General features: G+C 39.4%; 3 protein-coding genes across 7 annotated transcripts; 2 read left to right on the plus strand and 1 right to left on the minus strand.

Annotated features, from left to right (window-relative positions):
* The first annotated feature begins 5,254 nt into the window (after positions 1-5,254).
* Positions 5,255-28,306, plus strand: BNIP2 (BCL2 interacting protein 2). 4 transcript variants are annotated; one of them, XM_084874563.1, is made up of 11 exons: positions 5,255-5,485; positions 10,067-10,173; positions 11,484-11,551; positions 11,973-12,149; positions 13,811-13,987; positions 17,514-17,616; positions 18,233-18,364; positions 19,478-19,564; positions 19,685-19,783; positions 21,047-21,082; positions 23,739-28,306. In XM_084874563.1, exons 2-11 carry the CDS (start codon positions 10,124-10,126, stop codon positions 23,788-23,790), a joined length of 981 nt encoding a protein of 326 aa, XP_084730689.1. In that variant the 5' UTR covers positions 5,255-5,485; positions 10,067-10,123; the 3' UTR covers positions 23,791-28,306. The 4 variants fall into 4 exon arrangements, 3 of the variants coding, with proteins under 3 accessions (XP_084730689.1, XP_084730691.1, XP_084730690.1); XM_084874564.1 differs by lacking the exon at positions 21,047-21,082 and having other exon boundaries at positions 5,257-5,485; XM_084874565.1 differs by lacking the exons at positions 19,685-19,783; positions 21,047-21,082 and having other exon boundaries at positions 5,256-5,485.
* Positions 28,307-29,560: 1,254 nt separating this feature from the next.
* Positions 29,561-41,831, plus strand: GTF2A2 (general transcription factor IIA subunit 2). Of its 2 annotated transcripts, XM_084875056.1 has the most exons (5): positions 29,561-29,715; positions 37,586-37,704; positions 38,261-38,365; positions 39,271-39,397; positions 41,536-41,831. In XM_084875056.1, the coding sequence occupies exons 2-5, from the start codon at positions 37,633-37,635 to the stop codon at positions 41,559-41,561; spliced, it is 330 nt and encodes a 109-aa protein (XP_084731182.1). In that variant the 5' UTR covers positions 29,561-29,715; positions 37,586-37,632; the 3' UTR covers positions 41,562-41,831. The 2 variants fall into 2 exon arrangements, with proteins under 2 accessions (XP_084731182.1, XP_084731181.1); XM_084875055.1 differs by lacking the exon at positions 41,536-41,831 and having other exon boundaries at positions 39,271-41,527.
* Positions 41,832-49,108: 7,277 nt separating this feature from the next.
* GCNT3 (glucosaminyl (N-acetyl) transferase 3, mucin type) lies at positions 49,109-53,986 on the minus strand. The gene is made up of 2 exons (XM_084873581.1): positions 53,646-53,986; positions 49,109-52,269 (listed from the first exon to the last, which is right to left on the minus strand). Exons 1-2 carry the CDS (start codon positions 53,866-53,868, stop codon positions 50,897-50,899), a joined length of 1,596 nt encoding a protein of 531 aa, XP_084729707.1. The 5' UTR covers positions 53,869-53,986; the 3' UTR covers positions 49,109-50,896.
* Between the last annotated feature and the right edge of the window lie 17,314 nt (positions 53,987-71,300).

Here is a 71,300-nt window from a genome sequence, read left to right on the forward strand (position 1 = left end):
GCAGAGGAGGGAAGTTGGGGGTGACCGGGCCTGCAGGGTAGGGCAGTTGGGAGCGGGGGGGAAGACCCAGGCTTGCAGGGGAGAGCACTTGGGTGAGACCAGGCCTACAGGGGAGGGCAGTTAGGGGCAATCAGGCTGGCAGGGGAGTGGTTAGCAGGCAGAAGTGGTGAGGGGAAATCAGGAAGACAGACAGGTGAGCAGTTGGGAGCCAGCAGTCCTGGATTGTGAGAAGGATGTCCGACTGCCTATTTAGTCCCTATCCCAGTAGGATTGGGCCTAAAGGGGCAATCGAACATCCCTCAAGGGGTCCCAGATTGGAGAGGGTGCAGGCTAGGCTGAGGGACACCACCCACCCCATGCATGTATTTTGTGTACCAGGCCTCTAGTTAATAATATAAGAATAAACTCACAACTGTAAACCTGTTTTTGCCCCACGCTGTATTTCTTAGAAATGTTTGCTGCTGCTTCCCTCTATGTACTCTGTGGAATGTGGAAGCATCACACAAAGTGATGTGTAATATATGTGTATTGTTCAATTTGATTTTCTGAAGTATGAAAGTACAAATTCTGTCTGGAATAATTTATTTCATACCGATTCATTATAGAAAAGAAACTTATCACCATGCCAAAGACAAAACTGCTTCTAGGTTAATTTTGAATTTTATAAAGTGAATAAGTGAAAAAAATATATGTACATTCATTTCAGACTCAACTTATAAATAATTAAATAACTATATAATTATATCTAGTTTTACCCTCGAGCTCAGACAGCAAAGATATATTCAGCCCATGTAAAAAGAAGAATAAAAATCTCTCTGTAAAATTATACATTGAAGAGTGTAATGGCATTCAAGAGTTTTGTTTAATGTACATTATGCCTTCTGAAACTTAAACTTACACAAGCATTTTCTTCAGGGTGTCTTAAATGTCTTCATCATCTCTTTTCTTCTTTATCATCTTTTATTTTACCTCTGGCCTAAGGTTGGGGTGAAGCTGGGGAGCAAGTACAGACTCAGCACCCCTTCAAGTTTATCTTGGGGTTCAATGCTGTATGAAATATGATAAAGTAACATGAATAAGTTTAATGCACACACTAAAGAATGTTTTCAAACTAGAGGCCCAATGCACAAAATTTGTGCAAGGGGCTTAGCCCTCGCAACCATGGCAGCTGCTTCAGTCCTTGCAGCTCTGGCTTCATCTGGAAGGTCACCTGGAAGGATGCCCAGAAGGTCGTTTGGCTGTCCGGTCTAATTAGCATATTATGCTTTTATACATAAGTATTGTTTCTCTAAAAGCACTTCTCTCATCATATATATATGATCCTGTCAAAAATTATGCAGGACATGTTTCAATCTCTTCTTTTGAAATGCAGTTAATAAATAATAATTGATTATTTTTGCATGTTGTTCATTATATTGGTTCTGAATAAATCCTTAGCATTAAAAAAAAAAAAAAAATCCCTTGTTATCTGGCCTTTGGCTACTTATTTTTTACTATTGCCCTCGTGTACAGATTTGTGCACATTGAAAGGAAATTAATTAGAAGAAATATATTTTTAAATATATTTTATTGATTTTTTACGGAGAGGAAGGGAGAGAGCTAGAGAGCTAGAAACGTCGATGAGAGAGAAACATCGACCAGCTGCCTCTTGCACACCCCCCCACTGGGGATGTGCCCGCAACCAATGTACATGAACTTGACCGGAATCGAACCTGGGACCTTTCAGTCTGCAGACCGACGCTCTACTGCTGAGCCAAACCGGCTTCGGCTAGAAGAAATATTTTAATATCACTATTCACCCTTTATAATAGAAGTATCAACCAAATTCAAGATCAACAATGACAGATTGAAACACACCCATTCGATTGGCACTAGGAAGAGCTTTATACTAGTATGTATCACGCATGTACAAGTCAATTAGCCTTTTATATATATACTAGAGGCCCGGTACACAGAATATTGTGCACGGGGGCGGGGGTCCCTCAGCCTGCCCTGCACCATTTTGCAATCTGGGACCCTTCAGGAGAAGTCTGACTGCTGGTTTAGGACTGATCCCTGTGGGGAGGGGCCATGGGCAGTTGGCCAGCGGCCCTGCCCCTGATTGGGGTGGTGAGCTGGTCTGGGGTGGGGCCAGGTGGGGGAAGGGGCTGCAGGAGGTTGGCCAGCTGGCCAGCCCCACCCCCTATAGGAGTGGGGATGCAATCAGAGGTGGGGCTAGCCAGGGGTAGGAGTTGTGAGAATTGGGGGGGGGGGGCCTTTGGGAGCATGGCCAGCTGGGAGGGAGGGGCTGCAGGAGGTTGGCCAGCTGACCCCACCCTGTATTGTGATGGGAAAGGTGATCAGGTGCAGGGATGCAGGCTGATCAGCGTGGTGGGGGTCCGTCGGGGGAGGGGCTGGCTAAGAGGAAGGGAAAGGATTGTAGGGAGGTTGTTTGGCCAACAGCTCTGCCCTTGACCAGGTTGGGAGAGTTTGATCGGGGGCAGGTCGGTCAGGCGGAGGGGCCGAGGGAGTTTGGCCAAGGCCCCACCCCCTAATCAGTGAATGTCATAATGACTGGTTTACGGTCGCTGGCTTTTTATATATAGATAGATAGATAGATAGATAGATAGATAGATAGATTGTTATCTAAACTAATAAAAGAGAAACATGCAAATTGACCATTCCTCTGCTATGCCCACAAGCCATGCCCACCAGCCAATTAGGAGCAAGTATGCAAATTAACCCTACCAAGATGGCTGTGGCCACAGAGTGAGCAGGAGGCTTGAATTTCCCTGGTGATGGAGGAAGGCAAGTTTCCTGGCCTGCCCTGGCCTCTGCTCAAGGCTACAAAGTTTCAATTATAGAAGATAAATAAATACCAGGTCCTTCACTTGGTTGCTGGGGGTCGTGGCAGGCCTGCAAACCACCACAGGCCCCTTGCCCAGCCACCCCACAAACCAAGGGAGCCCCTACCCTGATCTGGGACACCCTTCAGGGCAAACCAGCCAGCTCCCACCCGTGCACCAGGCCTCTAGCCTACCGTAGCTAATAGAAGAGTAATATGCAAATTGGCCATCACTCCAACACACAAAATTGTTGCCCCCATGTGGACACAAGATGGGTGCCACAAGATGGCCTGAAAAACTTTGTTTTCAGGACATATAAAATAATTACAAAATTTGTATTATTAACCAGTTAATAGCTAATTAATCCACATTATTATCCAGTTAATAGTTAATCAAAACTATTAACCAGCTAATAATTAATCTGCATTTTTAACAATCAATAGTTAATCCACATTTTAACCTATTAATAATTAATCTGCATTATTAACCAATTAATAGTCTGTACTATTAACTGGTTAATAATCTGCATTTTAATTGGTCAATACTTAATCTGCATTATTAACTTTGTAATCAAAGAAAGCACAATAATTTTAAGAGAAACATCACAAGTGCTTTATTCAAAGTAATGTCCATAACTAGCTACACATTTCCCCCATCTTTCAGGTAATTTGTGAATACTGTCCCAATAGAATTTTCCTTGTTTTGAGGCAAACCATTCAGAGACCCAATTTTCCACTTTGTACTTTTTGAATTGCTGCTCAGGAAGTGCATGTGCCATCAATCTGAACTCATGGTAATCTGAGAGAGCAATACAACAAAATAGCATACATATCAAATTGTATATATATCAGAATATGTGTAACTCCATCTATTGAAAAAAATCCGCATTATTAACCAGTACACCTCGTATATGTAAGTTTCTAATATTTCAACTATAAGTACAGATAATTCATGAAATGGGGATAAGACGAAGAGTAGAAGGCCTTATTCAAAACCAAAGACAACACTGATTAAGCTTATTAAACAATAAAGTTACTGAAAAGAAAAACTACGGATTGTGAAATTATTGTATATGGTTTCAAATTATTTCCTGCCACCATGTGGAGAATACTATTCATTGCAGGATTGAAATAAGCAAAATCTGGAACCATGAAAAGTCTATAAATGCAGATGAAGTTATAGGAGCATGCCCAAGAAGTTGTTTAATTAAAACTGTTCATCATTTGATCAGTTTTGTTTCCTCTGCCAGCTATTTAACAAAATTTCTAGAATAGAAGGATAATAATAATACCTAACACATATATGATTACAATATACCAAGTACTGTTCTCATATACAGGGTAGCTAAAGTAAGTTTATAGTTATGAGTGTGCAAGACAGTTTATTCTTGCATTATTATTTATTATTGTATTATTTGCCATACGAACAACTGAAAACCTACTTTTGTTCATATAAGTAATTATTATCTCCCTCCCCGATCCCATCCCCACCCCATTTTAGACAGAGAGTTTAACCACCTACCAACAGTGAGTAAATGTTAAAACAGTGAGTAAATGTTAAAAGAGCTGCATTTGGGATCAATGATTTAAATTTTTGAGCTTTTCAGTTATTCTATGCCCCACCACTCCCTAACGCTTTGCCCAAATAATAGACTGCTGGGCCTTTGTAGGGATTTAGTGATCTTTCTGAGAGGGATTATGATGTTCTCCAAACTAATCCTATTTCCTTGAAGTTGTAGGGCAGGTTTGCTACTCAAAGAATGATCCATAGACCTGGACCCTTTAGAGGACTGTTTGTTACTTGTCTGCGGCAAGAATAGTACAGAAATTGAGAGTAAGCATTTAGGAAGCCTTTATGGAAATTAAACATGTAATTGAAGGGTACTGGCTCTACTGGTAAAATGTTTATCTTATTTTTATCTTACCAAAGCAAATCCACAACTAATTGAAAATGTGTTTTTTTTAAAAAGAATAAATCGATCGCTTCCTGCATTACACTTTGAGAATTTACTGTTTTAAGGCTGTTCACCCTCGAATTTTACCAAACTCTGGATCCTTCTGAGGGCTAGTTCCCCAGAATGAGGCCTCAGATACTTTTCTTCCCTTCATTTTATCCATTTCATAATATAGAGTTATAGTTGCGATCAATAATGCCAACATAAAGACTATAAAGATGGCTCTTGGGGACGTTGGGCTGCGTCCCAGCGCAGGTCAAGGTTGCGCCTACAGCCCGGAAGGGCCGCACAAAAGGTGCCCCGCCGGCCCGGCCTTAAGACAGAGCAGCCGCGCGGCGCATGCGCAGGGTATCTCCCTGAGGCCTGAGAGGGGAGGGGGCGGGACTCGGGGGTTTCACCAGAATGCCACGCCTGCGCCTGCGCCCCCGCCCGCGCCTGCGCCTCCGCCTCCACCGCCTCCACCGGGCGCGGCGCCTGCGGGAAGGTCGGCGGGTAGTCACTTCCGCCGGGGCTGCCCTCTGCATCCGGGTCAGCTACGCCGCTGCCGCTACCGCTGCATCAGTGGCCGGGGTCCTGGGCTCCAGTCTACGCTGCGGTCCGAGGGGAGCGGGCTCCGCTCGGCGCTACCTTCTGCGACCTGGCCGTCAGCCCCACGTCGCCGGCCTGGAGGGGCGAAGAAGACGAGGGGGCCAAGGCTTCCTCCGGGGTGAGCGCGGCCCGGGTAGGGTGGGCTGGGCATGGAGGGTCCGCGCTGGGAACATGCGTGGGGGCGAGCGTCCGAGGGTCGCGTGCCCCCGGAGGGCCAGAGAGAGGAAGCCCGGAGGGCCGCCCTTTGGGGGGGGGGGGGGCGGTTTGCCAGAGAACCTGCCCGCCGGCGCTTCCCGGATCCCGCCCCGCGGCGGCCCCCGCCCTTGGCTCGGCTCCTGTTTGCTTTTGCCATCCTTGCACCTCCACTCCCTTTTCCGTTTGTGGGGTTGTGCACCGGCTGGAACTTCCCCCCTTCCAGGGCGCCCCCCACCCCACCTCCTTGCACACACCCCGGTCTGAGACCGGAGACTGGGCCACGTCGGTCCCCTATTTGTGGCCAGCCTCGTCCCGGCGCAGAACAAAGAAACTTAAACTTCTGGTGTGCCTCCTACCTTCGGAGAGGAAACACGGAAGCGGCGTCTGTAATCGGAGCTTTAATAGACCTTCCTACTTGAAAAGACGGGTGTCTGCGTGCATCCGGACGCTATCGTTTGCCTAGATATCTGGGGGGAAATGGTTTTGGTGTCCTGGGTGCATTTGATGCCCCTGGAGATCTAGGTCAGCTCATGTTAAATGAAAACTTTATTTGGTTCTATGGCGTTGCTTCGAAACTTCCCTTGTCTATTCCGGGAACTCTTTCTTTTTTTTTTTTTTTTTTTTCCTGCCAAGAGCCATTTGGATATTTATAACGTCATTCGAGGGCCACACAAAGTTGTCAACTTAAAAATTAGCCAGCTATATCTGGTTATACATTTAATTAACTCCCCCCTAATGCCTTGGCAGGGTCAGGCCCAAAGATTTCCCCAGCCAGACGTTCCTCACCCCCGGAGGTGGTCATAGCGCCTTCTACATAGTTGAAGTGTGTGATTGCATTTTTCATCCTCACCTTTTTATTTATTTATTATTATTAAGAGCTTTATTTCGCTTACTGCTTAACTTCTTAATTTTTAAAATTAAATGTATTCTTTCTCTGATAGTTTGAGATTTGCAGTTTGTAAATGGTAAGATGCCTCAAAATTGTAACTGAAGCTACCCAGTTTAGTTACCCTGCAGACTATATTCTTGATGATCTTTGAAGCTAAGTGTAACCTGGCATTACAGGCTTATTCTGTATAAAGTTGCCAGTGAACTGGAGACACTGCTGTGTTAGAGACAGTGTAGGTCTGGGAACCAGGATGTAGAGTCATTTGCCTCATATATATGATAAAAATCTAGGATAATAACACCAGTGTTTCATACCTCACAAAATTGTTGGTTGGGACGTATGAAATGATGAATGTACAAGTGGTTAGTAAATGTAAAAAGCACTCTTTGGGAAAGCAGTTGTGTTCATTCCATCAGGAGTAGTAATGCTGGTAGAAGGAGCAGTGAGGAAGGAAGGCGTTTAAGAAAGGAAGTAGTATATTTAGCCAGATCTGATAAATTAACCTTGTCTGGCGGTGGATTGAAAGATGTCTTGTTAATCTTACCTTCTGTAAAGCCGAATACTAGCATAATATGATGATAGTAATATTCCAAAATTATAATATTTGTAACTATAGGAAAGTATTAGAGATCAGTAATTAGACTTTAATTCTTTTAAAGGTCTCAGCATGTGTGTTTTATAATTGGGATAATTATCTTTTGCTTTATTTTTACAATTTTAAGAAAGGCCAGCACCATTATAATTTTTCTTAAATTTTGTGTTAACATTTCTGGTAGAGTATCTCATTTTATTCTTTGTTTTAATGGACTTATAATTGATATAGATCATATTAGTTTCCGGTGTACATGACTTGATATTTGTATATATTGTGAAATGTTCACCACAATTAAATCTAGTTAATATCCATCACCACACACAGTTACAAAAAATGTTTTCTTGTGCTGAGAACTCTTAAGATCTACTCTCATAGCAACTTTCAGATATATAATAGAGTATTGTATATTAATTGTAGTCACCATGCTGTACATTACACCCCCAGATTTATTTTATAACTAGAAATTTGTGCTTTTTGGCCCCCTTCACTCATTTTGCCCACCATCCCATTTCCATCAATCTGTTCTCTGTATCTGTGAGCTCAGTTTTTTTTAAAGCTCTATTTCTTTTTTCTTTTTTAAAATATATTTTATTTATTTTTTTACAGAGAGGAAGGGAGAGAGATAGAGAGTTAGAAACATCGATGAGAGTCATCAATCAGCTGCCTCTTGCACACCCCCTAATGGGGATGTGCCCGCAACCAAGGTACATGCCCTTGACTGGAATCGAACCCGGGACCCTTCAGTCCGCAGTCCGTCTCTCTATCCACTGAGCCAAACCAGTTTTGGCTGTGAGCTCAGTTTTAATTTTTTGTTTTTGTGTTGCTTTTTAGATTTCCACATGTAGGTGAGGTCATACAGTTTTTGTCCTTCACTTAGCATAGTGCCCTCGAGGTCCATCAATTTTGTTGTAAATTGCAAGATCTTTTATGTGCTGAATAATATCCGAGTGTTTGTGTTTGTGTGTGTATACACGTGTACATTCACATATACACATACCACATTTTACCCATTCATCCATTAATGAGCACTTAAGTGGTATCCATATTTGGCTATTATAAATAATCCTGCAATAAATATGGAAATGCACATGTCTTTTTGAAACAGTAGATTTTATTTTCTTGGGCTAAATACCCAAAAATGGAAATGCTGATTCATATAGTGGTTCTACTTTTAATTTTTTAAGGAACCTTTATACTGTTTTCCAGGTAGCTGTACCAATTTACATTCTCACCAACAGTGTACAAGGATTCTTTTTTCTCTACGTCCTCCCCAGGACTTGTTATTTCTTGTCTTTTTTGTACTAGTCACTCTTACAGGTGTGATGTGACATTGTGTCATTTCATTCTAAAAAACCTATATGGCCAAAACCAGTTTGGCTCAGTGGATAGAGCATCGGCCTGTGGACTGAAAGGTCCCAGGTTCAATTCCGGTCGGGGGCATGTACCTTGGTTGCAGGCACATCCCCAGTGGGGGTTGTGCAGAAGGCAGCTGATCAATGATTCTCTCTCATCGATGTTTCTAACTCTCTATCCCTCTCTCTTCCTCTCTGAAAAAAAAAAAAAAAAATCAATAAAATAATATATATATTTTTTAAAACTATTATTAAAAATAAAAAACCTATATGACCTTGCTTTCAAGGAAGCAATGATAAGAAAGCATATAGGATTTTTCCAGGAGTGCTTGGTGATCTTCATAAACACATAGGATGACCTACATTATTTTCCTGTAATGCTAACTGTGTTGCCAAACTCATAGGAAAAGTGAACATAAATATTTAGAATGAATCCCTTTCATTTAAATGAGGAAGTGAAAAGCTTGCCTGGGCATTTCCTTCTGCCAACTGTAATTGATTTCCGCAAAGATGTGGTTACTAGTACCTATTCCAGCAGCAATGTTAAACTACATAATAGTAAAGTTACCATGTAAAATTATGATTCAGACAGTTCTAAATATGATCTTAATATTTAATTTTTGTTTATCTCTATGACCTCCACTCATAGCCAGCAAAAGTAATGAAATGCCACCACTACCATAATTGTGTTGAGAAGTCAGGTTATTCTTGTTGCTTTGGGTTATTTTATTTTTACTTTTTAAAACATATTTTTATTGATTTCACAGAAGAAGGGAGAGGGAGAGAGAAAGAGAGAAACATCAATGATGACAGAGAATCATTGACCTGTTGGCTGCCTCCTGCATGCCCCCTACTCGGGATGAGCCTGCAACCTGGGCATATGCCCTTGACTGGAATCGAACCCAGGACCCTTCAGTCTGCAGTCCAGTGGTCTATCCACTGAGTCAAACCAACTAGGGCTGCATTGGGTTATTTTAACAAATAGTTTCTTAAAGTATTATTTCCTCATTCCTTTTTCCCCTCATTCTAATTTACAAAAATGGGAAGCAGCCAGTTAACACCTAAATCAGCAATATCCTTCAGTATTTGTGCTTATATTGCTCCTTTCTTGTTTATTTCCTGTTATTAGAGCTGCTGATAAAGTGCTTCCAAGAACAGTACTCTCTCAATTGTTTCAACTGTTTTTATCTACCTACTGTACTTTTCCTCCTAAAGTTTGTGACAAAATGTTTAAGAGTGAATATATCCTTCTCTTTCCTCCCCAAACTAGCCACGTTTATATGCTCTGCTATATTAACATCACAAGATTCAATATGACATTCAAGTAAAAATTGAATGAATTGGCTAAGAGAGCTGAAATACTCAGGCTCTCTGTATTTAGAAGGCTGTTTTCTAATGATACAATTGTTCAAGGAGTAACAAACCTGAAAGACACAGTTTGTCTTCTAGACTCACAACCTGGGACACATGCATTTTTGCAACTAAAAACATATATGAAAATATATATATACTCTGATTTTAAATGGTAGTTGTAATCCAGTAAATTGATTTTATGACCAGACCATTGAGCTAAAGCTAGAGGTGTGAGCTAAAATATAAGATTATTGTACCTTTTCAGCCAATAAAAAGTAAAATGACAAGTTGTTATAAATTTTTCTCTTTTCACAGGACATTGGCTCTCTGGATTATCAGGAATTTGTAGTTGACATTGAGTCCAAGCTGAGGATGGAAGGTGTAGAACTTAAAGAAGAATGGCAAGATGAAGATTTTCCAATGTGAGCAGTGCTTATAAATGAAAATAAATGTAGAAAACTTCAAATTTATTCTGATGTCACCTACTAAATGATTATTGAGCCGAAACCCGTTTGGCTCAATGGATAGAGTGTCCATCGGCCTGTGGACTGAAAGGTCCCGGGTTCTCCGGTCAAGGGCATGTATAATACCTTGGTTGCGGGCACATGCCCAGTAGGGGGTGTGCAAGAGGCAGCTGATCCGAAGATTCTCTCTCATCGATGTTTCCAACTCTCTATTCTTCTCTCTTCCTCTCTGTGAAAAAATCAATAAAATATATTAATAAAAAATATTTTAAAAAATGATTATTGGGCCAGTTGTTCTGCTTTTAATCTTTTAAAAAATATATTAAATAAATAAGCCAGGCTTTCCCAGATCATGTGACTGGCTACCTTGACAGATTTGCATTTGTATTTACATTTGTATTGGCACCAATAGAGTTGTTAGAAAAAGAGCAGAGACAAACTTTTTCTTTTCCAGTTTTATTGAGAAATAATTGACATACTAAGTTTAAGACAGACAGCATGATGGTTTGCAGATCTTATGTTTAAATGATGTTTCCATGCCATCCTGGTTAGAAAATCAATCCAGTACATAGTAAGGTTCCTTAGCAGTTTAAAGGGACGGGTGAGACTGGGTCATACTGAGTCATTGCATAGTACATGATAATAATAGTAATGTGAAAATGCTAGTACTCAAAGCAATTACCAAATAGTAATGTGAAAATGCTAGTACTCAAAGCATCATAATAATTTAGTTTCATCATACATTGTATCATATATCATGTTAAATTCATACATTTCAATTATATTTGTTTGGTAGGTTTATAATTTTTATAGTTGTATTTAAGGGCAGTAACATAAGGAATGTATACTTTTGTAAGTCAACTCTGACAATCTGGAAATATTTTCTTTAAAAGTGTTTTATAAAGTCAATTTTCTACATAATTGTTTTTATAACCTTTTTTTCTTTTTAATCTTCACCTGAGGATTTTTTTCCATTTATTTTTAGAGAGCATGGGAAGGAAGGGGGGAGACAGAGAGAAACATCAAGTGAGAGAGACACATCAATTAGTTGCCTTCCACACGAGCCCCAACCGGGGCTGGGGATGGAACCTGCAATCCAGGTATGCCCTTGACCGGAATCAAACATAGGAACGTTCAGTCCGAGGGCCAATGCTCTATCCACTGAGCCTCACCAACTAGGGCTTTAAGCTATTTTTAATAGAACTTGGGACTTGAAAAAATATATATTTTTTTAATTTCTTACTTAAAAGTATGTCTTTGTCTTCTAGACCATTACCAGAAGATGATAGTATCGAAGCAGATATATTAGCTGTAACTGAACCAGAGGACCAGCCTGGTAAGAACTTGACACTTTTAGTTTCAGTAAAGCGATAGAGTGTGCTATTTTTGAACACGTTTCTTTGTCAAGGAAAAAATATACTTGGTGTTTGTTTCATCATAGGGGACAAAAGGTAAGTTGAATGTTGAGGAAAGAATTTTTGGAATACTTTGGAGGTTTTTGGAAATTTCTACACTAAAGGGATGAGAGTAGATCACTTTTAGTAGTAGAGGTGACTGTGAGATCTGCCTTTATTTAAAAAGATGTGTCTTTGCTGGGATATACCATCTTGCCATGACGTAGAAACAGCCATGATCAAAATCTAAAGTTGTAAATTAGTGCTTTGAGATTAAGTTTAATTTTATTTTTCCTCAGGATGAAGTGATGGACATTTAAACAATCCTTCTAATACATCTTTCGCTTGCTTTACCCATTCCAGGCTCACTAGAAGTTAATGGAAATAAAGTAAGAAAGAAACTAATGGCTCCAGACATTAGCCTGACCCTGGATCCTAGTGATGGCTCTGTGTTGTCAGATGATTTGGATGAAAGTGGGGAGATTGACTTAGATGGCTTAGATACACCATCAGAGAATAGTAATGAATTTGAGTGGGAAGGTAAATATTTCGTTGTTTTTATCTCACTTTTATTAATGAATGTTTGTCTTTATATACATGCGTGTTTTTTGTAATGGCATTCTCATAGGATAATTGGAAAAACTTAAAACTTGACAGTTAAAATTAATGATTAAGAGATTTTTATTGAAATATGTTATTTTTTATAAAGTTATTTTTTCCTCTTTTTTACTAAAGTATGAAATTTTGCTAACACTGAATAGTCTCAAAGCTTTCAAACTATTTTTAGTAGATTACACAGGTGGCTTTTTTTTTTCTTCCCCTCAATTGCTATGAAATTACATTTTTTACATGGTCGCTCCCAAAACATTGCTTGATAATTATGGCATATTCTTATGTCCACTAAAAAAAAAAAAAAAAAAAAAAGCTTTGAAGAGACATAATTTAGGAGATGTGCTAAAAGTAGTTAAGGGTTTGCAGAGAGAGATTCCTAAAGGGAGTTTTTTGAGAATGATTAAAAAAAAAAAATAGGTTTGCTGATATTGCTGCACTTTATAAATAACCAGCTTGAATTAATGTATACTCTAGCTTCAGTTTTATATTCCTCTCATTTGTTATTTGAAATTCAAAGGAATTTGCATGTGTTTTGCTTCGCATGCTTTCTTTAATTAGATAATTGTTGGCTATAGTGTCTTTGTATTAATAATTTATAGGTATATACTATCTTTAAAATTATTTTTACTTCAAAGCAGTATTTAGCACTAAGTATATTATCTACAGTGAAGGTTAAGTTCCTTGATGTGCTATACCTTTTGTTCCTTTTTTCTTCCCTGTTTATTGGTTCAGTAAGCAGTCCAGTAAGAAGCAATATTTTATAAAGATACTGAAATAGTTTTCTGCCTATGTGTTTGTTTCTTCTTTCTTTAATGCATCTCTAGTCATTTCCTGGAAGGATATTTTCCGTTAACTGCTTTATCTTGGAAACAAACAACTAACATGCAGTAGGTTTCCCCTCCCCACATCTTTTGGTAAGGACTATGATACTACAATTTTGAAAATCATTACAGCATTAAAAATCATCTAAAATACAATCTTGAAATATAAATTACACCTAATCATTGGTGCTTATGCTTTGTCTAATGTCAATTTAAAATACACTTTTGCATGTAAACTTAAGAATATTATCAATAAATTTCTGCTTTAAAAAACTGATCAAATGAGCAGTAATCATTGACTAGTTAACCACTTTCTACTGGTATAATGTTTGGGGAATAATTTTGTGCTCAATAACAACAAAAAATGATTGGCTCCCAGATAATTAAGTAACCTATAGTGTTGATAACTGTCAAGGACAGTCTTGTTATAAACAGAATCTGGAAAGGCATTGTAGGGCCATTGTACTAAGATTTCGGTGTCTGTATGAACTATCTTTTCTGAACTTACATATATACCTTGTACTGTGATTAGTGCTTTCTGAATTAGGCAATACAAACAAAAGAAAAAGACATGATTTCCAAAAGCATAAAATGACTTCATCTGAAGAGCAAGACTTTCCTTCTATTATGAAAGAAATATTTAATATTCCACATAAGTGTAATGAAAAAGTCTCCAAACATTCTAATTAGATAGCAGAGTGGTTAACATGCAATTTTGTTTTGTGATGTAAGTAACATTTGGAATTCAAAAACCTTTTATTTTGACAGATGATCTTCCAAAACCCAAAACTACTGAAGTTATTAGGAAAGACTCAATTACCGAATACACAGCAGAGGAGGAAAAAGAAGATGGACGACGCTGGCGTATGTTCAGAATTGGAGAACAGGACCACAGAGTTGATATGAAGGCCATTGAACCCTATAAAAAAGTTATCAGTCATGGAGGTAAGAGTTACCTAAGATGGTTCAGATTTTTTAATGCAACATCAGAAACCTAATTGCTTAAAGAAACTCTCCCTTAAGATATTATATAATTTTGAAAAAAAATAATAAATATTTATCATGTCATTTTAGTAACATAACAGGTTTGAACTAAAAGAATAAAGCCAACATTTAAAAATCATTAATGCATGCACTGTAGTAAGTTCAAAAGTTATAAGAATATGCAATGAAAATTCTCCCTCCCACCCTCTCCCTTTTACACCATTCCCAAAACTGAGACTTTCTCCCCTTTGTATCCATTTATAATTTATATGCAGTGAAATGTTCTAAACCATTTTTGTAGCATTTACAAATTTTTTTCCAGCTTCATTGAGATATAATGGACATATAAGTTTAAGATGTATAGTTTGTTGATATGATACACTTGTATATTGTAAAGTGATCACCACCATAGCCTTAGCTAACACCTGCATCAGATTACATAATTAATATTTCTTTTTTGTGGTAAGAACATTTTGAAATATTAGCAGCTTTCAAATACATAACACAATTACTAACTGTTGTCACCATGCTATACATTAGATCTTCAGAACTTACTCATTTTCTCACTGGAAATTTGTACTCTTTGACACATCTCCCCTTCTCCCACAGCCCATAGTAACCACCATTCTAGTTTTTTTTTTCTGAGATTGAGTTTTTTTTAGATTCCACATATAAGTACTATCATATTTGTTTTTATTCTGTCTGACTTATTTCACTTAAAAATGTTCTAATCTTCAGTGTACAGTTCAATGAGTTTTGACAAATGCCCATATAACCATATATACCCCTATACCCCACACCCCTAGACATATAGGCCATTTTCATACTCCCTTCCAACGATTACCTCTCCAGTAACCACTATTCTAATGTCTGCCCCCTGGTTAGTTGTACCTGTTAATAGAATTTCTTGTGACTGGAGTCATATGGTGTACAGTCTTTGATCTACTTCTTTTGTTCAGCATAATGTTTTTGAGTTTCATCCATGTAGTTGCATGCATCCATAGTTTATTTCTTACTGCTAAGTGGCTTTCTCTTGCATGAATAAGCCACAGTTTGCTTATCTGTTCTTCTTTTGATGGACATGTTAGTTTCAAATTTGAGCTATAATTATTAAAACTGCCATGAACATTCTTATACAGTCTTTTGTGGATATAAGTAAAACCTGGCTTTTTAAAGTATGATTCTTAATTTACCTTAAAACCCTGAACAAGTCTTAGCTGATTGGCTCAGTGGATAGAGCATCTGCCTGCACACTGAAGGATCCTGGGTTTGATTCTGGTCAAGGGCACATGCCAGGGTTGTGGGCTCAGTCTCCAGTGGAGGGCATGCAGGAGGCAGCCAATCCACGATTCTCATCATTGATGTTGCTACTACCTGTCTTTCCCCTCTCTCTTCCTCTCTGAAATCAATAAAAATGTATCTAAAAAAAAAAAAAACAACAACAACCCTGAACAAATCATTCATCTTTACTACAAAGTAGAAAACCAGTTCATTCCACATTTTTATGTAGGTTCTATTTTACATATTTACATATATATAAAAATATAAGGCTTTTTGTCCCTTCCCCTAAGAAATTTATAAGTCAAATAGGTAAAGCAAATAGTATCAAGACAATTATAATTTGTCAGTCTGTCTTTGCTGTATATAGAAGTTTACCTCAGCATTGTGCAAATAGTGCTAGAATGTTAGTGCTAGCCAAAATGCAACTCACTCTGTAGAGCATGTCATGTTACCTGAAATCCTCCTAATGCAGGCAGGGAGCCACATAGGTCAAGCTGATAGGTTTTTATCACATAGAATTATTTCCACTTAATGTATTCTCCATCAAAGGCTCCCCCTTGCTTATTTGTATAGTCTTCATTCATCTGAGAGCAAATCACTTGAATATTTGCAGTTACATTATCCTGCCTAATTTAATCTTACTCAGATGAAGAAGAAAAAAAAACTCACCACAGGATAATCTGTATCAGGAAGTCCGCAGACATATTAATTCAGATAGTTCATAGGAAGCAGGTTGTGAGACCTAGCTCATGGCTTAAACACCATATTTTTCAGAAATAATACTTTATTTTTCTTACAGGAAATAATTAGGGTTATTGTATCCTACTGAACTTATCATTATATTTGTGACATGTATTAAGAAAGATAAAGTTTTAATGCATTTGAAATGTTCAAATCTTTTTAGTGCATGTTTGTAAACAATAGAAAAGAAAGTTAAAGCAAAACTATTATTGGATACACTTAATATCTAGAGATTACAATTCAAAAAATATACATTTTAGCTCTGTTTTTCTAGAATTATGTCAGAGATGTGATGTTTTCTTAGGTATTAATACCCTAAAATCTTCAAAACATTAGACAATGTTGAACGTAACTCTTTTTTATTTATTTATTTTGTTTTTGTTTTTTACATTCTCACCCAAGGATATTTTTCCATTGATTTTTTAAAATATATTTTATTTATTTCTTACAGAGAGGAAGGAGAGGAATAGAAAGTCAGAAACATCAATGAGAGAGAAACATTGATCAGCTGCCTCCTGCACAACCCCCCCACCGGGGATGTGCCCGCAACCCAGGTACATGTCCTTGACCGGAATCGAACCTGGGACCCTTCATTCCGCAGGCTAATACTCTATCCACTGAGCCAAACCGGTTTTGGCTCCATTGGTTTTTAAAGTGCATGGAAGAGAGAGGGAAAGACAGAAATATTGATATGAAAGGAACACATCGATTGGTTGCCTCCTGCATGAGCCCTGACCAGGGCCCAGGCTGGGGAGAAGCCTGCAACTGAGGTACATGCCCTTGACTGGAATCAAACCCGGGACCCTTCGGTCCACAGGCTGACGCTCAAACCAGCTGGGGTGAGCATAACTCTTTTTTTAAAAAGCATCCACTTTATCTCAGTTGCTATGGCTCAGTGGGATGCGCGTCATCCCGGGTACCAGGAGGTTGCTGGTTCAATTCCCAGTCAGGGCACACGCCATGGTTGCAGGTTCAGTCCCCAGTACAGGGCCTGCAGGAGGCAACTGGTCAATGTTTATCTCTTCAATGTTTCTATCTCACTCTCCCTTCCTCTCTCTGAAATCAATAAAAACATATATATTTTTTAAAAACTTAAAAAGAAAATAAAGTACCCACTCTAAGCTAAGTTGCATAAGGATGTTTTATTGCAGATCTTGTCCTATGTGTCTGCTTGGATTACATGGTTATTTTTGTTAACTTGTTAAAACAAGTCTGGCTTTCTGATTATGCTGGTTTAAGTGGGTTTCTGTTTTTTATGCCCACGCTTTCCTCTTCAAATGTTATTGTTGTCTTTTTGACAAGAGGGTATTTAAAGATCTAAAAAAAAACAAAAAAAAAACACAACTTTTTTATCCAAAATGTTGTGGAAGGTAAACCACTTATACTCTAACAACCACACAGATGTCCTCTGAAAAATCTTCAGAGTAAAATCATGCTGGTGATTTTATCTTTGGTTTCTTTTCAGGATATTATGGGGATGGATTAAATGCCATTGTTGTGTTTGCTGTCTGTTTTATGCCTGAAAGTGGTCAACCTAACTATAGATACCTGATGGACAATCTCTTTAAGTATGTATATCTTCACAAAAATGTTTAGACAAAATTCCGAGTTAATTTGATGTCCAATTTAAGGAAGTGAAGTTTAGCTGGGTAAAAATTATAAATATCCCAAGTCTGGTTGTTTTTAAGTACTTATTCTTTAGCATTACAAAACTATTTTGTTTTTTAACTTATCTGAAAAAAATTTATTATTTTAAAACTGGAAGGAATATTTCAGATGATCTGTTCCAGCTTCTCTATTTTATCGTTGAGGACACTTTGAGGGTAAAGAAGTGACTTTTTTATTTCAAAATTACATGTGACTAAATTATATTTAGTCCTGAAAAACCAAATATAACTAAGCTGGCTCAATTCTATTATATTTCCACAAAGTCATTCTTTTTCTCCAATTAGTGCAGTTTTTTAAAAATTTTGTTGTGGAAAGTTTAAAACATATACAAAAGTAAAGAGCAGTGTATTGAATATTTTAAAAATAAACTGAAGATAACTTTAAAAAAATAATTATACTAACATTAAAAACTTTAATTGTTTTTTCTATCATTGAAGAAAAGGAAGGGAATTGTAATTTGGATAACCTAGTTTGGTTCACAAAACTGTTACTTAAGGGTTTAATTTGCTTTTACAGGTATGTTATTGGCACTTTGGAACTATTAGTAGCAGAAAACTACATGATAGTTTATTTAAATGGTGCAACAACTCGAAGGAAGATGCCTAGTCTGGGATGGCTCAGGAAATGCTATCAGCAAATTGATAGAAGGTACTATAAATACAAGTTGAAAGCTAGTCTGAATAATTTTTATAATGGCCTTATTAGATTATTTTCTGTTGGCACTTAAAGGCCATGTATACACTTCCTAAATTGCATTTATTAATTTCATAGAAAGTTTCCAATTTTTTCAATACAGTATTTTTAAATGTTATGAAAGAAGTTAGTTTTGATCTGTTTAATAAAGAATAACTTTAATTCCTTAAAACAGATTTATATAACACCTCTTTATTTCTCTTTATACCATGTTGAACATATTCTAGTAATTTACATTTTTGGGAAAGGATGGAGAACTTCGTACATTTTCTATTTTATTACATTCTAAGTTTTGCCTAACTTACATTAGCATATTTTATGTTACAGTGCTTATTTAGCTGTAATCCTTCTTTGGAATGAGCTCTAGAAGTGCATTCTACCCATGCTAATGGAAGGAACTTTGTTCCTCTAATTGGTTTGATTTGACCATAAATAATTCGAGCTAGTTTAATCAACTCAGACCCACTAATAGGTGTCTTTTCATACCTAACCATGACATGGACTAGTTTTTGTAATTTCAAAAAATATTCATAACGATCACTTTATTTAGGTGCGAAATATGTGTGATAGAAGATATTTGGTCATTTTAAATTGTCTAGAATAATGCCTTTCATTTCTAATAAAAATTTTAGGCTTTGTGAGAATGCATGAGATCTAAATTATGCTGCCCATTACTGTGGTGCTCTCCATCCCCAGCTTTTTGCTTGCACAGTGCCTTTCATGGTGTTGAGGAAATTAGTACCAGTTTCTCCCCAGTCCTAAAAAATGTGAACAGTTTACTTCTGTATTCAGTATTAGCCTCTACCCTTGGGTGGCAGAGTCCTGAAGACAAGTGGTATACATAAACGTAGCCAAATGAAGTAAAGTTTATTTCATACCAGCAGTATGGACCATCACAGTTCATGAGTGATTATCTTGTATTTAAAGGAATATCACATCTAAATGAGAACACTTAAGTGAGGGATTTTCAATTAATTTTTGTTTAAACTTTCATATATTTGCTGATGGCTTAACTTCTAACATTAGAATTTGTAAAGCTTGTTAAATTTTTCTTTTTTTTAACTCCAGGTTACGGAAAAACCTAAAATCTCTAATCATCGTACATCCCTCTTGGTTTATCAGAACACTTCTGGCTGTTACAAGACCGTTTATTAGGTAATTTTTTGAATGCCGTTGACATTTTTAAAAAGCAGGAACACAAACTCCTTGTATGAATTTCTTGTCAGTGCTGTTGGTCAGAAATATTAAGGTAATTATTTTTATTTTTTTCCATAGCTCAAAATTCAGCCAAAAAATTAGATACGTCTTTAATTTGGCAGAACTAGCGGAACTTGTCCCCATGGAATATGTTGGCATACCTGAATGCATAAAACAGTATGTTTTGTTTTGTTTTTTCTTTAATTGTATTGGATCTTTATATTTTGATGTGCAAGAGGTAAATATTTTTAATACTCATTTTTTCTCATTTCATAGATTGTAAGTATTTTGTAACTTCTCTTGTTTTTGTAACAAAATAAGAGAAGAACAAGCTAGCCCTGGCCAGTGTTGCTTAGCAGTTAAAAGTGTTGGCCCGAGCATTGAAGGGTCTCCAGTACGATTCAAGGTCCAGGACACATACCTGGGTTTACCTGTGTTGCCATTCAGTCCCCATCCTCAGTCAGGGTGGGTGCAAAAGGCAACCAACCAGTTGATCTCTCTCTCTCTCTCTCTCTCTCTCTCTCTCTCTCTCTCTCTCTCTCTCTCTCCTCTCTCTCTCTCTCTCTCTCTCTCTCTCTCTCCTCTCTCTCTCTCTCTCTCCCCTCTCCCCTCTCCCCTCTCCCCTCTCCCCTCTCCCCTCTCCCCTCACCCCTCTCCCCTCTCCCCTCTCCCCTCACCCCTCACCCCTCACCCCTCTCCCCTCTCCCCCCTCCCCCCTCCCCCCTCCTCCCTCACCCCCCTCCTCCCCCCTCCTCCCTCCTCCCTCCTCCCTCCTCTCTCCCTCCCTTCCACTCTCTAAAAATCAGTAGGAAAAAATATCGTTTGTTGAGGATTAACAAAAAAGAAGAAGCCATTTCCCAGCACCTTTCCCATAATTCACCATTTTCTTAAGTCTGTCAGTTGAGGAAATAGGAAGAATTATTTCTGGTTATGATTAATTTATATTTGTAAAGACTGGCTTACAGTCTAAGAAATGATTTTCTGATTGGTCAGTGCTAAAGAACATTCTCCAAATTTGGGCATGCTGCTCTCCTAATTTGAGTAAAAGCTTGTCATGACATTGAATAATATTACTAGAGAAACAAAATGTTATTTATATCAGCATAGCCTTAATACTTTCCAGTGACTAGGATTTACTCTGTTTACCAAATTAACTTTTATCTAACTTTTAAAAGGTCTTGGTAGAGGCTTTTAATGTAAAGTACTTGAGTATCACGGTGCTATAATGTAGAAAAAGTATCGATTCTGTTAATCTGAGATTTTAGTCTGTTGAATGTGTCAAAGCCAGAATTCTTAAGTCACGTGTGATTGTCTATATTTACTGTATTAATTTTTTTTTTTTACCTGCAAACCTAAATGGTTTTATTTTAAGTTCCTTTTTTGAGTTTTTGCTTATCTTTATAACATGTGTATTTACTCAAATAACTTTTCCCTACCAAGGTATGAAGAAGAAAAGTTAAAAAAGAAACAAAAAAGGTATATGCACACCTTGACTGGGTTGCATCTAGACTAGTCCATTTGCATTGCACAGACTAACTCTTCCTTACTGGTTGGTTAGCTTGCAGACAAAGATAATAGCATTTGTAAATATAAGCACACCCCAGAATGTAAATGCAGAGTGAATCCAAAGTTCCTGATGCTGCCTGTGGCTTGGATTTACTCTGTTTTAACAGCATATTTATTGCCAATTAGTAATTAAAGGTCACAGCCTGTGCTCCCTCCTTTTGGGTATAAATCTGTGCTCCCTCCTTTTGGGTATAAATACTAGTAAACCAGAGGAATTACTAAGAATACAATTTGAAAAATCAATTATTTTTAATATTTTATCATTTTTACCATACTTTTTTAATCTGTAACTTGTGTTTTCAAATTATTTATGCACTTTTTAAAGAAGTTATTTTACTTTTCTGGGGTTAATAATTATATTTAAAATGCACATATTCTTTGGCTAACCAACATTGATTTCTTTGTATGCTTAAATGGCCTGCTAACCAGTCAGATTCTACATGTGATAAAATATCTAAAAGATCAATGTACCATTTAATAGTTAAAACACCCTGCTTTCCATCTTAAATTTAATTTTGAATACTTCTGCTTTGAGCATAACAAACTATTATCTATTAATACGTTGGCATAGAAGATGAAAGGCAGGGGTATAAAACAGCTACATTTTATATAGTAATTTTTAAAAGTGTAGGATTTGGGTCTAACTTGTTAATGGACTTAAAATATTGATAATTAAATTAGAGATGCAGTTTAATGCAAACTTTCTTAAGAGTTAAGGTGAGAGATTTATGTAGTTATCATTTTGACCATTCTAAAAAACCAATTGTAAGTAACTGGAACTTGAACATTCTTAACTTGGGACATGCTTTGTCTCTGTTGATGAGCAAAAATTCAGTTGACCTCTGAAATAATAGCTTTATGTTAAAATAATAGCTTTATATTTCTATATGACACTTTAGTTTATCAAATAGTTTAACAGAGATATGGACAGTGATATTTAGATCTTGCTAATTTCTCGTTCCTTTCTAGGCATTGGTATACATTTGCTAGATAAGGGGCTGAAATTAAAAATCTGTAATTGTAGAGTATTTTGAAGCCAGCTGCTTCATGGATTTCAAAATGAATTGCCTTTATTGATGAAATCTGTATTGTACATTTTTACCAAATTCTTAGTATTTAGTTATCAGATTTAGGCATCAGAAAAACGAAGTGGAACTGTACTTTTTATTTAAATGTATTTTTGGAACCTAACACTACTATTTTATCTTATTGGTTGTGGGTTTTTTATTATGTTCTTTTTTTTTTTTTTTTTTTTTACTTTTGTTTAATCTTAATAGAATCATTATAGGCACTTCTTAGTTTTTATTTAAAGCTTAACCTTAAAAAATTCATAAATCCATGTTAGCTTGAAAATGATAATATTCAAGTTTTAAAAATAGAGGGGCATGTTTTTTAAAACCAAAAGTTATCAGTCTAAATGTGGGGTAGCTTACTTTAAGTGAAATCTCTGTGATGAGTGAGTACTGATGAAAAGGACAGTACAAAACTGAGCGGTGAAGTACAGTCAAGCGTCACATAACGATCAGGAGGGATGTGTCCTGAGAAATGTGTCATTAGGCTATTTTGTCATTGTGTGGACATCCACAAACCTAGGAGGTACAGCCTACTGCACATCTAGGCTGTATGGTATGGCCTATTGCTTCTAGGCTATAAACCTGTACAGCATATTGCTGTACTGATACGGAACATACTAGGCAGTTGTAACACAATGGTAAGTGCTTGTTTTTGTCTCAATAATTCCAAACATACCGCGTTTCCCCGAAAATAAGACATCCTCCGAAAATAAGACCTAGCGAATGGAAAAATAAGACATCCCCTGAAAATAAGATCTAGCGCATCTTTGGGAGCAAAAATTAATATAAGACACTGTCTTATTTTCGGGGAAACAGGGTAGAAAAGGTACGGTAAAAATATAGTGTAAAAGATAAAAATGGTACACCTGTACAGGTCAGCTGTCATGAACAGAGCTTGCAGGACTGGAAGTGAGTGAGTAGTGAGTGAATGTGAAGGTCTAGGACATGACTGTCTCATGTGTGGTATGGCCTTACAGTGTCACTAGGCAATAGGAATTTTTAGCTCCACTACAATCTTGTGGGACGATTGTCATATATGTGGTCCATCCTTTACTGAAACATCGTTACCTGGCGCATGACTGTAGTGGCATTTTAATATACCACTTAACAAAATCATCTTTAAAAGAATTGTTTTTCCTACCACTCGCTTTTCACTTAGATCCCTGCCCCAGCTATGTTACAATCCAACATTTCTCTATGCACTGTTGTAAAGTTCAGTAATTTGAACTTTTAATAAAGGTTATGTGCATTTGTACGTAAGTATTTATAATTTTTAAAGAAACAACAGTTAGGTTTCTTGTCAGTATTCTCTTGACTTTAAAAATTATCTTTCTTTATTGGGAAAGTGTTTGGTAACCTTTTCACTGTGTCTGCTTCTTGGCAAAGCTTTGTTTTTAACAGAATAATTCTATGCTAAAAGTAATCATTATTTTTAAGAAGAAAATTATTCAGTTGCTAGTGTTTTATTATCTATATTGTTTTTCATTAAACAGAGTTGATCAAGAGCTTAATGGAAAACAAGATGAACCAAAAAGTGAACAGTAAGTTTGGCATCTAGTCCAAACAAGACTGAAGAATGTGCTGATGAAGCAGTGCTCTTTTTTGCATTTATAATGCATTTACTGGCCCTGATTTTTATGAAACCTGTTACAAAATCGACTTGACTTTTTCTCAATGGACTTTTGTATAAGGAACTGTTCACTACTGTTTTGGTTTGCAAATCTCTTGAATTTAGCTCTTTACTAGCTAATGATATTGTAGTCATTTTATATTTTATATTGCTTAAAGCAGAGAACCACACTTTATATAAAGTGGTTTTTGCATTTGTTTATTGAATGATGCGTCTTCTTCAGTAAAATATTTATATGCCTAATTGGTCAAGGAAAGAGATAATATATATTTTTATGTTTTGACGATATTTTTTAATGTATACCTGTCTTTTGGAAGAATATGCAGATAAATAAGACCATGGTTTTGTAAAGTGCATGTTAGAATTTTTGTGTTTTATAAATGCTAACTACATTTCGTGGGTAACTTAAAAAAGAAGTGGCTCATAGGGATAGGGACTATTAAACTGGTTCTCATGAATACCCAAAGGTCATGCATATAATCTAAGTAGATTAGGACCATCCTAAGCTTTTTAAATCACTTAACATATATTGTTCCTTAATTCAGAAGCACAATTATAAGTGTAATGCACACTTTTTCCTTTTTAAATTTAAAGACAACTTTAAAAGCCAGTTTTAGAACTGGAAAATTTAAGAGGCTAAGAATTGAGGTTTGTACATATATGTATATATGGGACATTTTATTTTCTGGCCAAAAGACAGACCTTTATAAAAATCTTAGATTTGTTCACTAATGTGAAATAAGCTGTGTCCAGGGTATCACTGTTATGAATTTGTGTGGGTGCAGTGTACTATTCAGAGAACATGATGAGTTATTCACTGTCACTACTTTTTTATGGAAAACAGGAGCTGCTTTTTTAATTGCTCCCAATGTGGGCACTTTATCAAAATACTTCCATATCAGTTATTTGGGCTTAGTAAGTAGTCAGATACAGTGTATTTTCACATTTCCTATAAGTTAAGCTATTTTCTAAATCTTAGAGCATCATTGTATTATACTGTTTTGGATGACTCATTTGATATAGCATATAACTCCTCGGTTAATTTGGTAAATACCTTGTCTCTACATTGAAATCAATTGTACTTAAGCCTCCAAAAAGAACAAATTTACCCACAAAGTCATCCTAAAAGAGCCGATAGGTCTACTGTTCTGTCATATACTTGTGTGACACAGACATTTGGTAAATTCCTAATTTGAGGTCACATCACATTCTAGTCCTTCTTATAAGGTAATTTACAGGAGTGTCCTGGAGTGGCATAATTGAAGTGGATGAGAGCTAAACTTTAAAGATTTATTCCATCCTGGACTGAAGACACGTGGCTTTTACCATTTCCACTTTCAGTATAAAGTTCCTGTTACAAAATGCAATTTTTCTTTACTTTTTGTCCTCTTCAGTCATAAACTTGCATGCTAACTTAAGTCCAAGTAAGGGGGATGCTGGAGGATTCCCAGGATGAGATGGCCCTCAGTTGCCTCCTGACAACTTGGATCCAGCAGCTATAGGCAGATCCCAAACTAATGTCACTAGAGTGTAAAATCAAACCCTTATTACTTGCTCAAGTGTTAGAAACACTTTGTACTAAAACACCAAATTAACATTAATTTAGGTATTCCTTCTGACTTCACTATATAAGGATTATGAATAAAGAATAACATTGAATTTAATTGTGATTAGAGTCTATATTTGTAAAGTGCTTTACGTAACCTTTTATCTATTAATGTTCATCTGGCTCAAAATGGACTGAGCTTTATTAAAATGGGTAGTTTTCCTCCACATCAAGTACCCAGTTCAGTTTCAACTTTATTGTGTTTATTGACTTTTCCTTTTGTAATCATTGTTTCTAACTACAGATACAGCTTGTTACAAAAATGATGTGTTCTTTAAATAATTTTTAAAAGTAGAATTAGCCTGTATTCTATTAGAACATTAAGATTCAGAGGGTACAGTGATAACACTGGAATGTAACAAAAGGGATGTGCTGTGAATCACTAGATTCAAAGGATACCTGCTCTAACTAACCTACACCTTAACGGAATCTGGTATAGGGACATGCCCCATAATAAATGTTTCAAAATTTTAAGACTTAAGTAGGTTAGCATAAAAGCATTTATTAAATTTGTAATTTGTAGCTTTGTTAACATTTCCCCCAAAGCACTCAATTTTAATTCTACACTGCTGACCGAGATCAAAGTATAATACATATATTATTTTAACTTTCTGCTGGGGTCATGGATCTAACTTAACTGGTTTAATTTGATGAATCTTTTACTTTTTGTGTGATACTTGGGCTCTGAGTGCCTTTTTTTAGTCAGTAGTTTCTCATATAAAGTAATTTGTGTTCTACTTGGTTATATTCCTAAGTACCATCAACGGAAGATGCTATATTGACCCCATAGTTTAAGCTTAATAGTCCCTAACTCTGGAAATCAGGGGATAGGTAATAAAGAAATGTGATTCTAAGTAGAGCCCAGCAGGTAGTTGGAAAAGATAACCAAACAAGGAAGTAAAAGAAAGCTATGAAGGGGTAAAGAGTTAGCTGTTATCTAAGGTGCCACTGAATGTGTTCCTGTTACAGGAAGAACTGGTAGCTGTTGGTATCATTTTGAGTATCCAGCAGGAAAATGCGAAGGGGGAAAAGCTGATAATACTCATAATGATAAATCATATTTTCTTCTGCTATTTCCCTTCATACAGAAGCAAGTTTGAACAAAGAGGGTCAGCAATTTATAGTGTGCAAGTTAAAGTTTAGGACTAGGTTATTTATCATATGTCATGGTTGGTAAATATTAATATAGTCTTCCAAAATAGACATCACTATTTAGTAACTGCACTGAATACTGAAATCTGCTGATTGACAAGTATATTTTGTTAGATAGGAATTCTTCAACTGTAATTCCAGAATTTAAAACAGTAAGAGGTCTGGTTTTTGATAGAGACTTTGTAAATGGCTCTTTAGTGTTGCTATTTAGCTGTTTTTATATGAATGCTCAGGGAATTTGAAAGTGATTTAATGCAAGCAGTGGCTTTTTAGATTTCTTCAATTGATAGGTAAATTAGCATTAGGATAAGTCAGAACAGGCAGTTTGCTAATGAGATTGGTAAGGTTGTATATAATGTGACAGCAGCTTCATTCCCTTTTCCTGAGTCATATGGAAAATTGCTAATATGGTTCAACCAGAAGGGAGGAGGGGTTAGGCTAAAAATAAGAGATTGCTACCCCATTTTTTGTTTTCATGCCTATATTTTCCCCTTCATATTCAGATTTTTGAGAATGGATTATCTCAGAAGGATGGGTAGAGGAATTACTGTATTTACAGTAATAGACCAAATCTATTAGATTTTATCTTGTCATAGGGAATAGGAATTATGTAATTTGAGCTGCTGAGAGAGTCAAGAATTTAGGCTTGCATAGGAAAGTCAGCAGGATAGGGAAGTGTAGGAGACCCCCTACTCAATGTTCCAAGAACAGAATTACCCACTGGCCTTTAACTCTCCTCTTCCTGTCCCAAGATTCTGAAAGAATCTGAGTTAGACCAATGGTGAGTCCCTGTAATGCAATTTTCCTTTAAAGTTCTAAATAGTAATTGAAAATAAGGTAATGTGTTGAGCAGTAAAAAGTGGCACTAAAATTTGAACAGAACTGTAACTGTTGTATATGACAGTTACTTAATTTCTTACGTTTTGAGAACTACTTTAAAAAATGCTACAAAAAGTTCACATGAAGCACTTAATAAATCAAACACCAGATGAAAATCAAGGTTTAATGCTTTCAAACTGAAGAATTCCAGTAAGCTGCCCATTTCAGATAGCTGTCTGATTCTGTCTTATAAGACATTCTACAAGAAGCTAAGACATTTGCATTTTAAAAGTTTGTTTCAATTTTTTTTTTTTTTTTGATAAGGAGGAACTTGGAAAACATAAATTAGCTACTCCACTGCACTTTTTGTATATGAACTTTCTAAAGTTTGCCCCTTACACAGTTTATTTACATACACCTAGCTAGTAAATATTGGTGCTGTTCAAGGCCACTAACTTGCATAGCCCTTGGGGCATTCAAATAGAACAAAATTCAGGGTTTGTTCAATACTAACACACTTTGATAAGTATTTCAAAAATTCAAATATTTTTCTTATCATTGGTTCACATGTTGCCATTTAAACTAAATTAATGTACTGTGATCATTTTACTACCGTTCAGATGCTTTTGCCTAGCTTAGTGCTTTTATTTTTTACAGTGTTTGAGAAATTCAGTTCTGATTGATGGTTGTGTGTGAAAGATGTTTATGTGGTCCCTGTTAGAAATACTAGGGTTGGTATTGATTTACTAAGGAGATGTAATATTTTGTTTAGGAATACAGTCACTTGTGTCCTGATCTGTTGCACATCGTATTTTTGCAACGTTAATGAATTTAAATAAATTAATTGGAAAGTTTGTTTTTGTCTCATTTTATCACATTTTTTCCGTCTTCCATTATGCTACTGGATTTTTACACTGAGTTATCTTGTCTTTCAAATCATTTTAGACCGTTACTTTTTATTCTTTTCCTAATATAATCTGGTGCTGCTTCATATTTATTGTCCAGGGTGGTGCTTTTAATTTTAATACTAACTTTTTTGTTTGTTTATTAAGTAAATTCCCAGATTTTGTTAAAATTCTTAAGATCTTTTATAAATATTGACAAGATCTGATTAAATTGAATTCTGAGTGGGTATTATAATTCTGTAAGGAAGGGTTTTTTTATTTTATTTTTCAATTACAGTTTGCATCCAACATTATTTTGTGTTAGTTTCAGGTGGTTATAGTATAGTGGTTAGACAATCATCTATTTTACAAATTGTTCCCCCATTAAATGTTAACTATAACCAAACTTTGTGTTTCATAGCTTAGAATTTTTTCGGTTAGTGGACAGTCCAACGATGAACTCAGTTCAGTAAGTGGCTGAAAACATGGTACAAATGACAACCTGTATAGCTTATAGACCTGCTTGGAGAACCCATCTAGTAGCATTTATTTTGCATTTACTCCTTAATCACTATTCAGCCACTTAATGGCAAACAGCTCTGCACATTACTGATGCTTTTATTCCACAGGAAAGCGTTTGGGTTTATATAGACTCAAAATACAGGGTTTCCCCAAAAATGTATACACACCTTGAATAATTATTGATTCCAGTGGGTTAAATCTAAAAAGAAACATCAATTGAGATATCAGCTGTTAGGTGTATACATTTTGGGTGGACACCCTATATGAGTATTTGTCTTGCATTTGGAACAAATATTAAATACAAATCCTCCCAAATTAACGTTCTTCATGAATCACAAACTGAAAGCTTTGTGGGCTAAATTAATTGCAGTCCTATTTTGAATGGTAAATAAATTCCAAGAATTTGTCTTAAGTTTAGCATTGCAAGGTTTTAAACCAGTATTAACGCTGAACACATCTCAGGCATAAAATATGACTGCCTGTGTTTCCTAATTGTGCATCTTACAGTGGAAAAGTTTATTTCTAAAAGTTATAATTCCCTTATGAACGATTTATTAACCTGGTGAATTACTGGAAATGGTTACCTATCCATGGGCCCCACGCCCCTCCTCTCGCCACAACTCCGCCCTCCCCTCGCTGAACTGGAGTAGCGTACGGGAGGAGCTGGTGGGCGGGGCCTTCCTGGCCTCGCCGTGACGCCACTTCCAGGTTCTGCGAGCACTTCCGGGTCGTTGGCCTAGTTCTGCGGTTTGTGCTGCGGCGGGAGAGGCGGTGGGGAGAGGCGGTGGGAGCCTCCTCCTGGGCTCCCGGCGGTGCAGCTCCTGTCTGCTCCGCGGCGGGCAGCGCCTTGCCCACAGGTACGAGTGAGCCGAACCTGCGCCCCGTCCCCGCTCCCAGTGCCGGGGCTGCGGCCGTGTGGGTCTTCCGAGGGCTGCATGGAGGACGAGGCCCTTCGCTCCCGAGCCCCGGGTCGACCTGTTACCGACTTCAGTGCCGGGTCCCCGGGAGCGAGGCGGCGGGAGGCTCGTTCTCCCCCGGCGCCCGCCGGAAGGCGCTCGGGGAGGCCTGCGCCCAGCCCTGCGCCGGGCTTTGGCCAGGTGCGGCCAGGTGAATGTCTTCAGGGTCCCGGGGCGGGGGCGGGGAGCGCGCCCCCTCCTTCTGGTCCTGCTTCGCTCGTTCTTGTGCAGCCCGCCTTCCAACTCCGTGCGAACTTCGGCAAACGGGTGCATTTCACTGGGTACTTTGATCAGGGACTAGGACTTTGAGTTACTTCCAAATGAGGGACCTTCTCATTTAATTCTCAAACTGCAAAATGAAAGAGTAGTAGATTTGTATGGCTGATAACATATCTAAAATGTTTCAACATTGCAAAGGAATTTTTAAGATCTAAAATCATTAACGCAAGTGATGGTATATGTTATAGAAATGATCACCACCACCACCACCATAGTTTAAAGTTTGTTTTTCTTTGTGATAACTTTTCAGATCTCTCTTAGCAACTTTCAAATATGCAATACTAGTCAGCATGCTATATTTTAGTGATATTCAACCAACGTGCCGCACAATTGTAGTAATTAGTTTATGTGTGCCATGAGATGAAAAGGGTTGAAAATCGCTGCTGTGTATTATATCCCCTTTATATGTTATAAACTTTATAAATGGAAGTCTGTAACCTTAGGACAATTCCCCGCCCCGCCGCCGCCGTCCTTCCCCTTCTCCCCCCTCCCAAACCATCACTCTGTTGCATGTATCTGAGCTTAGTTTGCTTGTTTTGGGGTTTTAGATTCCATATATAAGTGAGATCATATGTGTCTCTGACTTATTTCACTTATCATAATATCCTCAAGGTCCATCATGTTGTCGCAAATGGCAAGGTTTTAGTTTTATGTTATGGCTGACTAGTATTTTATTGTGTATACTTCAGAACCTCAAATAAAATCGTTTGATTATAATGTTGATGAAAAAAATTGATTCCAGGCCAATCTCACTGTTGGTGTGGAGTTTGCATGTTCTCCCCATGTCTGCATGGGTTTCTCCAGGTGCTCAGGTTTTCTTCCTCATCCTCTTCCATCTGGCAACTTTCAGTTCTCTGAATGAGTCTGTTTCTGTTTCGGTCACTTGTTTTTTTTAGAATCCACATATAAGTTAAATTAAATAGTATTTGTCTTTCTCTGTCTGACGTATTTCACTTAGCACAATACCCTGTAGGTCCATTCATGTTGTTTCAAATGGCAAGATTTCATTTTTTATGGCTGAGTAATATTCCATGGTACATATATATGTACACATCGTCTTTACCCATTTGTCTACTGATAAACACTTGGGTTACTTCTATAACTTGGCAATTATAAATAATGCTGCAATGATCATAGGGTGCATAAATTTTTTTGGAATTGGTGTTTTGTATTTTTCTTATCTAAATACTCAGAAGTAGAATTGCTGGGTCATATGGTGGTTCTGTTTAATTTTTTTAGAAACTCCCATACTTGTTTTCGTAGTGGCTATGCCAGTTTACTATCTATCTACAGTAAGTGAGGATTCTCTTTTCCCCAGTCCTCACTGACACTTGTTATTTGTTGATTTATTGGTGATAACCATTCTCACAGGTGAGAGGTAATACCTCATTGTGGTTTTAATTGGTATTTCCCTGGTGATCAGTAATGCTGAGCATCTTTGCATATGTCTATTGGTCATATGTACATCCTCTTTGGAGAAATGTCTATTCAGGTTCTCTGCTCATTTTTTATTGGATTATTTGGGTTTGGGGTGTTAAGTTGCATGAGTTCCTTATGTTTTTGTGTGTGTGTGTGGTTTTTTTTAATATTAACTCCTTATTCTATCTAATAAAGAGGGAATATGCTAATTGACTGCCCTGCCCTCAAAGATGGTCGCCCGGGCTTGCCGTGTGTGCTCCAGCCTCCGGAGTCCCCCAGTTCCCTCAGCCCAAGGTGCAGGCAGCCTCAGATGGTGGCTGCCCAACCTCCCAGGGTTGCCGGAAGCTCAGGTAACCAGGGCCGGCCAAGGCTTGCGCTGCCGGCAGTGGCAGCAGCAGAGGTGTGATGGGGCATTGCCTTCCCCTGATTGCTGGTTTGCCTCGAACTCTGAGGGTGCAGGCCAGGCTGAGGGGAACCCCCGCCATCTCTCCCCTCCTGCCCCTCCTCCCCCGCCTTCAGTACATGAATTTTCATGCATCAGGCCTCTAGTAGGATGTGTATTTGGCAAATATTTTCTCCTTTTCATGTTATCTTTTCATTTTGTTGATGGTTTCCTTTTCTGTGCAAAACTAGGCTGATGTAGTCCTATTTCTTAATTTTTTCTTTTATTTCTCTTGGTCAAGGATATACTATACTAACATATTATATAATGTTAAAGAGTTTACTGCCTGTGTTTTTTTCTAGGAGTTTTATGTTTTCAGGTCTTATATTTAAGTCTAATTCATTTTGAGTTTATTCTTATATGGTGTAAGAAAGTGACCCAGTTTCATTCTTTTGCATGTATCTGTCCAATTTTATCAAAATTTATTGACAAGACTGTCTTTATACCATTGTATATTCATTCTTGCCTCTATGTCATAGATTAATTGACTAAATAGGTTTGGGTTTATTCCTGAAAATTCGATTTCTGTTTCATCTGTGGCAGCAATTTTCAACCTGTTTCATCTCATGGCCCACATAAACGAATTAGTAAAATTCAGTGGCACACCAAAAATATATATAATATATATATTTGCTAATCTAACAAAAAAATATGTATAATTTTTTAAAGTAAATCTTTATTGTTCAGATTATTACAATTGTTCCTCTTTTTCCCCCAGGTATAATTTTTATTCATTCACACCAGACAGCTATTGTTGTCATTTTTTGTTTTTGTTTTTTTTTTACTTGACAATCTAAGAGAAGAGAAGTCAATGCCCCTAACTAGTCAGGTATTGCATGTTTTAATTCTTGTGACACACCAGTTGAAAATCGCACTTTTATTTTTTATTTATTTATTTTAATATATTTTATTGATTTTTTACAAGGAGAAGGAGAGAGGGATAGAGAGCTAGAAACGTTGATGAGAGAGAAACATTGACCAGCTGCCTCTTGCACACCCCCTACCGGGGTTTTGCCCGCAACCAATGTACATGCCCTTGACCAGAATCGAACCTGGGACCTTTCAGTCCGCAGACCGATGCTCTACCACTGATCCAAACCAGTTTCAGCTGAAAATCGCACTTTTAGATCTGTTTAATTTCAGTGAACTAAACAGACAAAAGTCCCTGCCCCGGAGAAATTTACATTCTATTGAAGGATACAAAGTACAAATAAAATAGGTGAATTATATAACGTTAGAAGGTGATGGTGCCATCAAAAAATATCGCAGGAATAGGGGATTGGGAAGTTGCAGAGTAGAGGTGGGAGTTGGTTTTTAAATATGACAGTTTAGGCCTCCTTAAGTAAGTGTTATACTTGAAGGAATTAAGAGAACCAAGTCTTTGTAAAGGCTGTTCTTTCTCCCTGGAACACTGTTCCCCAATATCAACTTGGTTCTCTTAATTCAAGTATAGCACAACATTCCTCGAGGGGATGTAGATTGGAGAGGATGCAGACTGGGCTGAGGGACACACACACACACACATTGCACAAATTTCCTGCACCATGCCTCTAGTCTATATATATAAAGAGCCAGGGTATGTAATGTCCAAAACAACCGAAGGGACGACCCAACGCCAGGCTGTGTGTGTAGCAGGCTCAGGTGAGTGGGGACTGGCGAGTGAGCAGGCTGAACTGCTGATCTCTTGGAGAGAGAGAGAGAGAGAGAGGTGGGGCTGATCAGCAGCCGCCCCAGGCTGCTGGTGAGGCCTGGAGGAGGGTGGGGGAGGGCAAGAGCTGATCAGCCCTTTCCTATCTTAGGGCCGCACTCTCTCTCTCCCCCCTTTCCCCCCCCACACCCCCCACCCCCCGCCAAAAAAAAAAAAAAAAAAGGTTAGGTCAGAGCACTCACTAGCAGCCAGGGGTAGCTGCTGATCAGGCCCGGAGATGGTGACTGGCTTAGAAACTGACCAATCAGAACCAAATCTGGGTGAACTGCAAGGAGCCAATGGTTGCCTAGGAGGCAGAGCTTCTGACGCTGACTGGCATAGAAACTAACCAATCAGAACCTAATCTGGTGAACTGCTTAGGCAGAACCTAAGGTGGGGGCTTAGGAGGGGTTTTAAAGGCAATAGCTGTTTGGTGTAAGGTGTAAGAAAGCAGTTCAATTTTTTAATGACCACTTTGGCAGTATAGTGCATATGGTTGTATGGTTGGCTATCAGTCCAGATATAGGGGTTATGTACTTTTGTCCGCCAAGAGCATCTCCTCCCTCTGAAAAAGGGTTTTCCTTCCAATTTAAGCAAACCTATCCTATATAATCTATACTAATAAAAGGATAATATGCTAATTAGACCAGGTTAACCATCTTCCGGACGTCCACCTTTCTTCTGGACAAAGCCATGGTGGTGGGGGCCAAGGCAGAGGCAGTTAGGGGCGATCAGGCAGGCAGGGGACGGCAGTTGGGGACAAGATCAGGCCAGCAAGAGGATAGGGGCAATCAGGCTGACAGGGGAGGGCAGTTGGGGGAGAGCTCAGGTTGGCAGGGGAGGGAAGTTGGGGGAGAGATCAAGTAGGCAGGGGAGTGGTTAAGGGGTGACCAAGCTGGCAGGCAGAAGCAGTTAGGGGCAATCAGGCAGGCAGGCAGGCAAGCAGTTGGGGGCCAGCAGTCCTGGATTGTGAGTCAGACATCCCTCGAGGAGTCCCAGATTGGAGAGGGTGCAGGCTGGGCTGAAGGACACCCGCCCCCCCTCCTCACCTACCCCCATCCCCCAATTCATGAATGTTGTGCATCAGGGCTCTAGTTAATAAGTAATGATACAATGATAAACTGTGTTTCACATACTCACCACCTGTAAACCTACTTTTGCTGACCTTGTATATTGAATACATACTGCATTGTTCTAGATGGTAAATATATAACTTCATGGAAAATCTGTGTTAGTGGATGAAAACAGAATAAGCGTATAAAATGTCAGCCTCGGTTAATATGAATAAGAATAAAAAGCATAAGCAGTAGGGAGATAATCCTTTGGTTTAAACTGATAGGGAAATAATTCTTTACAGAAGTCCTTTCTGATGAGGTGACATTTGGGCAGCACTCTGAATCAAATGAGGGAGTGAACAATGCAGGAACCTGAGAATACTGTTCAAAGCAAAGAAAACAGCCCGTGCAAAGGTCTTAAAGCAGGAACATCTGCTATCTTGAAGAACAACAAAGGACCAGCCTGGAGCCAGTAAATGAGGAAGTGGAAAAAGAAAAGTTCTGAGAGTTAGTGGAAGAGGGCCAGATCATGTAGGTTTTGTTATCCATTAAAAGAACTTCTTTACTCAGATAAGATGCTGGCATCGGGACTTTTTAATAAATGAGTGATGTGGTTTGATTTTATGACTTAAAAGGCTCAGTGTGGCTGCTCTGGAGGTGGCAGGTGGGTAGGAACAGGGAGACTCCTTACTGGGCTATGACAGTAATCATAGTGACAGATGATGGTGACTTAGTGTTTGCAGTGGAGATGGTAAAAGTTGTCAGGTTCCGGCTATATTTACTAGTAAAAGGAAGAACTGAAAGGATTGGCTGACATGGGATGCAGAGAAAGAGGGAAGTTAAAGTGGATTATAAGGCTTTGGAGCTGTCTACTGTTGACTGAGGTGGGCAAATTGAGGGCAGAAAGCTTTGGAGGGGTAGTATCAGGAATTTGGTTTTGACAAATTTAATTTGAGTCACCTACGTATATGATAATTCCATCCAGTGCCAAGTAGACCATTTTATTATATATAGCAACAAGGGGAAACTAGAGCAATAAGCATAGAGAAGACATAAGAAGCCTTCAGGTACTTAGAAGTTGGGTTGCTGAGGAGGAACCAGCAAAAGAAAACTAGAAATACACAGTATCCAGTGAAGTGGCGGGGAGAAGTGACCATGGGGTCCTCCCCACAAAACAAAAACAAAAACAAAAAAACACGAAAAACAAAGAAAAGGCTTCCAGAAGGCAGAAATGACTTAGTATATCAAATGCTCACAAGGTGTGTGATGTGAAGATTGATAATTGGCCATTTTTGCTGAGTTCTGACTGATGATTAGACCTTGATTATATCTCTTCCTGTCCATCTCTAAACTGAAAGTGCCATGAGTTCAGGGATCTTATACCAAACATGCAGCAGAAGCTCAGTAAATATTAGTTGAATCTGTATTACTGCCACCTTCTTCTTTCTTGGAGTCTTCATCCCTCATTCCTATTAAAAAATAAAAATAAAAAATAAAAAAAAAATCTGTGCCGAAACCGGTTTGGCTCAGTGGATTGAACATTGGTCTGTGGACTGAAGGGTCCCAGGTTCAATTCCCATCAAGGGCATGTACATTGGCTGTGGACACATCCCCAGGGGGGGGGGTGCAGGAGGCGGTGGGTCGATGTTTCTCTCTCATTGATGTTTCTACTTCTCTATCTCTTTCCTTTCCTCTCTGTAAAAAAATCAATAAAATATATATTTTTTAAAAATCTCTCCTGGGGATTTTTTTTTTTTTTTAAGAGAAAGTGGAGGGGAGGAAGGAGAAGATGGAGAAAAGGAAGAAAGAAACATTGATGTGAGAGAGAAGTATTGATGTGAGAAACACATATTGATTTGTTGCCTCCTGTTCACACCCTGACTGGGACCAGAGATGAAACCTGCAACCGAACTACATGCCCTTGACATACCCTCAGGTCTATGGGCTGATGCTCCAACCACTGAGCAACCCGGCCAGGGCCCTGCCTCTCTTTCCAATCTTGCTCTCAAGTACATTCTTCATATGGCTGCCAATTTGCATGACCTTTCCTACCTAGAATGCTTTAGTAGCTCCCCATTACCTTCACTATGAAACCCTGCTCTTCTCCAGATAGAACAAAGCCATCCATGCCATCTTTTTCAAACTCGTCTTTTACCACTTCATACCTGTACCGTAATAATACAGAACAATTTATAGTTCTCTTTACAAAATATTATTTTATCCTTCTCTGGCTTTAACCATTCTATTCTTTTAGCCTGGGATGACTTTCCTCCTTTGCTTGGCTAAACACTAGCTTGAAGATTTAGGAAGCTTTTGTGAACCAACTCAGTCAGTCCATAGTCAGCCTCCATAGTACTTGATATATCTGTAAAACCGTTCTTACTCTCTTTTGAATTTAACTTTTTTAAATGTCTGTTAGAGTATAATTTTAAGGTCAGGAATGTGTATTTATCTTCCTTTCCCTAGTACCTACCACACTGCTATCTCTTGGTAAGTGCTCTATAAATACCAAATATTTAGAGAACAGGAAAATGAAGGGGAAGGCATACAAATGTGATCTGAATATTGTCTGAATCAATGACTTGACAGAAAGGGGAAAGAATTGTCATGGTAAATTCTAGGCTAAGTCAAAAGGTAAACTTTTGAAAGAAATGATAAATATGTACATTTTAATAATTGCAATATCTATACTTTGTATAAAGGAATATAAATGCCTATGTCAAAATAACATAATTTGGAAAATCATTTTTAACTAGTCCTTGTAATTCTAAAATTATTGTATAGTAATTTTCAATTTCTAAGAGTTCTGATCGTATATGTTAGAATGTATAGGCTTTACATACATAATTTATAGGGTTTTTTTTTAATACTTTTATATTAAATTTTTAGAACATCAATGCAAGACTGAGTAAGAAAAAGTCCCTTCCTTCTAAGCCATGGCATATCAGTTATATAGAAATACCACTTTGGGAAACAGTCTTCAGGAAAGCCTCGATGAGCTCATACAGGTAAGAGACTAAAAATCAGCATTTTTATTTAAAGGGGTCTATAATAATTCTTGTTAGTAGCCCTATGCACGAATGCTCCCCACCACCCGCTTGTAGCCAGTAGCTCACTGTAGCCCCCTCCGCACCCCCCCCTTCCTCCATAGCTTCCTGCCCTTCCCCCTCCTGTAGCTCTCTGCTGCCCGCTTGTAGCTTCCTGTCCCACCCTTTTGCTGATCCATGATCTGTTGGTTATTCGGTAGGTCATTACACTTCACAGCGTAACGACCATTTGCATATTACATCTTTATTATATAGGATTCCAGGCAAAGAGGTTCAATATCAGATTATTTGGCCCAGTAAATCAGTATTCAGATTAATAATCTCAAATACCTGTGCATTTATACCAAACTACTATGAATCATAAAATGTAATGATTGTCAGTTATGGCAAAGGAAAATAAGGGGTGTGAGCTTAGAGGCTCTGGTTAACCTCAGTGACAGTTTTTCATGATAATTCATGTTTTTGTTTATTTTGTCTTTAATGTTCTTCTGATGTATGACCTTTACTTTTTCCTCAGTCTCAACAGATCACTCCCCAACTTGCCCTTCAAGTTCTACTTCAGTTTGATAAGGCTATAAATTCAGCATTGGCTCAAAGGGTCAGGAACAGAGTCAATTTCAGGGTAAGGATATTTTTTCCAAAACCTAGTAGCCTGTACCAATGGTTGTTTCAACAGTGGTTCTTAGGACCCCTACATATTTATTAGTCATGAAAGGAAAAAATGGCTCAATCAAATTTTGTGGCATGTTTTATAACAAAATTATATTTTTACTTAGTACTTGATACTAAAGTTCATCCATTTAACATGAGATACAAAAGTTTATTTTAGATATTTTTTATTCCATTGTTTCACAAATTAACCTATGTATGTTTGGCTACCTTCCCTGAAGAATTAGTGAGATTTCAAATGCCTAAAATATTATCTGCAGGTTTGAAGGTAAGTGACAGAGTAATCCAGTAAAGTCATATTTTTCCAACTCCTGCTCCTAAAAAAAAAAAAAAAAAAATCATTAGAAGAATATCAGTTACACAGGACAATAATATTGTAGTCTATTGTAGTGGCTAATACAGTAATTGCCTGAGTCACAGAATTAAAATTAATGTTTTGTACAGTTGTGGAGAATTAATGTACACAATAATATATGTTCTTTTACACAGTGTTTACATAAAAATTCAAGTGAACTTTCATGATTTAGCCACATGAGGGCAGTAGAAATACAGATTCAAATTTTCTTGAGTTCTAGTAGGCAGTACAGCTTTCTTCAGATTTCAGGTAAGCAATTTACAGACCTACAGTGCTGAAAATAGTCTGCTCACGGAAAATTTAAACTCTTCCCTTGGCAAGTTTATCTAGGGATTTTTAAAAAATTGTTAGGATGAAAATTAAGGAAAATATTAAGCAAGGTAAATATTAAAGAATTATACTATTTTAAGAATTTTGTACTTGGTGGCTAAGTCTCAAATTGCTTTGGAGGAAAATGTGAGGAAAAATGACTTCATATTATGTCTAAATTTTTTGTTTTAAAGGGCTCTCTAAATACATACAGATTCTGCGATAATGTGTGGACTTTTGTATTGAATGATGTTGAATTCAGAGAGGTGACAGAACTTATTAAAGTGGATAAAGTGAAAATTGTAGCCTGTGATGGTAAAAGTAAGTGTTCGCCTAATTACTGTGAAAGCAAAGCTACTTGAAATCTTGTTTTTAATGAGTCTTTAGAAAATCTTCATCTGAAACTAAGATGGAAAGCTATCAGTGATCCACTCCTAGAAAGAGAACTGGCTTCTCAGCTAGATTCTGAATTCCAGATTTCAAAGTAACTTTAGTATAGATATTTCATGTGACACATAGACTACTTCAAGATTGAGTTGGAGGTGTGGAGAGATTTCAGCTACAGATTTGAAGTATTCATCAGGCTTTTTCACCACCACCTATTTAAGGAAGCATTTAATTTTGACAATTTACCTTATGGTTTCTGTGTTCCTGGATAACTGTACATTTTATATTTAAAAGATGGTTATTTAAGATTTTAATTAACCATAAGAGCCTTATCAATTATAATAGTATCCATTTCTAATCTGTGCTGGTGTATTTTCCACAGCCAACCAAAGACTTGTTCAGGTCCTTCAATGCTTCAGAAAGTATACCTCTCTGCTTTCTGTTCCATGATTAGTTTTCCTTTTGGCTAATTGTATTTTAAATATGTACTTAATTTTACTTTATCATCTGAACCATCTGTTTAAAGCAGCTATTCCTGAAATTAAATAGAGAAGACTGTCCAAGAAGGGGAGTTTTAAAAAGCAAGAGACCTCGGAGGGAAGGTAGGGGTGGGTGGGGACAAAAGGGAGAGATCAACCAAAGGACTCATATGCATGCAAATAAGCATAACCAATGGACACAGACCCCAAGGCGGGGAGGCAGGCAATGGGGAGATAGGGACACATATGTAATACCTTTAGAAAGAAAGGGGGGGAGCAAGAGAAAGATAAATGTGTAGAAAGTAATACCCTTCGTTTCTCAGGTTATGGGTTGGGTTTTTTTCTCTATTATTTGGGATTTTTAAATAAATAATCACTGAAAAAAAATGTAGAGACAGTAAAAACATGCAGAAGGAAAATATTTGTAACAACATTTGATGTTATCTGAAGATAACATTTTTAATGATTTTTTGTATAACCTAACCTAGTCTTATATTTTTACATTAATATACATATGTACGTATATACATTTGCGAATCATTTTCAAACATAATTGATTACTCTGTAATTTTGTTAGAGCAACTGAGAAATCTAATGCTTTAATTTTTATTTAACTTCATTAGCTAACTTTAAGTAATTTGAATAGCTGTAGATGGCTAGCCAGTGGCTACCATATTGGACAGCACAGATGTAGACTAGTAAAGTGTCATTTTAAATCATTAGAAACATAGGGAAAAACCACAAAGTCAGTAAAGAAGGCCTCTGAGTAAACTTAGTTATTTTACTTACAGGGACTCCCAGTTTCTGGTGGTCTTCAAGTATATTACTCCTGTTTAAAGATACAAGTTATCTGGTTTTTTCAAACTTAACTGGGTGAAAAGCAGCAGATCAGCCTCAACTATTGCAGTGGCTCCTGAGTAGCTTGCCCTTCTACAACACATTGTAGTAATCTTCCAAGGAAGCCTTATTGAGTATTCAAGAGAAGCTTAGCTTGTGTGCCATTACTCTGTGTCAGCAGAAAATAATACAATTTTAGAAATTTTCTTTCCAAAGTTAAAGCAAATGGTTTGGCATTCAGAAGTTGAAATAATTAAGAAAATATACCATTCCTTAGGTATCAGATATATGTGGTGCTACTATGAAATAAGCTCATTTGTCCTAAAAGTCAGCTTTCTGAAGTAAACTTAAGTTCCTAATAGAACAGCAGAATAAAAGTGATGGTAGCTAGAATTTTGGTGTGTTTCTCACTAGGAATTAAGTTATATATTTCTCTACTGATTATATGTTACAGCCCTTGTGGTATAAAATTTGGGGGTAGTAAAGGACCTGGAAAAAAATATGGTTATTAGCAGTTAATAAATCAAATGTAGTATGTAGTTTTTCTCTAGCATAATATGGAGAGCTAAGCATTTTGTTTTACTTCTGTCTTAAAGGGAAAGTTCTTTTAAGCCTCTAGGTATTTCCATAGTCAGCTTCCCCTCTTCTTCCCCACCCCTCAAATCATCACCACGATTAGTTCTTGTTTTATTTTTAAGGTATTATTTTAAAAATTAAATTGCTCCTTGAATTTATTCTTTCTCTCCTGTTTCCTAGATACTGGCTCCAATACTACAGAATGAATAGAAAAATGGCTCTTTTATGCCATCTTGTGTTGTTATTCATCACTTTTTAAAGAGAAGCATAGAAGAGACTTTATTTATTCTAGCATTGCAGAAACGACTACACTGTGCTATACCATCAGAGAATCCAGTAGCAAGATGCTTGTAACTCTGTAGCCTCTTATATTACCTATATTCTGCAGCATGAAGAAACAGACTTTTTTTTAATGACAAATCAAACGTTGTTGCCTTCCTAATAATATTCTTTAATAAATTCATTTTAAAACTCAATGTGGGTAATAACTGATAGAGCTATTAAGCTAGAAATATGAAGATATTAGATAAGCATTTTGAAAGAGCACCATGTTCCTTGCAAAGGAGTTTAGAAAATGCATTCATTTCAATAAAGTCAGGTTAGTTTTATCAATTTTAACAGCTGCTAAAAGCATCAGCAGGAGCAAAACCAAATTCTGGCATTTCTGAAATATCACAGAGGGAGAATGTTGCACAAAGTAGCTGAACAACCAGCATTTAGCAACTGCCTACAGGTGAATCAAGATCAACCTTTTATTGTTTTTTTGGATCAACTTTTTAATCAAGACCTGGCCCTATTTAATACTTAGAGTAGACTCCTAACTGCCCCCATTCTGTAGTGAACCCCAATTCAACTCTACTTCAATGTGCTGAAGCTACCACATAAAGATGGAAACTCACTTTTCTCCAGCTGAGAATAATAGTAGTAATCTTCAGCAAAATGACTTTTCATAAACCTGTTAAAAGTTTAGTTCTCTATAGTAGACACTAGAGGCCTGTTGCAGGAAGATTCCTGCAAGAATGGGGCTTCATGTGGTGGTCGCCGCCCCACCTGCTTCCCTCCCTCTGCCGCCTCCCCACCTGCTTCACCGCAGCTTTGCTCCCTTCTGTAGCACTTGGCTGCCTTCTACACTATCCTCAGTCTTCGCTCTGTGCCTAGATATGCAAATTAACCACCATCTTGGTTGTGTTGATTTGCATACTTGCTCCTGATTGGATTGTGGGCATAGAAGAGATACCGTGAGTTTACATGTTTCTCTTTTATTAGCTAGGATAGTCCCCCTATTTTCAGTTGTAGAGCATGTTCTAATAGATGTGTGGTTTTTCTATTTTTTATTTGTTAATTCATTCCAAAGAGAGAGAGAAACATTGATGTGCCAGGAAAACATCAGTTTCCTCCTGCACACACCCAAACTGGGGATTAAACCTGCAACCTGAGTATGTGCCTGACCAGGAATTGAACTTTTTGGTATACAGGATGACCAACTGAGCCACACAAGCCAGGACAATAGATGTTATTTTTAAGCAAACAATGCTCAAATCTGATCCATATAGCAGCAAAAAATAAGACTTTATAAGATTGTAACAAACATTACATTATTTGGGTCAGACCAAGTGCTATAACCTTAGAAATATTCTCCTGGATAATCCTCACAAACCTGAAAGAACTTTGTTCCCTTTTTACAGATTTTGAAATTGAAACAAGTTACAAAAGGTTACAATAATTAGGATTTTCTTAATAGCAATTTGTCAAAATCAAGATCTTTTACTTTGGAAGTTCAACATCATATTTAGGAGATAGGTATGTTAAGTAAACTTAAAATTCCTATTTCTTAAGGAATAAGTTAAACTTTTTCGTTACTAATAATCACTGAGAACTTACAGAAATACAGGGCTGGAGTTTGTATTTCTGTTTGGGGACTTAAAATTCTTTTAATGATGTTTGGAGATTGTGCCTACAATCTGTTGACAATCTCAGCTGGGGAAGCAACCCATTGACCCTGGGTGAGGAGTTTCTTGTAAGATAGGATTGCCTGGCTTGACCTACTAATAGTAATAGTGACTTAAGCCATTCTCTGGGCACTCCGGTGTTACCTCGGCATGGTAGCGTAGTCCTTGACACTCGCATTAAAACTCATCCTTGCAGCTCATTCTGTGTCCTCTACTCCAGTATTCTCATCCTAACCTTTACCAGCCATCACATGGTCAGCTCCAGTTAAGTTTGAAAAAGAAACAAAGACCTGAGTTTACTTATGTCTTTGGCTATGCACTTTCCTATAGTTTTCCTGCCTTTCAGAATCAAAATCCTACCTATGCTTCAAAACTGAAACACAATTATATCTATTATCTGCATTGATCTCTTTGCTGTTGGCCTCATATGAAGAAATTATTTATATACACAAAAGGAAACACAACAAAGGACAGGAAGATGTTGGGTCAGTCCCAGTACTCATACAGGTAACTAGTATGTAATGCCCAGGGTTTATTCTGCATTCCATCAGACAAAACTGGTTCTGAGATGGATTAACCCCATACCCACCCACCCCTGCTTTTGGTTGGGTGGGAGTGCAGAGTCCTAGCCAGGCATTTCCTCCTGTCATTTGTAAATACTTGTGTATACATCACACAACTGACACTTGCATTGTGGAGTAAAGCTTATTTCCTACAGTGATACTCAGACTTTCCTAAGATTACAGAAAAGAGTGACAGCAACTGAGTTCACACCACTTTGTGCTCTCCCATCTGACCACGGGCTCCAGTGATAAGCTTACTTGCCTGTTAGTGTGGAAGAAGAGAAAATCCATCAATTGTCTACTGTCAGGACTAAGTACAAGCTTGGCTTTTGTAATGAAGAGTCAGTCCTCTCCACTAAGTGCTATTTTATCTCCCAAATAAATAGTGGGCAAAGAATAGCCTCTGGGATTAATGCCAGACTGGTTATTGGTAGGCTGTTTATTGTGAGCTATCTTTGGCTAATTTTATTTCTTGGTAGACATAATCACAGTGTCATAAGGTGTGCTACCATCATTTTTTGGTGAGTCATAATTAAATCACTAATAAAAATTTGAGATTTTAAAATATGTATATTTAAGTATATATTTCAACTGGGGAAGCAATTTGTAGCATAATTTTAAAATTTGGACTCAATTAAACTGCAGGATAAGAGAAGGTACAAATATAGAAGGATGTGCAGCCTTTGCTTTGTCAATCCATTCTAAAAATGTACTCTAATTTGTTCATCCAGCGTTTTTATTTTAATATTTCGAAATGGATTTTGAGAGAGAGGAAGGGAAAGAAACATGGATTGACTGCCACCTGCATGCTCCCAACCTGGGATCGAACCCACAAACCAGGCATGTGCCAGCAATCGCACCAGCAAACTTTCAGTGCACCAGACAACACCTAACCAACTGAGCTACACTGGCCAGGGCTAGCTCTTTTCTTATCTAGATATAGATGATGCAGATACAGATATAAAAGCCTAAGTGACCATCACAACCAAACGGACAATTGAACAGGCTACATGGGGCAACCAGGCCAACGGGGTTAATGAGGGGCCACCAAATGACAGAACAGACTGTATGGAACAACCCGGCCTCCGGGGGGAGGGCGGGCAGTTTTGGTCAACCAGGCTGGCAGAGGTGCAGTTAGGGGTGGTCCAGGATTGTGAGAGGGATGTCCAACTGCCGGGGATTGGGCCTAAATCAGCAGTCAGACATCCCCCGAGGGGTCCCAGATTTGAAAGAATGCAGGTTGGGCTGAGGGGACTGCACCACGCCCCCTGTAATAATAATGGAATCTATTATTTTCTTAGTGCCTAATAGGTAGGTGTAGAATTTGCATGGCGTGTGGAGCAAAACATTTCACCTTGACAACATACCAAGATTTAGTGGGATCAGCTTAAAAGAGCATTGTGAAGAAAGACTGTCAGTATTCTCCCTTCAATGCTCTATTCATTCTCTTGATCCTGTGAACTTCCTAAAGTTCTGTTACAAGAGAAATTGGCTATAAAACTGGTTCTTTTGTCCCTGAATAGAGAACTGAGATTGTTCTTGCCATTTCTGGACATGCATTGACAGCACTGATCTCTTTCCTGAATTAATAGACTGAAACATACTCTGTGCTTTTCTCCCTCTGCTTTTACTCATTTTATTTCCTCAGATTAACCAAAAAAGACCTCAAATAGCTAGAGCAATCCTGAAATAGAAGGAACAAAGCAGGGTCATCATGCTTCCTGATTTCAAACTATTACAGAGCTACAGTAATCAAACAGCATCATGTTGGCATAAAAACAGACACATAGGTCAATGGAACAGAATAGAGGCCAAAAATCAACCCACACTATGTGGTCAATTACTTTATGGCAAATTTATAACAAAGGAGCCAAGGATATATAGTGGGGAAAGGATGGTCTCTTCAGTAAATGGTGGAAAGGAAACTGGACAGCCATGTTGCTGAGTGAAACTTGCTATCTTATACCATACACAAAAATCAACTCAAAAGGGATTAAAAATGAATGTAAAACCTGAAATCATAAAACTAAGAAAATGGGTTAAGCTCCTTGACATTCAGTCTTGGCAATGATTTTTTGAATTTGACAACAAAAGCAAAAGGAAGACATTAACTAAAAAGCTGCACAACAAAGGAAACCAACAAAATGAAAATGCAACCTATGGAATGGGAGAGAACATTTGCCAGTCCTATCTAGTAAGAGGTGAATATTATCTTCCTATCTAATAAAAGAGTAATATGCAAATTGACTGTCACTCCAACACAAGATGGCCGCCCATGTGGTCAAAGATGGCTGTCCCATGTGGACACAGATGGCCAGCAGGGGAGGGCAGTAGTGGGCTATCAGCCAGCAGGGGAAGACGGTTGGGAGGGACCCAGGCCTGCAGGAGAGGGCAGTTAGGGGTGACCAGGCTGGCAGGAAGGGCAGTTGGGGAAAACCAGGCCTGCAGGGGTGGGCAGTTGGGGGCGACCAAGCCAGCAGGGGAGGGCAGTTGGGGGCAACCAGGCCGGCAGGGGAGGGCATTTAGGGGCGACCAGGCTGGCAGGGTAGTGGTTAGGGAGTGATCAGGCTAGCAGGCAGAAACGGTTAGGGGCAATCAGCCAGGCCAGCAGGCAAATGGTTGGGAGCTAGTAGTCCTGGATTGTGAGAGGGATGTCCCACTGGGCCTAAACGAGCAGTCAAACATCCCTCAAGGGGTCCCAGATTAGAGAGGGTGTATGCTGGGTTGAGGGACACCTCTTCCTTGGGCCCCCCTGACACACACACATATACACACACACACACACACACACACACACACACACACACACACACACACCGTGCATGAATTTTGTGCACTGGGCCTCTAATAAAATATAAATAACTCATAGCATATATGTATATACAACTCAATAACAAAAATAAAAATAAAAATAGGGGCACAAGACCTGAATTGACATTTTTCCAAAGACAACATAAATGGCCAACAGGCTTCTGAGCTGGTTCTTGGGTTATACTCATCTTCAGTGACTTTCAGCAGCTCTGGGCACAGTCATCAACCTCTTTCCTGAAGCACTTTCTCATCCAGGCTTTCAGAACACTACCTACCTCATTTCCCTTCTACCACACCTGCTGCTCCTTTCCAACTTTCTCTTGGTACTAGTTCCTCCTCATCTCAGTGGCTCTGCGTTTTGCAGAGCCCCAGAATTCATCTGGGGCCTCTTTTCTATGGCTGTCCACTCATTTGGAATTCTCCAGTTTCATAGCTTTACACTATCCATAAGCTAATGAACACCAGCTAAATATCTTCAGTCCTTTTTTATTTATTTATTTAAATGTTTTTTCTTTCTCATTTTTTTTTTATTAAGATATTATATGTCTATATACCTTACCAATCCCCCCCCACCCCCTTCAGTTCTTTTACATGTTTGGAATCAAACTACTGATCTTCCCCTAAAAATCCACTTTCACAGTTTTCCTATCTTAGTTAATAGTAACTATCCTTTCAACTGACCGTCAAGACAAAACATTTGGAGTCACTCTTAAATCACAAATAAACTCAATCTGTTAGCAAATCCTCAAATTGAACCTCCAAAACATTTCCAGGATCTGTCTACCTCCCTTTCTACTGCTGCAATGCAACCCTGGTCCAAGCTACTATGGCTAGTGGCATGATGATTGTCACAGCCTCCTAACTGGCCTGCCTGCATTCACCATCACCTCCCTGTCAGTCTGAACTCAATGCAGCATGAAAATGTTAATCAGATCGTGTCAGTCCTCCATTCAAAGCCTTCCTGTGGCCTAAGGCACTCATAAGATGAAGACCCTATAATGGTTTACAGAGGCCTTCACAGCAGCCCTGCTCCCCTGTGCTCTGCACTTTTCTTCCCTCCCGCCCTTTACTCTGCTCCGTGTACACTGGCTTCCTTGCTATTCCTCAAACATGGCAGGTGTGTTCCTGCTCAGGGCCTTGCCAAGTCTCTCCTCTTGGCCTAGAATGCTTTCCCACCATGGGTCCTCATGGATCATTTCTTCGTCTCCTTCAGATCTTTACTCAAATGTCACTTTCATTAATGGCATCCCTGACCACACTATTTAAAAATTCAAGCATCCTCTCTCCCTATCCCACTCTCCTAAGGTTTCTAGCACTTGTCTTCTAACACACACACACACACACACACACACACACACAATTTACTTGTTTATAGTCCATTTCAAGCTAGTATGCGAAGAACATGAGAGTGGAAATATTTGTCTGCTTTGTTGATTGCTATATATCCCCAGGGTCAAGGACAATGCCTAGTAAGAACTTAGTTAATAGTTGTGGAATGAATAAATGATTCACTAAATGGAAGAATAAATCTTCAGTTCAATAAGGTACTTACGGCATATAATGTAGTTAATCGTTCTTATACATATATTATTTCAGAGAGGAGAGAGAAAGAAGAGAAGCGTTAATGATAAGAGAGAATCATTGATGGGCTGCCTCCTGCATGGCCCCTACCAGGGACCAAGCCCACAACCCTGGGCATGTGCCCTTGACTGGAATTGAACCTGGGACCTTTCAGTCCATAGGCTGATGCTCTATCCACTGAGCCAAATTAGCAGTTCTTTCCATTTTTAATTCAAATACATAGTCTCCCCCAAATAAGTTATGCTGTCTGTTCCCAAAGAAGATTAACTGCCTTTTCTTCCTTTTTAAAAAAGAATTCAATCAAGAAAACAAAAATTATAATAGGCAGAGTGTGCATCAAAACAGTTATTAAAACAAGTTTACCAATAGACCACAAATCAAAACTAAAAAAGTAATTCAGCCCTAACTGGTTTGGTTCGGTGGATAAAGCGTCGGCCTGCGGACTCAAGGGTCCCAGGTTTGATTCCTGTCAAGGGCATGTACCTTGGTTTGTGAGCACATCCCCAGTTGGGGATGTGCAAGAGGCAGCTGATTGATGTTTCTCTCTCATCAATGTTTCTAACTCTATCATCCCTTCCTCTTTGTAAAAAAAAAAAAAATCAATAATTTTTTTTTTTTTTTTTTTACAGAATTCAAACCTTGATAAGTAATACATGCCTAGTTGCTCGATTCATTTATAAGATTTTTCCTTTCCAGAGAGAGGTTAAAAAAACAAATATGACTTAGAGGGAAGAAAAAAAATCAACAAATGTGTTCACTTAATTACATGATTTCTGAAATAAACTACACAAATGAGGGAGAAATTGGACCCTTCAGATAGGAAGACTTCGTTATTAAATAAAGAGCACTTTCTATGCACTTGAATGTATTTCAAGGAAAAAAAAAAAATGTCAGTACTTTGAAAATTCCAGAAACTTCTTCCCCCAAAATGACAAGTTCACAATTTAGTTTATTTATATAAAAAAGATAATTTATTTCACATGAAAATATACAGAGGAAGTCAACTATGAGGCCAAAGACCCAGCCAGGTTCTTTCCTCAGAATGCGTGCATTCCGGGAAGCCTTTCTGCTCACTTCCCACAGCAGTGAGGGTGTCCGTCAGCTCCCCTGCTGGGAATAGGCCTTACGGAGACACATCTGCGGAGCCCATGACTGTCCGTCAGCCATCTCGGAGGCAGGACTGGGGGCAAGGTGAAGAAGATCCATAGTACGATGCAGGTAAGTTGGTAGTGGCAACACCCATTACCAAAAAGTACAACTTTACCAAAAGCAGTCACTATAAATAGAATGTTCACTGTCAGACAGTGATAACTAGGTCAGAGTACATGGGTTATGGGGAGAGTTGATTATGAGAAAAACACTTGATTGAGTCATAATCAGACACGAAGAAACTATTATGACATATTAATGGGAACATCATTCAAACTGTGCAAATTAATTTGTATTTAAATCATTTTTCCAAAGCATATTGTATGCAGAAGATCAATAGCCTTCCATAATGCTATGACAATTATCTCTGAAGCTTCAGAGATCATTGTTTCACTGGGTAACATTTACAGGGAGTGGAGGCAAATACACACAAAATTGTCTCCCCAAGGAAATGTATAAGCCAAAGAACCCCAAATAGTGACTCTTCCATTCACATACTTAAGAGTTTTCACTCAAAAAGCCTAAATGTGAAATAACCCGATTTCCTGGTTTAAACAGTCCTAGGTTATTCTTGTTTTCCCACATAATTTTATTAGTACAGCCACCCTCCCTCCTGTAAAAGTGTTTCAGTTTGGACAATAAATTATATGGTGACCTTACCTAAACTAGCTATTACCTTTGTTATGGAACGTTGGCTGTGAAGCTAGCTAAATTAAGGTTGTAATTTTCCCATAAAGATACGGTGGTCAGATTGGTTAAATCACCCTGCCTTTTCCCATACAGAAGAGTCACAAATCTGGCAATGTAAACAACATGAGGAGGGCTTTCAACAGTGACAGCATCAGCTCTGTACCTCTCTATATATTTTTTGAATTTGCTGTTTATACAGCCTGACATGATCATTTTTGGAATAATGGGGAGACTCTGGCCAGCCACGAGGGATTTTAAATGCCACCAATAGTAATGAAAAGAAAAAAAAAAAAGTATCACACTTTTATTTTATTTCTAGCTTCCCAAACAGAAAGCGGAGGTAGAGGTTTGAATTAGGAGCTATTTATTTTTAAGTTAATAGTACAAGAGAAGGCCTTATTTCCATCAAACTCCCCCTTCCCCCTACCAAGCCTAGAATTATTAGGAATGGCATCTCCACAGAATGGAAAAACTGGACACCAAGCATTCAGCTAAAGCCCAAGGTCCCCTGTCACACTTCCCTCCCTGGCTCTCCCAGATAATTAGTTCTTCTGCTCACTCTGTGAGAAAGTCAGTGCAGGGGCTACTGGGAGTGGGGTGAGCTAAGTCAGTGTTCGTCCAGGATAGCAATTTGCAAGGCAACAGACCTACTTACCCACACTCCAATAGCAGCCCCCTAGTCCCGCGGGAAGCCATGGATTCCAGAGACCTGGTCTCCCACCCCACACTGTCCCAGCACAATCTGGGCATGTTTGCACATGTTCTTGCCCCACATTTCAATGTGAGGTAGCAGTTCTCTCAGTGTGTCTCAGAGTTCAGTCTGTAGATGGCCTTATACCGTAAGTATTCTTCTAAGCACTGGAGAACATTATCATCCACCTTTGGGTCGAACTTGTTGGCCAGCAGGTGATGGTTCTGAAGAATCCAGGGAAGGTCCCCAATGCCATAAATACAGATAGACCGCTGGTGGATTCCAGAGCAAGGTGCATAAGGCGCCCCCATGCTGATGTTTCCTTCGTGGTCTTGCCATTTTACCAGCCTGGCAATGGCAGCCATGTCTGACATGTGAAACTTGGGGTGGTAGGGAACAGAGCCAGGCATCCATGGCATACGCTGAAGTGTGGCCCAGAGGTGTTCATCGGGACTATAGGTATCTTTGGACCACTCCATCAGTTGCCGGGCTTTGGGGTTCTCGAAGACCTGCTGGACAAAGCCTCGAGAAGCCACGATGTAGGCATTCCCCGTGAACACAGGCACATTAGCAGGGGGAGGGTCCTTCCTCTTGTTAGTCATGTGTATGGTGTCTGCTACCTCATAGTGGTACTGCCAGCGAGATCTTTTGTTCTCAGTAGGTATCTCGGACTCCATACTGTTCTTCCCATTCAACATCTTGAGGGCCAGGACCATCTCAGCATTGGTCTTTATGGGAAAGTCTGTTCCGCATGTATTCAGGAAGTATTTCCAGGGCACTGAGCTCCGGAGCAAGTCTTCCATACAGTTCAGGTCCGCCTGCACCCTGGACCAGGAGGCATAAACCACCCGAACCAACTTACTGGCCAGGAAGACATTTGGGAAGCATGAAATAATTGCCCTGACTGCCTCTTTGAAAGTGTCTGGGGACTTCTGATCCACGTGGACACAATATACGTTCTGAGGGGCATACACAGCTCTCAGCAGCCTTTCAAAGTTTTCAATCTTCTCGTGGACCACCATAGAGTATGCAATAGGGAAATCTAGCTCCTCTTTGCTGAGTGGGTACTGTATGAACTTCCTTTTGGCCTTAAAGTACTCGCAGTCTCTGGTCATGTTGATGTAATCAGTGTCTGTGAAAGGCTCCCGCTTCTTCTTGACCTCCAGCCTGTCCAGGAGAGCCTCAATCACTGCTTCCTTATCCCCTTGGATGATTCTGGAACAGTTGATGGATATCTTTGCTCTCAACTGCAGGGACTTGTACAAGATGTCCCTACAGTGCTTGCTTTGAAAGTTCTCCAGATCCAGGGAATCAAAGTTGCATTTCAATCTAAGAGAGAATCTCAGAGCAAAAATGGCCAGCAGCAAATAGCAGCCCAGGGCCCACAGGTAATGCTGCCTGCAGAGTTTCTTCTTCCACCAAATCATCTTCATGGTATCAATAGAGTTTGGGCCCAGGAAAGGAAGAGAAGGTTGGAATCCTTGGACAGAACAAAATGCCTTCAATTACAAACTAACTCTGAATGTGTTCCCAGGAACAGCAAGTCCAACTCCAAAGTGATGGCAAAATATATTTCTTCTCTAGACAAATATCCTTAGTCAAGACCTTCCTAGGAACTCCTTATGCTTGGGTTACTAATGGAGGTCTACAACCTGACCCTACAAAGAAACTGCTCATGCTACAGTCAGGACCTAACTCCACCTCTACCCTAGGAGAAAGGGAAATGGAACTGAGGACCTGCTGATGTAGAGGTGGAATTAGTAAGAGGAACTCCCTACCTTTATTCCCCATTCTTCCTCCACCCTGTTTCTAGCATAGCTCTTATTGGGACCTAGAATTTCTGATAGATCTAGAGAGAAAAATCCATGAATTTCAGACTCTCAGTATCAGTTGTAGAAATTCAAAAGTCCTTTCAAGTACATTTATTGATGTTATTTGGCAATTTATATGTTAGGATGCTTTCACCATCTATAAGTCATTGATTAGATTAATATCTAACCACCCTTTTATAAAAATATTCCTTTACCCTGGCCAAGTAGAGCACCATCCTAAAATGCTGAGGATAGGTTGCAGGCTCAATCCCCAGTCAGGACACATACAAAAATTAGCCAATAATTGCAAAAATAAGTGGAAAAACAAATCAATCTTAACCTCAATCTCTCTCTCTCTCTCTCTCGCTCTCGCTCTTGCTCTCGCTCTTGTTCTCGTTCTCTCCCCCATCCTTCCCTTCCTATCTCTCTTTCAAATCAAGCAATAGATAAATAAATTTTTTAAATAAAAAATGTTCTTACAAAATTGTATATAATCCAAAAATGCATTTATTCATTCATATAGATAACACTAATCTATCAAAATTTAAAATATTTTACACACAGATACACACAGAGTTATGCATAAAAAATATTTAATGAGTGCTTTCTATATGCCAGAAATATTTTTTACATGGTCCCGCTTAATCTTCCCAACATATATACAATGAAATATTATTAGGCCTTTTCTAGATAAGAAAGTAGACGCTAAATAACTTGCAAATATCACATATTAAGAAGCAAATCTGGAACTCCCTCACTCTTCCCACACACACACCCTTTTTTTTGTCTATAATCTTAATACTTATTCCTCCAAACCACAGCTACTTTTCAAAAACAACATAGGATACTGAGTGTCATTTAAAGAAAACCAGATTCTCTAGATAAAAATCCCTAAAAGGAGAGAAAGAGAAAATGTGACACATCCAGCAATGGTTGTTTTTCTCCTTCTGTATCCTCTTTCTAAGCATAAATTTTGTTACTCTTTAGTAATAATTTTTCGGGAATCTAAGAGGAAGACATGATGAAAGATTAAGAAAATTCTCACCTTTAATAGCTTCTTTCTTACTTAGGGTAGATCTCTTGCCACTGTGTTTCTGTTTCCCAGGGAAGATTGGTTGGGTTGCATAGAAGCAAATGTGAACATCATATCCTTGGTCTTCTTTTAGCCTCTCCAAAATGTACTTTCTGATATTCACAGGGCGTCCAAGAAACTGCCTCCAGCCCTCCTTAATTTCTGCAGAGTAGAGAGCAGCAAGTGGCTTTATCATTCACCTTTCAGTTTCCTGCTCTCAGGAGCATAATCTCGAGTCATTCAGGGAGGTGAGTAAGGCAGGAAAAAATGCTGTCACTATCTGAGAAGGCAAGGCAAGCAACTATTTCAACCAGGACAGCCCAGTTTATATCCATGCTCTCCTGCCAGAAAACAATTTATAAAAACCTGTCAATGGCTCATATAAGAATTTAAAAGCTTCCCCACCTCCACCTCCACCCCAACCCAACAAAGAATCATAGAAGCACACGGGTATTTCCTCTGCCTTCTTATAGCCTGGAGTCCAAGTGTTGCTCCTCTTATGTTCCCTGAACATTAAAAAAGTAAAGCAATAAAAAGACAAGGATCATTTCTTTTGTTTTTTGCTTTCACTTTTTTTTTTTTTTTAAGTCAATGAAAACCGGGATGTATTCTTCAGATGGCAACTACTTGAAAAATTTCATTTGCCTGTCTTTTCATGACTGTTAATAACCTGCACACTAGAAATAGCCAAAGGGTTCCAGATTGTAGGTCTCCCTCATTAATTCCTGTGAGTCTCGGGTTCATTATAGTTTGAAGAATGGAAAACACTCTGGGCAGTTGGACCTCAGTGAGAGCCCCATGAGCTGATCTTGGCGATGCAGAGTAGAAAATGCCTTTTTCAAAGACACTGGCATCTTCACTGTTTGCCCCATCTCCTCACCCCCAAACCAGCCCTCCAAAAATGTAGCATCCTGGCCAAAATATTTGAAATACAAATCTAATATAAAGAACTTAACTAGTTATAAAGTTAAGTAAATAACTGAAAAGGTGTGTGTGATGTGAGAGGGAGAAGGCACTAAATGATTAGGGAAGCAGCAATTGCTGGAAGTAGCTACCACCCTGAGGCTGAACGAATGAAGGAAAAAAATGGGAATTATTAACCTTAGAATTTGAAGGAAAAAAAAGGTGCCAACAAGCTGAAACTCAGAGCTTTGATTGGGACTGTATTACTATTGCTGCACTGAGCTCAGAGGAAGGCCCCCTAGGCTGAGATCCAGACCTCTTATGAGATGGCTGGTGTCTCTGTCAGCTGAGTTTACAAACCATCACTCCAAAGCGTAGGCATGGTGATGCTCAGAGGCAGGAAGTAGATAGGAAGCAAACAGGAAGTCCCGCCTTCAGCCTAACCATCTCCCTCCAGCGCCCCCTGTTGGCAAAGCCTAGTAGTTGGCTGCTAGCAAAGCACAAGAATCCCCATCTCTGCATTTCAAACCTAGTCCACGGTGCTGGACTTCCTTTCAAGGCAATAGCATAATGACCAAGTGTTGCTGTCTTCCTGCAAGACTATTTATGCAGACCCGAATATAACATAGGGGGTTGGGATCTTTTTCTTTCTTTCCTTCCTTTCTTCCTTCCTTCTTTCCTTTCTACCTTCCTTTCTACCTTCCTTTCTTCCTTCTTTCTTTCCTTCCTTCCTTCCTTCCTTCCTTCCTTCCTTCCTTCCTTCCTTTCCTTTCCTTTTCTTTCATCTCCCTTGTGTCTTTCTAACTGTAGATGAGGACAGCCAAGGCAGGGAACCGTACAGAGTCATCTTCTTTTCTATAAAAACCACACATCAGAGTCTCTCAATAAAGAGAAAACATTTTGAATATTTGATTTATAAGGTAATTAAAAGAGGTATCCCATCTCAATTGCTAAATATGCTAACATAACATTAACAAATTGTGTATATTTGTTGAGATAATCTATATGTTAGTAACAGCAAGTAAGTAGTATTAGGGTCACACCGGGGCTTTGACAGGACACAAGTGCAGGAAAGATTTCACAACATGAGTCCAGGTGACTATGAAGATATGTTTATTAAAGCTAGGGACAGTGAAACAAGCACAGAAGAAGCAAGAGGAGAGAGCCTAGGCTGGGCTGCTTTAGCTCATTGGAAAGTCAGCGAAAAGGGGGCCTTGGGAACAGGGCCAGGAGGTTAGCCTGAGACAAGCTGTCATTGCCCATTGCTCCCCTGATTGCAAGTCTCATAGAGTCACTTAGAGTTTGGAAGGTCTGTGTCTTTTTGGGAAGAAGTGGGGGAAGAAGAGGGAAAAGGGAATGATGCAGGTATGCTCCCCAAAGGGAGAACGTATGCTGGGTTCTTTGTCTTCAGGATTCTCTCGCTCTCTTGCAGGTTGGAATCTTAGGAGAGATATTAGGGGAGGATTTTAACAGAATATTTATCAGTTTTCCAGGTGTGCTTCTTCAGGGTCCTGGTCTCTACTGATTGGTCAGTGCCTGGGCGGGGGTGGTTAGTCATTGTAGCATGTCCTAGTGTGCCTCGGTGGTTTTGCTGCTTTTCTGGACCTGGAGCTGAAATACAACTGAGGCTAGATGTTATGTCTAGGGAGGGTCTAAATTGCCCAATCTGCTCCTTCAGCTATTTTTCTCAGCTTAGCTGTTCCACTTTTCCTGCCTCACTATTAAGGTGCTGTTTTTAATACAGCAAACTCTTCCCACCCAGATCTCTCAGTCCTTTTCTCCAAATCATTAGGCCTGCATCCCTTGAGTTTTGAATTATAAACCCTGCATGTTTGTTGGAGGGTCTAAGAGTTTCAGCAGTGGAGAACAGAGAAACTAAGTCAGATTCCCTGGGGTGGATCTGAAAGAATCCAGTGAAGTTTAATGTTAACTTTGACGGGGTTCATTAACTCTCTAATCTATCATAATATCACTAGAGGCCCGATGCACAAAAATTCATGCACTTGGGGGAAGGGGAAGGAGAGCCCTCGGCCCAACTTGCAGACTCTCGCAGTCTGGGACCCCTTGGGAGATGCTCACCTGCCAACTTAGGCCCACTCCCTGGGGGATAAGACCTAAGCTGACAGTCAGACATCCCTCTGGCATCCCAGGAGTCTTTGGGGATGTCCGACTAACAGCTTAGGCCATTCCCTGCAGGGAGTGGGCCTAAGTCCTCAGTCAGACATCCTTAGTGCTGCCGCTGATGTGAGAGAGGCCATGAGCTGACTTCTGGCTGAGTGGTGCTCCCCCTGTGGAAGTGCACTGACCACCAGGGGGTAGCTCCTCCTTGAACATCTGCCCCCTGGTGGTCAGTGCACATCATAGCAACCAGGGATTCCTGGTCAGTCCACCATTAGGGTCAATTTGCATATTACCCTTTTATTATATAGGATACCCAACAGTCCCAACAACAGGGTCAGAGGAGGGCCCAGATAGCAGGGATCCAACCATTGTAAGCAGAATTTAAAAATTGACATATACACTCTTTTGCTTATTTTACTACGGTGGCATTTATATCTGGTGTCCACTCAGCTGTCTTTATCTCTGTCTTTATATCAGCAGCAGGGAAATAGATATTGGCAGAATTCCAAGGCTTCCCAGAAGAGAAAGGTCATGGATAGCAAGGACAGTACCACAGACCAGAGAAGAGACATGACTCAGAGAGGCAAGAAGTGAAAATAGATAAGCTGGCACAAACTCAGTTAATGTGTTAGTGAATGGGCTGAAGCTGGGGTTTGAAAGAGACCAAAGAGGAAGAGGAATGGGTGGTTCTTTAGTCCCTAAATTTATTTAATATTCATTGTTAGTGAACTCATAGTGAAGATGGTTCTATGAGAAGTGGTTAAAAGATCTAATATGTCCTGGTTGGTGTGCTCAGTGGTTAGAGCTTTCGGCCCTCAGAAACCATAAAAATCCTAGAAGAAACCAGCAAAACCTCAGACACCTCTCATAGCATATCTTTACTGGCACATCTCCTAGGACAATGGAAACTGAGGAAAAAATAAACAAACGGGACTACATCAAAATAAAAAGCTTCTGTACCATAAAAGAAACCATCAACAAAATAACAAGAAAGCCCACTGCGTGGGAGAACATATTTGCCAATGTGACATTCGATAAGGGTTTAATCTCCAAAATTTATAGGGAACTCACACAACTTAATAAAAGGAAGATAAACAATCTAGTAAAAAAAAAAAAAAAAAAAAAAATGGGTAAAGGACCTAAATAGACACTTCTCGAAAGTAAACAGACAGAAAGCCAAGAGACATATGAAAACATGCTCAAACACTCTGAGAGATGCAAATCAAAACAACAATGATATACCATCTAACATCTGTCAGAATGGCTATCATCAACAAATGACAAGTGTTGGCGAGGATGCGGAGAAAAAGGAATCCTAGTGCACTGCTGGTGGGAATGCAGATTGGTGCAGCCACTGTGAAGAACAGTATGGAGTTCCTTCAAAAAATTAAAAATGAAACTCCATTTGACCCAGTAATCCCACTTCTAGGAATACATTCCAAGAAATTAGAAACACCAATCAGAAAGACATATGCACCCTTATATTCATAGCAGCACAATTTACAATAGCTAAAATTTGGAAACAGCCTAAGTGCCCATCAGCATATGAGTGGATTAAAAAACTGTGATACCTCTATACAATGAAATACTATGCTGCTGTAAAAAAAGAAAGAACTATTACCATTCTCAACAGCATGGATGCACATGAAGAGCATTACGCTAAGCGAAGTAAGCCAGGCAGAGAAAGATAAATCTCATGTGATCTCACTAATTTGTGGAATATAATGAACAACATAAACTGAAGAACAAAAATAGTTCCAGAGACAGAGAAACATCGAACAGACTGTCAAACCTCAGTAGGAAGGCAGGGGAGGGTGGAGAGAGTGTGTAAGAGATCAACCAAAGGACCTGTATGGATGCATATAAGCATAACCAATGGACACAGACACTAGGGGAGTGAGGGCATGTGCTGGGGAGAGATCAATGGGGAGGAGGGGAGAGAAGACACATGTAATACTTTCAACAACAAAGAATTTAAATTTAAAAAAAAAAGGTGTAATATGCTCTGGCTGGATATTTCTCAGTGGTTAGAGTGTTAGCCCTCGGGTTTAATAAGTCAAGGGGTTACGAGTTCAATACCTGGTCAAGAGCATGTACCTCAGTTGTAGGTTTGATCCCTGGCCCCAACTGGGGCATGTGCAAGAGGCAACCAATTGAAGTGTCTTCTCACAACAATGTTTTGTGGGGGGGGTTTCGTGTTTTTTTTGTTTGTTTGTTTGTTTGTTTTTGTGTTTGTTTTTTTTCCCCTCTCTCTCTCTCCCCTGCTCCTCCTTCCCTTCCATTCTGTCTGAAAATCAATGGAAAAAATATCCTTGGGTAAGGATTTAAAAAAAAAAAATCCAACATGATCAACTTTGTTTCCAATCAGGTTATAAGATGAAGCTCATGGTCAGCTGTGGTTCTGGCTGGAAGGGGTGCTCTGCAGCCCCTTCTCAGAGCTCCACTCGCTCTGTGCACCCAATGCTCTCCCTCCCCCGGCCAGTATCTTCTCCTTTACTCCGAGTGACCTGGAGTAAAAGAGAAGATATTCAAAGAAGCAAAGAAAAAAGAAAGACACCCCACAGAACTCAATTCATGGTAATAGCAATTATTACAGAGGAAAATTCTGAAAGCAGGCAAGGCAACAATCTTTACAGAAGAAATCATGCAACTTGTTCTACAGCAGAGAGGGCACCAGCGGCCATGTATTTGTGCCACCTCCCAGACTGACGGAAATGCACTGGTCCTCATTGTGTCACGAGGCAAAGACCCCTGTCTGACTCCGCTTTGCCTCCCACAGGAGCTAGATGAGAGCTTGCAGGTGATAGACTCACCAGGAATATTTCCTGAATGAACAGCTGCCTGAGAGTTCCGGGGCTGGTAAGGGGGTGAGGAGGGAGGGGCTTGGCCTTGTCCTCTGTGCCCTGGAGTCTTGGAACCTTAGCTCACAAATATTTACTCAGAAGGCTCCCTGAGGTGAAAACACAATGACCAGAGTTGAAGCTAATTGAAATCCAAACAGCACTAAAGGAATTAACTTTGTTTAGGAAACTTCCTCTGAAGGAACCTTTCAAGAATGAGATTTGGAGGCCTGTTAATAATGAGATTAAGGTGCCTCCCAGGATGTGAATAGGAAGTAACTTTCTCAGTGGAACCAATAACAAATGGTATGTAACTTGGCAGCATTTTATGCATTCATTGCACTTAGCAAGTGTTGATGGAGGAAGCTGCTGTTTTAAAAACTAGAGATACACAGTTGACTAAGACAGTCCCTACACTCAAGGTGCTCATTGTCTTGTGTGGGAGAAATATTCAAAAATAGGTTATAATAATGAATCAGTGCAAAAAGAGATATGCATTGGATGTAATGGAAGCCCAGAGATTGAAACTAAAAAGGGAATGGTTAGAAATACAAATGCCAACAAGTGAGAAGGGTCTTAGCTAGTGGTTACAAGAGGAACAAATATTAATTTTTTTAAATAAATTTTTATTGTTCATATTATCACAAATGTTCCTCACTTTTTTTCCCCTCCATTGCTCCCCTCCACCAGGTTCCCACCCCACCCTCTGCCCTTTTCCCATCCCCCATTGTCCTCATCCATAAGTGCTCAGTTTATGTTCAGTCTCTTCCCCCACCCCTACTCCCCTTTTCCCCGAGAATCATCAGTCCACTTCCCTTCCATAACTCTGATTCTATTATATTCACCAGTTAATATTGTTCATCAGGTTTTTAAATTCCCTTGGTTTTTAGATTCACTTGTTGATAGTTACATATTTGTTGCTCATAATTTTTATCTATATCTTTTTCCTCTTCCTAAAGAACCCCCTTCAGCAATTCATATAATTCTGGTTTGGTGGTGATGAACTCTTTTAGCTTTTTTTTTTTATTAGTGAAGCTCTTTATCTGGCCTTCAATTCTGAGTGATAGCTTTGCTGGGTAGAGTATTTTTGGCTGTAGGTTCTTGCTATTCATCATCTTGAATATTTCTTGCCATTCCCGTCTGGCCTGCATGGTTTCTGTTGAGAAATCAGCTGATAATTGTATGGGTGTTCCTTTATAGGTAACTACCTGCTTTTCTCTTGCTGCTTTTAATATTCTCTCTTTGTCTTTTGCTCTTGGAATTTTAATTATGATGTGTCTTGATGTTGTCCTCTTTGGATTCCTTTTGTTTGGGGTTCTGTGTGCTTCTTGGACTTGTAAGTCTAATGCTTTCACCAGGTGGAGGAAGTTTTCTGTCACTATTTCTTCCATTATTCTTTCGGTATCTTGCTCTCTCTCTTCTTCTGGGACCCCCATAATTCTGATGTTGGTTCACTTGAAGTTGTCCCAGAGGTTTCTTACATTATTTTCAACTTTCTGGATTCTCTTGTCTTCTTGCTTCTGAAGAGGAGTATCTTCTGGCTCTTTATGTTCCAAATCTTTGGCTTGATTCTTGCGATCTTCCATTCTGTTTTTAGGACTCTGTATAATATTTTTATTTCAGACATTATATTCTTTACATCTAGTTGATTCCTTATTATTTCTAGTTGATCCCTTTTCATATCCTCATAGGTCTCGTTTATTTTATCGGCCTTTTCTAGGAAATTCTTGAAAAACCTTATAACCGTGGTTTTGGACTCTATATCCAGTCCCTTTTTGTCCTCCATTTCTTTTGTTTGTGATCTGTTTCCTTGTCTCAGCATTTCGCTGCTTCCCTGAGTTGGTAGGGTGGCTTTGTGTGCTAGCAGGGGTCCTCAAACTTTTTAAAGTGGGGGCCAGATCACGGTCCCTCAGAGAGCTGGAGGGCCGGACTATATGAACTACTAATTCCTACTGTAACACCTCGGCTGCACTCACTGCCCAAAAAACCTGGCGGGCAGGATCAGACTCCTCTGCGGGCCGCATGTGGCCCGCGGGCCGTAGTTTGAAGACCCCTGTGCTAAGGTGTCCTATATAGTTCAGTGGGTCAGTCTCCCAGTTACCTGAGGTGGACACTCTTGGTGCACCCCTTTGTGGAGTGTGTGTACAGCCTTGTTGTAGTTAAGTCTTGATTGTTGTTGGTATCACTGGGAGGAACTGACCTCCAGGCCAATTGGTTGTAGGATCAGCTGTGTCTATGCCAGGAGACAGTCTTATTCGACTAGACTTGGAAAATTGCAAAAGCCTCTGTGCTCAGCTTGGATGGGGCAGAGTTCAGGGTGGATCTTACAGCCTTGGCTTCCTGTCAGCCACACCCTGTGAGGTTCCTGAGTCTCAGTGTTCCTCGGTCTCCTTTGGTACTCACTGCAAGCACCTCTGAGAGAAGGGTGCCCTCGAGTTTTGCCCACTACCAGACAGTCTAGTCTCTTCCCCAGTGAGCCCGGAATTGGGGTTCAGTGCAGTTGGAAGTGGGGCTCTGCACAGTCTAGAGCCTTTGTCTCCCTCCTGCTAGGGCAATCCAGCAGCACAGTCAACAGTCTGTCTCTGGACAATGTGTGCGACTCCAGGGCTCTGCCTTTCACCACTCCCCTGAGTTTCTGCCTTACAGCCCAGACTCCCTCTGTATGAGCCTGGGACCCCAGGGTCTCGCCCAGAACTGGGGTTCAGTGCAGTCGGAACTTGGGTTCAGCACAGTCCGGAGCTTTTATCTCCTTCCTGCTAGGGAACGCCAGCCAGGCACTCAGCCACCCCTTCTCTCCAGCTCCGTCCTCTCTCCACGCGTGCACCATGTCTCCGTACCTTAGGTTTTTACAGCTCCTCTGATTTTCCTTCTGGTTCTCTCTTCCTTCTAGTTGTAGAATTTCCAGTCAACTTTCTGTAGTTCTGGAAATGTCCATTTTGTATTTTAGTTGTATTTTTTTGAAATTGTTGTGTGAGGCTGCAGTTAGGTGTTTACCTATGCCGCCATCTTGGTTTCTCCTCCAGCTATGCTTTTTCTTTTTTACCTCTTTACAGATCTGGTCTTTATTTTATTGGAGAAAGTAGATTGCATGTGTGTGTGTGTGTGTGTGTGTGTGTGTGTGTGGTGTACATTTATGTCTAACCAGATACTAGTGGAAATAACTTTTTTTTTACATTTTTTATTAAATTATTAGTACATATTTTAACATTCCCCCCTCCCCATCCCATACATACCCTCCCTACCCAGAGTTTTGTGTCCATTGGTTGTACTTATATGCATGTATACAAGTTCTTCGATCTATTATCTCCCCCAGATCTTCCTACCCTCCCCGCTGTAATTTGACAATATGCTTGTTGCTTTACTGTCTCTATATCTATCTTTTGGTTCATCAGTTTATAATGTTCTTTATTATCCATAAATGAGTGAGGTCATGTGATGTTTCTCTTTCATTGACTGGCTTATTTCACTCAGCATGATGTTCTCCAATTCCATCCAGGTTGCTGCAAATGATGAGAATTCCTTCTTTTTTATGGCAGCATAGTATTCCATTGTTTAGATGTATCATGGTTTTTTGATCCTATCATCTGCTGACGGGCACCTAGGCTGTTTCCCAATTCTAGCTATTGTAGATTGTGCTGCTATGAACATAGGGGTGCATATATCCTTTCTGATTGGTGTTTCTAGTTTCTTGGGATATATTCCTAGAAGTGGGATTACGGGTCAAATGGGAGTTCCATTTTCAGTTTTTTGAGGAAACTCCACACTGTTCTTCACAGTGGTTGCACCAGTCTGCATTCCCACCAGCAGTGCATGAGGGTTCCTTTTTCTCTGCAACCTCGCCAACACTTGTCGTTTGTTGATTTGCTGATGTTGGCCATTCTGACAAGTGTGAGATGGTACTGCATTGTTGTTTTTATATGCATCTCTCAGATAATTAGTGACTTTGAGCATGTTTTCATGTGCCTTTTGGCCTTCCTTCTGTCTTCTTTTGAAAATATTCTGTTTAGGTCCATTGCCCATTTTTTAATTGGATCATTCATCTTCCTTTTATTTAGTTGTATAAGCTGTCTATAAATGTTGGAGATTAAACCTTTATCAGTGGTAACATTTGCAAATATGTTCTCCCACACTGTGGGCTTTCTTGTTGTTTTGTTGATGGTTTCTTTTGCTTTGCAAAAGCTTTTTGTTTCGATGTAGTTCCATTTGTTTATTTTCTCTTTGACTTCCATTGCCCTAGGGGCGGTATCAGTGAAGAAGTTCTTTTGGCATATGTCTGAGATTTTGCTGCCTGTGGATGCTTCTAGTATTTTTATGGTTTCCCATCTTATGTTTAAGTCCTGCATCCATTTTGAGTTTATTTTTGTGTATGGTGTAAGTTGGTGATCTAGTTTCATTCTTTTGCATGTATCTGTTTAATTTTTCCAACACCATTTATTGAAGAGACTGTCTTGACTCCATTGTATATTCGTGCCTCCTTTGTCAAATATTAATTGAGCATAGTGATTTGGGTTGATATCTGGGTTCTCGATTCGATTCCATTGATCTATATGTCTGTTCTTGTGCCAGTACCAGGCTGTTTTGAGAACAGTGGCTTTGTAATACAGCTTGAAGTCTGGTATTGACATCCCTCCTACTTTATTCTTCTTTCTCAGGATTGCTGTGGCTATTCGGGGTCTTTTATTGTTCCAAATGAACTTTTGGAGAGTTTTTTCTAGGTCAGTGAAATATGCCGTTGGTATTTTAATGGGGAGTGCATTGAACCTATAGATTGCTTTAGGAAGTATGGACATTTTGATGATGTTGATTCTACCAATCCATGAACATGGTATGTTCTTCCATCTGTTTACATCTTCCTCCATCTCTTTTTTCAGTGTCATGTAGTTTTCCGCATATAGGTCCTTTACTTCCTTAGTTAAGTTTATTCCTAGGTATCTTAATTTTTTTGGTGCGATGGTAAATGGAATTGCTTTTTTAGTCTCTGTTTCACTAAGTTCACTGTTGGTGTATAGAAATGCCATGGATTTCTTGGCGTTAATTTTGTATCCTGCTACATTGCCAAATTCATTTATTAAGTCAATTAGTTTTTTAATGGAGTCTTTTGGGTTTTTTATGTACAGTATCATGTCATCTGCAAATAAGGATAACTTAACTTCTTCTTTTCCAATATGGATGCCTTTTATTTCCTCTTCTTGTCTAATTGCAATGGCTAGTACTTCCAGTACTATGTCAAACAGGAGTGGTGAGAGTGGGCATCCCTGTCTTTTTCCTGTTCTTAGAGGGAATGGTTTTAGTTTTTGCCCATTGAGTATGATGTTGGCTGTGGGTTTATCATTTATAGCTTTTATTATGTTGAGGTATGATCCTTGTACTCCCACCTTGTTGAGTTTTTATCAGGAAAGGGTGTTGGATTTTATCAAATGCTTTTTCTGCATCAATTGATATGACTATATGATTTTTATCTTTCATTTTGTTTATGTGATGTATCACGTTTATTGATTTGCAGATATTGTACCATCCTTGCATTCCCGGAATAAATCCTACTTGGTCATGGTGTATGATCTTTCTTATGTACTGCTGGATCCGATTTGCTAGAATTTTGTTGAGGATTTTTGCATCTATGTTCATGAGGGATATTGGCTTGTAATTCTCTTTCATTGAGTTGTCTTTATCTGGTTTTGGTATTAGGGTGATGCTGGCTTCATAGAAGGAGTTTGGAAGTGTTCCTTCCTCTTGAATTTTTTGGAATAGTCTGAGGAGGATAGGTTTTAGTTCTTCCTTGAATGTTTGGTAAAACTCTCCTGTGAAGTGTTGAATGGAGCAGAGACCACCCAAGAGGCAGAGACCCCTACCCAGGAAAACAACTCCAACTAGCCAATTGCGGAGTCAAATAACAAATTTTATTACAGATTCGAATCTGGGCTGCCGCCGCCAGGATGGAGCAGGCGACAAACAGCAGCAAGCAGTTACAAATCCAGCTTTTTATGCACATTTCAAATAAGGGGGTGGAGGTCATTTCTATATCGCTTAACCTTGTGGTTGCATGCATCGGCCAGATGGCCTAATCTCCCATCTTGGTTCGTTCTGTTCTTTTAGCCTTGACTAACCCAGACTGTTGATTTGGCCTTCAGGTCCAGGAGGGTGAGGGAGTAGTAATTTTCTACCCTCCAGGCAAGGTCAGTAATTTTCCACTCCTCAGCAAGTAATCGAAGGCCGAAGTCAGATAGCAAGGCTAAAATTCAAACAGCAGTTTTTACCAAAGTATGGTTGCCACTATATTTCATTCCCCACTGGTTTTTTTTATGTACATGAGTCAAATCATTGACTCATCCTACTTCCTTGCTCTCCAGTCCCCTAGCACATTTAGCCTTACTTAGCCCCGGACTTTCTCACTTGGTTAGCAAAAATGTTTTTACAGTTACCAAAACCTCTAGTACCACAGTTCCCATTAGTACTGTCCTTACTGAAGTCCAATTCCCCTCCTGGCATCAAGTCTCCTCCTGGCCTGTGTGGAGGCCAGTCTAGAGATCTCACGGGTGAGGCTGCTGGTTGCCAGGATCCAGATTGTTTTCTGTGCAGGAGCTGGGAGTGGTGTAGCCAGGTCTGGGTGCCGTCTACTTCAACAGCCGTGGGTGTGCTCAAGATAATAGTGTAGCGTCCCTTTCGGGTTGGAGTGAGTCTTTGGGCAGTGAACTTCTTTACCCACAGAGTCTCCAGGCTGGATGAGGTGTACAGGGTCCACGGGGGGCACTGGCAGTGCATCTGGAACAAGCTTATGCATGGCTTCTGGGTAAATTGCAGAGCCTGTAAGGACTTGAGCAAGGGAATGGTTATGAATTCTAGCTTTCAGTTTCTCTCTGACCCCAGGAAGGATGGAGGGAGGTCTACCATATATGATCTCAAAAAGAGGGGGGGGGGGACCTCTCCCGTTAGAAGGTGCACCTGGCCTATAAGAGGGTGAAAGGCAGGGGGTTGGTCTAATCTTCACCGGTTTTCAGGACAATTTTAATTAAACCTTTTAGAGTTCTACTCATGCCTGTCCTAAGACTTGAGATATACTTTGAGATACCTTGCTATAAAGACTGGGCTGTCATCTGATCCTATGACTACTGGTAGCTCGAATCTAGGTATAATCTCCTGGAGTAATTTCTTGACTCCTATAGAGGCAGTTTCTGTTCTACGCTTCAACCTAATCTGGGAAGGTGTCTATAAAAACTAGCATGTACTTATACCTTACTTAAGCTTCGTAGTATCTGCCTCACAGAAATTCAGAAGTCTTGATGATACCTAAGTGGGTAACCTGGCGTGACTGGGCAACTAATATCCGACTTAGAGCCTCTGGGACCAACAGTCTGTCATCTGGAAGGGTCCACCAACCATCTGGTCCTTCGATGACTTGCTTCTGTTCAGCCAATTCTTCCTCTTCTTTGGTGTAGGTTGGGGTCTGTCAGGGTTACTAAGACTTGTAAAGGCCCCACTGGTTTTTGGGCATCTTCCTTTGCAGTTTGGTCTGTGGCTCTATTTTCTCTGGCTTTAATTGTCTCCCCTTTCTGATGTCCTTTGTAGTGTACTATTGCAACTGCTTTTGGGAGTCAGATGGCCTCAAATGATGGCCACTGCCCAGAGGCACACTGGCCACTCTGCTGCCACAGGGTCTAGTCTCTTAGACAGATAGGCCACAGGTCTCTTCCAGGGACCTAGAGTCTGAGTGAGAACCCCTTCGGCAATGCCTCTTACCTCACTTACGTAAAGGTGGAAGGGCTTCGTGATATCTGGCGAGGCTAGGGCAGGTGCTGAGATGAGAGCCTTCTTTAGCTCCTCAAAGGCCCGTTGTTCTACTTTAGTCCAGTTTAGCGGCTGCATTCCTCTAGTACGTGTTCCTTCTTAGGTCTACAGTCCTTCTTGATGTCCAAGGAAAACAGTCAGTTTGTCTGGTGGCTCCCTGGACTGATATCTTCCTAGAGGTCCCATCGGCTCTGTCAAGACTGAATAAACTGCCCAGGGCTCACCAGGAAATTAATAGCTTTGCCTCTCACTTGTAAGGTTACCCTTGGGGGATTAATTGAAAGGAGCCCTGATCCTGTCAGTCTTCTTCCTGGAGATTAAAAACCCTTGGAGTCTAAGTCTTTCTTTCAGACCGTCTCTGTCTCTTCTGGCCTCACTTTCTGTCTCTCTCCCTCTCTAATCTCTGTCCTTTCCTGTCTCTCTCCCTCCCTTTCTCATATATATACTTACACCTATACATTCATATCCCTTTCTCTTCCAATCTTTGTTTGCTTCTGTCTAAATCCTTCCCTCTCGGACTCCCAGAGTCTCTTTCTTAAGTCTCTGCTTCGTTCTTTACCTCTCTCCCTGTTTCTCCTTCTCATCACATGTACAACTTTCATAAACCTTCTTTCTATGTCCTTCAAAAGTCTATAACTATACCTCAAATCTTCCTATAGATAAAGATCTCAGATTCTGATAAGACTGAAAAGGAGAATGGGAGAATTTTAACTGTGCCTTTAAGACCCCTAATAGAACACGGTGAAAAGTGTCCAAGCAGTCATGGGGAGTTAAACCATGTTTTCATATTGTTTTAACACAATTCTAAATAAATTATAAACCTTTGTGATGAAGTCTACTTAAATCTATAAAGTAGACACACATGACTGAAACCAAAAATGATTCCCAAAGTTTAAACAAAATACAAGATGTAGGTATAAGCCCAAATTCAAGCTTACAATTCAATTAGAAATGATAACAATGGCATATGAGAAAAGCAAAACAAAACAAATTAATATGGCTATCACTTTTTCTACATTAAGAGAAAAATATATGACTTGGCCTACTTCTTCACAAGAGGCATACTATAAATTCCCAGCAAATTTACTTAGGTCTGTATGAAACAACCTGGATAGGGCTCAAGCATCATATATGATAGATTCCTCATCTGATAAATGAGAATAAATCAATCCTTGAGATCTTTGATCATTACTGCTTATTCTTAACACATGTAATACAGTTTAGCCTGCCATATTCTAGGCATTTAGTTACTGCAATTAACTTTTCCTAATTTAATTTATACTTTGAACTTTTAAAGCTGGCAAGTAAAATATATTTGGCATTTTTTTCTTCAGATTAATAACATTATATTTCTCAATCACAATTCATACTTAAGTAGCTATATGACCCTGCTTAGCTGATACCAATGACAAAGACTAAACATTGTAAGCAAGGCCATCGGGGTATCTTCACCATGGAATTACCTGCCGCTCCCTGTAGATCACTGGAGTAGCATTCAAATGTAAATGAACACATTCTTTAGCTGAAGACTCCTAGCCATTCCTGTAAACTTGTTACCAGTATCATCTAGGTAGTTTCTGCCTCAAGGTGGGGAATTTCAAAAGCTGATGGGGAATTATCTGCTGCCTCCAGCTATTCAAAACAATCCCTGGAGGGAATAGACACCAGGTGGGCTGAGGCAGGGAGTACACGGGTCCGAGGGGTCCCAGGTGTCGAAGGAGGTGCTTCCACCAGGGCTTTTTCATCTGGCAGTCCTCCGCTTGCCTCTTGCTAGCAAAGGTGCCATGGGGGAACCGGTGACCCCTACACTACAATCAGACCCCCTGACCTTTTTGACAAGCTCTTACTGATTTTAAAATTATAACTTAAGAGTTGATATACACACAAGGACCAAGTGGCCCACAAAATATTTTCCTTTTCTTTTAAAGATTTTATAATGTACTGTAATCATTAATTACATTAAACTTAAATGGCCAATTGAAACAAATAGTTCTGAGACAGTTCCTCCACCACTGATCAAGACTGGGTGGTGGCAGAAATAAGATTTATTTAGGGTTTTTTTTTGGTTTTTTTTTTTTTTTGCTTGCTGGATAGACTTGGCAACTTTGCTAGCTCAAGCTTCCTTCTTGTGCACAACTTTATAATTTGGTCTCTGACATAAATATTGTTAGGCGGGCCAATTCCCCTCTGATAGAAAATAAAACACCCCTGGGAAAAAGGAATCCCAGTGGCCACTCGGGGTGGTTTGCTAGCCATCAGAGCACTCAGCTTTAAACAAATTAAAGGTTTCTTTCCCAATTTTCCTTTGTCAGGGAGACAACCATACTCCTTCAGCCATTTGGGGTTATCAAAAAGAACATCAATCCAAATATCAATGTAGGGAATTTGGTTCGGATGCCCGGGGCTTCCATAGACTATCCGCCGGACTCCCGTACAGGGCCCCATTTCTAGGGTCCCTGTTGAAGGCCAATCAACCCCAAATCTCGGCCACTCCAACTTACAGAGTCTCCGGAGAGTGAAGGCATCTACAGAAACACCATAGCCTTCACCCTTTTCTGAAGTCAGAAAAAATTTTTAATCATACATTCAAGGGGACTTAGGTGACTCTCCCTCAAGTTTCCTTGCCCCATTTCTCTCTTTCTTCCCAATCTATAAACAGTTAGGCAACAAATAAGTCCAAAACAAGGACGATAAGTAACATTCCTAGAAATACAAAAAACCAGACATACCACACTATCTCTTTCACACTTCCAGGCACACCCACTCGAACATCAAGAAACCAAGACTGCAGGTGGGGCGTCCCCCACTCCGGCCAGATCTGAGAACTTCTGGCAGCGTCCCACCGTTCTCAGATCCCAAGCGCTCGCGAGCAACCAAGAACAAGAAACACAAGGAACAAATGAGGCCTCTACTCACCGGCGCCGTTCAAGTAGTCCGGACGACGAGAATGGGGCGTCTGCCCGTCTGGGGGTCTCTAATCCCGGACGAGCCCCCAAATGTTGAATGGAGCAGAGACCACCCAAGAGGCAGAGACCCCTACCCGGGAAAACAACTCCAACTAGCCAATTGCGGAGTCAAATAACAAATTTTATTACAGATTCGAATCTGGGCTGCCGCCGCCAGGATGGAGCAGGCGACAAACAGCAGCAAGCAGTTACAAATCCAGCTTTTTATGCACATTTCAAATAAGGGGGTGGAGGTCGTTTCTATATCGCTTAACCTTGTGGTTGCATGCATCGGCCAGATGGCCTAATCTCCCATCTTGGTTCATTCTGTTCTTTTAGCCTTGACTAACCCAGACTGTTGATTTGGCCTTCAGGTCCAGAAGGGGGAGGGAGTAGTAACTTTCTACCCTCCAGGCAAGGTCAGTAATTTTCCACTCCTCAGCAAGTAATCGAAGGCCGAAGTCAGATAGCAAGGCTAAAATTCAAACAGCAGTTTTTACCAAAGTATGGTTACCACTATATTTCATGAAGCCCTCTGGCCCTGGGCTTTTGTTTGCTGGAAGCTTTTTGATGACTGTTTCAATTTCTTCCCAAGTCATTGGTCTATTGAGATTTTTAGATTCTTCCTGATTGAGTTTTGGAAGTTTGTATTTTTCTAGGAATATGTCCATTTCCTCCAGGTTGTTCAGTTTGTTGGAATAGAGTTGTTCGTAGTATTTTGTAACAATCCTTTGTATTTCGGTGGGGTCTGTTGTTATTTCACCTCTTTTGTTCTGATTTTGTTTATTTGACTCCTCTCTCTTTGTTTCTTGGTTAGGCTGGCTAGAGGTTCGTCTATCTTGTTTATCTTTTCAAAGAACCAGCTCTTGGTTTTGTTGATCTTATGTATTGTTTCTTTGGTCTCTATGTCGTTTATCTCCACTCTGATTTTTGTTATTTCCTTCCTCTGCTTACACTGGGCTTTTCTTGTTGCTCTTTTTCTAACTCTTTGAGTTGTAGAGTTAGATAATTTGTTACCATTTTTTCTTGTTTTTTGC

Source organism: Pipistrellus hanaki (assembly GCF_964339955.1).
Source record: "Pipistrellus hanaki genome assembly, chromosome: 1".
NCBI classification, from domain to species: domain Eukaryota; kingdom Metazoa; phylum Chordata; class Mammalia; order Chiroptera; family Vespertilionidae; genus Pipistrellus; species Pipistrellus hanaki.

What these genes read in the sequence shown, in the direction of transcription:
- BNIP2 (XM_084874563.1), top strand. Translation starts at nt 10,124, where the DNA reads ATGGAAGGTGTAGAACTTAAAGAAGAATGGCAAGATGAAGATTTTCCA. An exon ending in CTGATGGACAATCTCTTTAA is followed by an intron (nt 17,617 to 18,232) that starts GTATGTATATCT and finishes TTGCTTTTACAG; the next exon opens with GTATGTTATTGGCACTTTGG. An exon ending in TATCAGCAAATTGATAGAAG is followed by an intron (nt 18,365 to 19,477) that starts GTACTATAAATA and finishes TTTTAACTCCAG; the next exon opens with GTTACGGAAAAACCTAAAAT.
- GTF2A2 (XM_084875055.1), top strand. Translation starts at nt 37,633, where the DNA reads ATGGCATATCAGTTATATAGAAATACCACTTTGGGAAACAGTCTTCAG. An exon ending in GCCTCGATGAGCTCATACAG is followed by an intron (nt 37,705 to 38,260) that starts GTAAGAGACTAA and finishes CTTTTTCCTCAG; the next exon opens with TCTCAACAGATCACTCCCCA. An exon ending in GGAACAGAGTCAATTTCAGG is followed by an intron (nt 38,366 to 39,270) that starts GTAAGGATATTT and finishes TTTGTTTTAAAG; the next exon opens with GGCTCTCTAAATACATACAG.
- GCNT3 (XM_084873581.1), bottom strand. Translation starts at nt 53,868, where the DNA reads ATGATAAAGCCACTTGCTGCTCTCTACTCTGCAGAAATTAAGGAGGGC. An exon ending in TAAGAAAGAAGCTATTAAAG is followed by an intron (nt 52,270 to 53,645) that starts GTGAGAATTTTC and finishes GTTCTGTCCAAG; the next exon opens with GATTCCAACCTTCTCTTCCT.